This window comes from Hyperoodon ampullatus (genome assembly GCF_949752795.1).
Source record: "Hyperoodon ampullatus genome assembly, chromosome: 18".
In the NCBI taxonomy this organism is placed as follows: Eukaryota; Metazoa; Chordata; class Mammalia; order Artiodactyla; family Ziphiidae; genus Hyperoodon; species Hyperoodon ampullatus.
The window spans coordinates 15,052,695-15,124,783 of NC_136931.1; the positions used below are offsets into that span (position 1 = coordinate 15,052,695).

Genomic DNA, 72,089 nt, shown 5'->3' on the forward strand with positions numbered 1-72,089 from the left:
GAGTAAATACCCCACCTCGCCCAGTCCACAGAGAAACACAGTAAAAAGAAGGGGCAACTCTTTGCTGCAGAGACAGAGTGAGTGTCTTCTTGCCATGAATTCCAGTCCTCTCCTCCAGACCAGCTGCTTATTTCCTCAGGGGCTCAGGGAATGTTGATTCTGGCTGTAAATGTAGGAGGGGTGGAGAAGTGCAGAAAAAGGAGAGGAGGAGGAAGAGTGCAAAGTAGCCTCCAGAAGCAGCCGGCCTCAACAGTGGAGGAGAGGAGGTTAGTCTTTAACAACGCTTCAAGGTCAGCAATAACTTTAGGAAAATCCTCCTCAACAGTTCTCTTCAGCTCCTCATGCCCATGGTACAGTTGGGGGGGACTTGCAGCGATCACAATCTCCTTCCCAGAGTTCCTTTGATTGAGTGGGATAAGAATGAGAATGGTGCTGGACCCTCATTGCCAGGACTGAGGGGGAAAGTTGTTCACCTCTGCTAGATCTTGCATTGCTGAGCCCTTGTGATTATATGTGAGCTTGATCCGCATTCGCAGCTGTTGCTGTGAGAAGAAAAGAGAATAAAAAATTACACACTGAAATAAAATCTTTAGAATCTGTACAGTCTACAAATAGACTTTTAATCTTAGAAAACACATATTATTTTAAAGCAGAACTCCCTTAAAAATGAAACACAGGCAAAAAACAACAACAAAAACCACCTAGTACTCTCTAGCTATTAGCCAACATCATGCAGTCAAGTAGAGAAAATGCATCTCCAGAACTCACTGTTGGCTTCAATTCTAGAACCACATTAACAGGACAGAACCACTCAGGAGCATTTTCACAGTAACATTTGCTAAGTGCTTTTCTCAAAGATTCAACACTTGTATCCAATTTTCTAGAAAAATGAGGTAAACGTACTCACCTTATGCTCTACATTCAGATATACTGGTTGCTTTGTCACCCTCCCGAGGCAAAAAACTAGACTTTTAAGCCTCTAAATAGAGAAATCTTTAAATGTGCATTTTAAAGATTTTTTTTTGATGTGGACCATTTTTAAAGTCTTTATTGAATTTGTTATAATATTGCTTCTGTTTTACGTTTTGGTTTTTTGGCCACGAGGCATGTGGGATCTTAGCTCCCCGACCAGGGGTCAAACCCACACCCCCTGCATTGGAAGGTGAAGTCTTAACGACTGGACCATGGGGAAGTCCTCTAAGTGTGCATTTTAATAAGATGCCACTAAACCATTTTGTGTATCTGGGCTTCACTTATTATCTACAAAAGAACAAGGAGGTTAGACCAGACATTTTAAAAGATTTCTTTTCTGCTGTGAGTCAGAAAAACCTTTGAGAAACAAAGCAAATTTTATTTCAGGGAATATGCTTACACCTTGCTCGGATAATGTCTTCAAATGTGCTACTCACCTTCTGTGGGTTCAGAACTTTAATGACTTGTGTGATGGTCCCCGTATTAAATGCTGGGACAATGCTGCTGCTAGGAGACAGAAGCTGCAGCTGGAATGTCTGGGGGGAACAAAGGGCACTCTTCAGAAAAATACACTTAACACTATGTCAGAGATGTCAACAAATACAGTCAGACACGCAGATGATGGTTCAATTACCAGATTTACCTACTACTAAATTCTATTTGTTTTTCAGATATCAGCAATTCACAGCATGTGGGCTATCACTTCATGGCATTTATAAAACGCCATTGTTTCTAGCAATGAGCTACCTTTCCTTCCTGGTAGAAGCAACTTTAGCCTACCACTTTTCAAAAAGTAACCAATTCTTGTTCTGGCGACCTCACTTAATAGTAACTGATCAACTATGTACGTAAAAAAACAAAACAAAACAAACAACAGCAACAAAAAAAAACGGGTACCTGTGGTTAAAAAAAACTAGAAAGAAATGAAAAGCTTTCTAAAAATAGTAAACCAGCACACTAGTCACCAACTACGCGCCTTCAAACTTTTGTGTATCTGGACGGTTGGGATCAGAGACTTGAACCTTTGTTTTCTAAAGCCTATATAATCTGGAATGTGTCAAGGGTTACTCCTACAGGACAGAGGTGAAGGAAAAGTTGAAAAAAGCCAGCTTGTTAATACGTATGTGGAAAACATCAGGATCTCTACATTAGGGACACAAAGCCCTAACAGAAAAATTATGTGCAGAACTAACCCATACAGCAAAAGACCTGGAAAAGCCAAACACCATAATTTATTGAGTACTGGTGGATTTTGTTTGTTTGTTTACAGGGAAGAGAGATAAAAGTGCTATGAGCAAGATAGGTAAGTCATAGTTAGCACAATATAGTACGTATGTAGCTATTTTACAGACTAGGATAAAAAAATTTTTCTTGAAAGTTTAGTCTCCTAAAATATTAGAGAGAGAGGAGAATGAGAGAGACAGAAAGAGAAAGAAGAGAAGAGGGAGAGAGAAAAAGAAAGGGATGGAGGGAGAGAAAAGAGAGAAGGGCAAAGGGGAGAGAAAGAGAGGGAGGGAGGGAAGAAAGGAGGGAAGGAGGTTCGTGGGTCTAGGTCTTCTCTAAGGCCCAAAATTACAAAAGCAGAAATTTAATCTCAATGCACAGGTTTATTACTTTGGGACTTATTCATAAGTCTACTGTCAAGATAAATTATGTAAGCTAAAATATTATTCATTTATTTACATTTATTTCATTAAATGTTAGATGGCATCAATTGTAATTCACACCATTATTTTATATACCACTGAGAAAGAAAATAGGCTGCCAACGAAACTATGACAAGGGTATCAATTTTAAAATGTACCTCAATTTCAGAAATAACAAAAAGTAAAAATAGTATTAGTAGAATCTACGAAATACAACGTTTTGAAGTTCAAGATACATCATGATATGCAAATAGGCATTGTATAGTACAACACCAAGAAGAAGGCCATACTTTAAAGCAGAGACAGTATGTTGCTAGAACAGCAGTGTAAAATAATAAGTATAAAACTCTAAGTTGTAGCAGCTAACATTTACTGAGCACCGAACATATGAAAAGTGCTTACAACAGTACCTGGCACATAAAACTCATTTATTCCTCAAAGGAACCCTATGACGTAGATATCATGATGACACACCCGCTTTGCAAATGAAGAAACTGAGGCATAGAGATTAAGTAACCTGCTTAATGTCATACAACTAGTATTGAAACCACTAACTCTAATGCTTCTAAAACATCTACATTATTCTGACTCCTAAAAATCCAAGTAAAGAAGGTTGCAAAGTCAGCAGTAACCACAAGTAAAAGGTCTTCAATTTCCAAAATTGTGTTGTCTGAATGTCATACTTCACATGTCACTGAAAAGATCAGATTAGCCTAATCTATCCCAGGGGTTGGTAAAATATGCTCCATGGGCCAAGCATGAACTGACACCTCTTTCTGCAAGTGTTTTATTGGAACAGAGCCACCACCTTTATATATCACCCATGACAGTTTTGGCACTATGACAGCATATAGCCTAAAATACTTACTATCTCGTCTTTTACAGAAAAATTTTGCCCACTCCTCATTCTACGTTTTCCTTTTTCAAAACTTTTCATTATTCAATGATGAACATAAACACTCCTTAAACTAAGATTTGGTATAAACAAAACTTCAATTTACAAAAACAAGCAGTCATTCCATCAATAGTAAACTAGATGTTAATGAAGGAGGAATGTTTCTCTCACATTATCAAGAGGCAAAAACTTTTAATTCTGATCCAGTGACTAGAAGAGAATATCAAATACATGAAGTCTCTCATCTTGATTGAACTTTAATTCCACGTTAAATTTGTGTTTTTTAGGTCTTTACCACTGTACTGCTGAACCCCAACCTATCCTCAGTGCCCTGAGCATTCATGAATCACCTTGTAGAATTCTGCTCTGTCGCTATTAGGCTGCCCTTCCTTTATCCTACAATACTAACTGTAAGAATATCTTTGACTAAGCCGAAAGTATTCATTAAAAATGACATGCTTAGTTAAAAAAAAATGACATGCTTTAATGAACCATAATAGTTACATTACTGTTAGTTTGAGTTAAATCTGCAAACTTAGTTTAATCTCTGAACATTAAAATATATACCTTACCAAATACATAAAAAAATAATCAGCCAATTTTTAATTCAAGGAAAAAGGCCAAGAAGACAATTATAGTACCTTTGGTACTGCAGCCTGGAAAACAAAGTCCGTCATGTCCAGCTCTGTGCTGTTGGAGGCCTGTATCGTTATCACTGTGACACTGGGGTTGGTGTTTGACCGTTCAAAGGTGAATTCTATCTTCAAGCCATTCTTACTGTATGCTGTGATGGAGGGGATGCCTGTGAAAGCACAGGGAGATCAGTCTAATTGTAGTCAGCCTAATGCTTGCAAAATTATTACTTCCTTTCTTCAACAACTACCTCTCATTGCTCTAATGATGATAATACCAGTGATCGTACCTGTAGCAATGTCATTGAAGAGAGGCTGTGATGAAAGCCCATCCAACAAGAAGGGGGGCTGGGATATCTGTGGGACTGAGGCAGGGGCGGGAGCAGCAGCTGGAGCACCTAAATGAAACATCCCAAAGTTAGGTCAATCTTAGCCAGAATGACAAATCTCACCAAGAAAATATGGAAGAAAATTATCATGATCTCAAATTAAGGAAAGGATGCCTTAAACAAGATGCAAAAATCATAAACCATAAAAATAACTAAAAATTCAAATACTTTAAAATGAATAACTTCTGTTCATTAAAAAATACCATAAAAAAATAGACCAGGGCTTCCCTAGTGGCGCAGTGGTTGAGAGTCTGCCTGCCGATGCGGGGGACATGGGTTCATGCCCCGGTCCGGGAAGATCCCACATGCCGCAGAGCGGCTGGGCCCGTGAGCCATGGCCGCTGAGCCTGTGCGTCCGGAGCCTGTGCTCCCCAACGGGAGAGGCCACAACAGTGAGAGGCCCGCATTCCGCAAAAAAAAAAAAAAAAAAGATCAAAGGCAGAAGAAAATGTATGCTACAAAATAACAAATGGATGAGCACCTAGAACTATAAATATCTTTTACAAATCAATAAGGAAAAAAGTTAACCTAATTTAAAAGTGGTAAGAGAAATGAACAAGCATTTCACAAAAGAAGGAATGCTTTGATTAATTCTTGCATATTTACACAGGGAGACACGTTACAAAAAGTGTGCATAGCAAGATAATTTCTAACAATGAAATTCTGGAAACAAAATGTCCATCATCAAAATAATGGGTAAGTAGGGCTTCCCTGGTGGCGCAGTGGTTGAGAGTCCGCCTGCCGATGCAGGGGACACGGGTTCATGCCCCGGTCTGGGAAGATCCCACATGCCGCGGAGCAGCTGGGCCCGTGAGCCATGGCCGCTGAGCGTGCGCATCCGGAGCCTGTGCTCCGCAACGGGAGAGGCCACAACAGTGAGAGGCCCACATACCGCAAAAAAAAAAAATAATAATAATGGGTAAGTAAATTGTGGTACACTGACAAAATAAAATGCTATACATAAACAGCAGTAAAAATGTGAATGCACTAGAAATGCATTTAACATGGATTATTCACAAATACAATGTTTAGCAAAAAAAGGTATAAAAAAAAGTACACATGCAGTTGGATACCAGTTCTGGAAAGGCAAAAAATGGCAAAACAATACTACACACTGTATCATTCTAGAAATACACATGAATGGTAAACACCAAAGCTAACACTATTTTAGAATAGATAGTAGTTACCTCTGGGATCAAGAGGGAAGGAGATAAGGGGGCAGTACATAGGGAATGTCAACTCTCTTAGTAACATTTTATTTTACAAGCTAAGTAGATCAAGGCATTTATTAATTTTAACACACACACACACATTGAGAGAGGTGGTGTGGAGTGGGGGAAAGAAATCATCAGATTATCATACTTATTTGATCCTTCCAAATAAGAACAAGTTAAGGAGGGCCAGGGATAGAACATGACCATGAACTGACAGAAATCAAGATTCTAAGAAGAGGCATAAGAAAATGCAGCAAAAGAAAGAGAATGCATTTTATGCTTAAATAGATTTCAAACTACTTATAAAATTAACTGAAATTTACACCATTTAAAAAGTTCACAAAATGAAATAAAGGCTGAATTAGCTTAAAAAAATAATACCCAAGTACACTCGAAAAAAAAATCACATACTAAAAATTAGCAAGGAAGGTAGAAATACATATGGCTAAGCAAAGCACAAGGAGCTAAAACAAATGTGCACACCAAAGGATGTGCAGTCAAGCAGATTACCAATGAAGAATATAAACAAATATTCATATAGTTATCCTAGTTTTTATAAAAATAATCTAGTATTTTTCCCATAATTTCCATTTTCAAAACAATTTTAGAAACGTGTTCCCATGGAAAATCACAGGCTACCCAAGACACATAGGCAACATGAGTCCCTAAGTCCCTCAAATTTTAGCTTTTTTTCTCCTGCAATGGTACAATACGTAGTCTTGAGAAACAACAGAAACTCACTGCTCCAGTTCCTCTAAAAGCTCATACTAAATTTATTTCCTACTTTCTACTGATTTAAATTACTGTGCATTATGATATGACTGTAATGATGGCTTAAAGAATCTAGAACTCAAAATTTTTTTACTTAAAAATAAAAAAAAGGGAAAACGTGTTTAAACTCATTATGAATAAGGAAAGGAAAATCTAGACTTTTTACTTTTTCATTTAACACTAGAAAAACAAGAAAGTCAGAACAAAAACAAAACATTAAGACCCCATGATAAATGAGTTGAAGGATACAAAAGGAATGTACGAAAAGGAAATTCATGTATAATGTACATATGGATAAATATAAAACATTCCCGTGATTGAAAAAATAAAAATTAACAAAATGATAGCATCAATCTTTCAACTGTTAGGGCTTTTTTAAAAAGATGATAATATTTATGACTATACAGTGAAACTCATGGCCATATACACTGAGGAAACGATAAATAATTTACCAAATGCCTACTATGTGTCATGCATATACTAAGTCACTATTCCTCATAATACCCTATGATGTTAAGCATTTATCCTCTTACTTTAAACAGATTCAGACAGATTAAGCCTAACTTAACTTAGCCTAAGAATGTAAACCCAAAATAAATTTGGACAAATTTATGTAATAACGATATTTGTTGAGGCATCAGTTATGATAAGAAAAATATGGAAACAAACAAAATGCCCAATAGTAAGGAATTGAATAAATAATGGTTCAAACTTCTTAATGAAATATTAGACAACCATTTAAAATTATAATTGGTAAGATTATGTACTAACATGGAAATGCTATTATGTTAATAAATAAAGCATATCATCTGTACACTACGGTTTGTTTGTTTGTTTTGGCCATGCCGCACAGCTTGCAGGATCCTAGTTCCCTGACCAGGGACTGAACCCAGGCCCTAAGCAGTGAAAGCGCATATAGTCCTAACCACTGGACTGCCAGGGAATTCCCCATACACTATGTTTTAAACATGGGATTGTTTTTGTTTTTCCATATATCTAGGATAGCTTTGGCATCTCAAGATTTGAAATTGACTATTTGTAAATGGCTCTAAGTACATGACAAGTAACATTTTGAAATTTTGTTAAGACAAATATAAACCATAAGCTCTGGGAGGCTGCTAGGTTAGGAAAAAAATGATTTAGCTTGTGATAGCCAGTCTAGATGAGCATTCAACATCTTTATCCTATGGCTGTTTTCTATGTAAGGTCATGTATGCTGTAACTCTCCATTATACTTTTAAAGAAGTCACTTAAGATAGAAATTATATGCTACAGTGATACTCTTGGACTCTTTTTTTTTAATTTATTAATTTAATTTATTTATTTTTGGCTGTGTTGGGTCTTCATTGCTGCACGCGGGCTTTCTCTAGTTGCGGTGAGTGGGGGCTACTCTTTGTTGCGGTATGCAGGCTTCTCATTGCGATGGCTTCTCTTGTTGTGGAGCATGGTCTCTAGGCATGCGGGCTTCAGTAGTTGTGGCACATGGGTTCAGTAGTTGTAGCTCGCGGGCTCTAGAGCGCAGGCTCAGTAGTTGTGGTGCACGGGCTTAGTTTGCAGCATGTGGGATCTTCCCGGACCAGGGTTCGAACCCATGTCCCCTGCATTGGCAGGCGGATTCTTAACTACTGTGCCACCAGGGAAGCCCTCTTGGACTCTCTTGAACTCTTGTGTTCACAATATCTCTGAACACATTAATTACAAATGTCTACTACATATAAATAAAGATAAGATATTCCCAACTGAAAAGTTATGTTTGAATATTATAACCATGGATGACTTTCTCCTTCTGTTGCTTTAATACCAAGGAGAGAGAGAGAGGGAGAGAGAGGGAAGGAGGAAAACAAGTTGACATCTCTCTAGTCTCTACAAATGGCCACAGTTCTTGGAAACTAACCATGAGTAGAAAGAAACCTAGAAAAAGTAATGTATTTCTTGGGATGTATTTCTTTTCTAACCTGAGACAGTCCTTTCTATCTTAAAATGCTATGAGTAATTTACTCTCCAAAAAATTTAAAATTAGACTTTAAGGAATCCCTATTAATTATCTCTAGAGTATTAGTATGGCAACATATCCCAGATGTTGTGAAGACTCTTGCTTTTCACTTAGCCTCTCCCATCTTCAACTGTTTCATGTGCTAGATAGAAAGGCTATGTTCAGTGTAGTTTTTCCCTAAGGCCCTTATCCCTAACCAAGCATGAAATAACTCTAGTCTGGCCTCACCTGTAAGGTTGATGTCTCCCAGCAAATCAAGAAGTTCTCCACCAGCAGAAGCTGGTTTGCTTGTAGGTGCAGTTGGAATAACAGGTGTTATATCATTTCCTCCCAACAAATCCAATAAATCATTGGCCTAAACAAGGAAATAAAATCTTATTCATTAGTCATTGCCTAATCTGTATCTGATGCAAAGCCCTTTCAACACTTAAAAATAAAGAAGAGAACCATCAATCAATCCAGGAACATTGAAGGCAATCAGCTAAGAGATAGGTTCTAAGGAACTATAAGATCACGAAGATCCCCAGATAAGCAAGGGAAAGCTACCTGGCTGGTGGGCTGTGGCCCAGAGGGTGGTGGCTTGGTCTCTAGAGGAGCTGGTTCTGTCTCTCCATTTGTTTGCACAATCTCAGTAGGGCCATTTGTGGTCACTTTTTCCATGACAGGCATTCTCTCAAGCAGGGCAGACCTGAAAGAATCTGAAGTGGTTAAATTCTAGGCAGTTAACCTAGCTTCCCTACCCAAAACAATCAGTGTAACTATACTGGAGCCAAACATGTAGAGACATCTCCCCTCCCCACATCCCAACACAGACACTAAAATAGAAGCTGGATTACAAGAATACATGACCTAAATTCCTGGCTGGATTAAGGGCAGGCAAGAAACACTGAATGGACAAACTGTCCCTCTAAATCCCGAGAGACTAGGAATTCTCAGTGATAGAGAAATGGGAATGAAAGAAAGGCAAATAAGTATGTATTAGCAGTTTCCAATCAAGAAGATACTGGGGCTTCCCTGGTGGCACAGTGGTTGACAGTCCGCCTGCCAATGCAGGGGACACGGGTTCGTGCCCTGGTCCGGGAAGATCCCATATGCCGCAGAGCGGCTGGGCCCGTAAGCCATGGCTGCTGAGCCCGTGCTCCGCAATGGGAGAGGCCACAATAGTGAGAGGCCTGCGTACCGCAAAAAAAAAAAAAAAAGATACTGCATAACAGAAGACACTGCACACCAAAATGTTAATAGTAATGATATCTGAATGCGATTCTCTTGAGAAAAAACAACTCCCACTTCTTCACCAAATAAAATGGAAAATGAAACAAACTTTCTCTACCAAAAGAAAGGTGAGAAGGGGACTAAATGAACATAGTTCACTTATTTCTTTAGAGGCTAGGCAGAATAGAAGATGGACAAAACACAAGGGGCCAAGCAGTTAGAACTAAACAGAGTTTTGAAGTCCGGCTAATAAAGAACGAGGGATGAATCTCCTTTATGGGTTTATCATGACAATTTGTTTGAGATGCTAAGAGGCACATGCATTGTTTACTTTCTTTTACTTACCTCATATGGTCATATTTCTTAAAAAGTGCATTATATTCTACTGCCCTCTGCTGGAGCTCCACATCAATGCTGCTTCCATAGATGGAAACCACTTTCTTAATTCGGCTTTGGGATAAAATGACAAACAAATTCAAATACCCAAAAGAAAGTCCGTAAACAAGCAGAGAGGATAATGTTTGAAACAGAGGTTTCTGGTTAAAATTTTGAAATGCTCTTTTCTTAATGTACATAACTTTTCAAAAACAAAACACTTTTCCTTTATGTTCATTCATCTGACATATAGCTCAAGACCATCATACTTATTACCATCATACTTATTCTATTTGTAATGCTAGATTTTGTCTGTTAAATATCTCATACCCTAAAATTTGCGAGACAAAAGTACCGATTATTAATCTGCTACAAAAGAATAAATTTATAGTGTTCACTCTCTTCTTTAATAACTTTAAAATAAGCTTTTATCAACAAATGGGTCATGGCATCAGACTTCTTTCAACAAAAGGTCATTACCTGACACCAAATTCTTCTACTTCACAATTTAAATAGTAAAAAATACCATTCTTCATGAGGCTTAACATTAAAAATTAAAGCAGAAGGTCTAAGAGAACTAAGTTTAAATATGCTTGGCTGGGAGACTGATCCAAGAATTGACTTTTAGTCAAAATAGTAAAAAAAAAAAAAAAAGCAAAAATTTAAAAAGTTAAACACCAAAACCTTCACAATTTTCTTCCTATTCAGACATCTCAAAATATTATAATAAACCAGAACCCTTATATGGGAAAATAAGTTCGCTACTTTAAAAGAGAAAACAGGCATCAGAAACCTGATTTTAAAAACATTACTTTTTACCTCCAAAATACGCAATGGTGGGATAGGGGGATGACAGGGAGCAAAGTATAGATAAAATAAGGATTAACCATGAAATGATGATTGTTATTGAGGAATAAAGGTATATGCAATTGATTTTACTATTCTACTTTTGCTTTTGCTTGAAATTTCCATAATAAAGTTTTTAAAAATTACAAAACAACATGTTCACCCTACTTTTTCTCCATACTCACTTTACAGTACAGGTGAATCGAGTAGAAAGCTTCATAATGGCAGTGAGGGCGTAACCTCGTGTCACAGAGGTGGACATATTAGAGATTAGGACACTTTCTAAAATATCCAACACTTCATCCTCTGTTACCTGTGCAGAAAAAAAAAAAAAGACAATGTAAGATGAATTTTAACTGTAAATATCTACATCTGATGTTAAGTCACAGGATGCCACCAGAAAAGACAATCCTGCCATCATTACCAAAGCTTCTAACACAATCTGTGCTTTACTAGGGTAACTGTACAACCTAACCCACCAACCAGAAGCATGTAGGAGGGAGGTAAAAAGGATGGAAAATACCCATTGGGGGCTGAGAGGCATTTTATGACTTTCAGAGGCAGGAGACGCAGAAAGGAAAAAGATACACAGAGTTAAAGTGCTGTTGCCACAACTCCTCTGAAATCCAGTCCTTTAATGAGCAAATGGAAATATGGATACACTCTCATTTCTTCTTATCAGTCAGAGGGTAAGAGAAACAATGTAAGTCAGTCTGCTGGGATGGGGGGTAAGTCCTAAACGCAGTTTTAATATCTCACAATGGCCCAGTAAGTTCCAACTCAAAAATCAGCAGGTTTTCCAATGTAATTCTGGAATTGCTTCTTTAAAAAGTTTTCAAGGTATCAATCTCAACTCATTAAACACTACTCTCTTAAAACCAAAAACATTGTTCTTCCCCTCCTTAACCAAGAGTGACAAAGGGTACCTGAATAGGCTCTTCCTCTTCACATTGGCCAGACACAAGAAGATCTCCATATTCACCTATACACCAGGCAGCTACTTGCACCAAAGGTTGCTGTCAAAAGAAAGTCACCGTTTGTCAAAGATTTCAGTCCTTTAAAGGATTAATACAAATCACAGGTCATCTAACCATAAAGGTCAAAACTGACGCACCTCTAGAGTGACAGTAGTAATAAGAGCATATCAGGAAAATAAAGGGCAATTTTCCCCCAAAAGTGAAAGTACTTACCTGAGAATAATCACCAAGAATTGCTTTGTACAAGCGCTGGACAGTATAGGCATGCATCTCCACGCTATTGGTTATTAACTGGATCAAGTTGGGAACTGCATCATCACGAACATAGCTTCCTGCCTAAAAGGAAATGTGGACAGTTACCCCTAGAAACACACAGTAATAATAAGAAATGTTAGCTAGTATTGTTGCTGTTCAAAGGAGACTACTACAAAACACCCTCAAAGATAAAGTTGTTTCCAATTCTCATGTTCATAAGCAGTTCAAACTTCAAAGTCTTTTTTTTTTTTACTGGAGTATAGTTGACTTACAATGTTGTGTTACTTTCAGGTGTACGGCAAAGTGAATCAGTTATACATACACATATATCCACCCTTTTTTAGATTCTTTTCCCATACAGGCCATTTCAGAGTATTGAGTACAGTTCCCTATGCTCTACAGTAGGTTCTTATTAGTTACCTATTTTATATATAGTAGTGTGTATATGTCAATCCCAATCTCCCAATTTATCCCTCCCCCATTAAAGTCTTATTTAAATGAATATTCTAAAGTTTTAAGATTTTATAAAAAATAAAAACTTCTGTTCGTCCAAAGTAAAAAAAAAAAAAAAAAAAAAAAAGGTTTAAAATTTAAGAAAGGGCTTCTCTACTCAAAACAGGTAAGGTCTACGATTACAAAAATTTAAGAAATACATTCACTGGGAACTTAATTACAACAACCTCTCCCTTCCCACAACTCACCAACACAGGTGTTAAAATCACATGAGCTAGCTATAGTAGTCACGCTACTCTGGGGGATGGAGAAAGGAGTGTACATGAACAGTTCAAAAAGGCTTGTTAAATAAGATGAGACTGAAATAAATAGTAACTTTTAAAGAACCTGAGTTTAGGGGACTTCTTTGGTGGTCCAGTGATAAAGAATCTGCCTTCCAATGCAGGGAATGTGGGTTCGATCCCTGGTCGGGGAACTAAGATCTCACATGCTGCAGGGCTTAGAACTAAGCCCATGCGCCTCAACAAGACAGCCCACATGCTGCAAACTACAGAGCCCACGCACTCTGGAGCCTGCGTGCCACAACTAGAGAGAGAAAACCCGCACACCACAACTAGAGAGAAGCCCTTGCACCACAATGAAGAGCTCACACGTCGCAACGAAAGATCCCGAGTGCCTCAAGAAGATCCTGTGTGCCGCAACTAAGACCCGACGCAGCCAAATAAATAAGCAAACAAACAAATAAAAAACCCGAGTTTATTCACACTCCTTTAAAAACTAGAGTTTATAAATATTATAGAACCAATAAGTAGTCCCAGGAATAGGAAATATTTTGTATTTAATTATCCACACTTAAAAAAAAAAAAGAAAACCTTGATCTCTTTATTGTGCTCTTGACTAGTAGAATCTTGAGATTTACAACCACAAAAACAAAATACAGCTATTTAACCTATGAGGAAACTAAATTTTGGCCTTATCAGAGCATGATGATAACCAGGCTGCACAGGACATACAAACAGTGGAACCTGTGCCTAATATCAGCCCACCTTGGTCAATCTCTCATTACTGGACAGAAGAGTTGATCTGATTTACAAGACTGAGACCAGGCCTACCCATGTGTACTTTAGAGAGGAAAAAGACAAAGAAAAAATCCCAGGTGGCTGGGATACCCACTCCTGTTAAGAAACACAAAGACAGAGGGGGAAGTTTAGGGAAATGGTCAAAAAGGAAAGGTGAGAAGCTAAAAAGCAGGTAATTAGTGGTGTGACTTAGATATTTACATTCTTCCCTAATAGGAAAAAGCAGAGTGTGTTTTATTATTTTTTATTTTTTAAATAAATTTATTTATTGTATTTATTTGTTAATTTTTGGCTGCATTGGGTCTTTGTTGCTGCGAGCCGGCTTTCTCCAGTTGCAGTGAGTGGGGGGCTACTCTTCATTGCGGTGCACGGGCTGCTCATTGCGGTAGCTTCTCTTGTTGCAGAGCCCAGGCTCTAGGTGCGCGGGCTTCAGTAGTTGTGGTACGTGGGCTTCAGTAGTTGTGGCTCGCGGGCTTAGTTGCTCCATGGCATGTGGGATCCTCCTGGACCAGGGATCGAACCCATGTCCCCCTGAATTGGCAGGCAGATTCTTAACCACTGCGCCACCAGGGAAGCACAAGCAGAGTGTTTTAAATGAGAGAAAGCATCAACATGATCTAATTGACATTTATAGACCACGCCATTCAACAACAGCAGAATACAAATTCTTCTCAAGCTCACACAGAACATTCATCAAGACAGATCACATTCTGGGCCATTAAAAATAAATTTAAAAGAACAGAGGGACTTCCCTGGTGGTCCAGTGGTAAAGAATTTGCCTTCCAATGAAGGGGACACGGGTTCAATCCCTAGTCGGGGAACTAAGATCCCACATGCCGCGTGGCAACTAAGCCCACGCACCACAACTACTGAGCCCACACAACACCTCAACTAGAGACCCTGAGTGCCACAAACTACAGAGCCCACGCGCCACAACTAGAGAGAGAAAAATCCAAACGTCACAACTAGAGAGAAGCCTCCGTGCCACAACTAGAGAGAAGCCCACGCTCCGCAATGAAGAGCCCCTGTGCCACAACAAAAAGATCCCGCGTGCCACAATGAAGACCCAATGCAGCCCAAGATAAAAATAAATAAATAAAATAAATATTTTAAAATAAATAAATAAAATAGAAATCATGCAAAATTAAACTAGAAATAAGTAATATAAAGATGGCTGAAAAGTCCCCAAATATTTGGAAATTAAAAAACACACTACTAAATAACACATGGATCAAAGAAAACATCAGGAACAGAAAACTATAGACCAATATCTCTCATCAACACAGATGCAAATATCCTTTAAAAAATTAGAAAATCAAATACAACAATAATGCATTAAAAAAAACTATATGTCACAACCATGTGGGATTTATTCCTGATATGGAAGGCTGATTCAGCATTCAAAATTCAATTAATGTAAGCCAACTATACTTCAATTAAATAAATAATTCTTTTAAAAATCAATTAACTTAACTTAGCACATCAATAGGCTAAAGAAGAAAAATCATATGATCATATAAAAAGAGAACATAAATTGATTGGAAAACCGAAAAGTTGGAGCAATTTTTTAAAAAAAGGTTTTGATTTTGATAAACATTTTTCTTCAGGAGCTCTAATTTTTCCCTTCTTTTGGGCCTTATAAAACCCATCGTATCTTTTGTTAGAATATAATTTCCCAATTAAGTATACTGACTTTTAAACTTTTACAAAATTAATTCATTGTAGGTAAACTATTTAATTGAAATTTTTAAAATTTCAATGGTATCATTCCCTCCTACAGATGTTTCATAATTTACTTAACCCATGCCCATTTGGAGACTCCTAGGTGTTTCCAGCTTTCCCCTATTATAAATAAGATTAGGATGAACACTTCTGTATATACATTTTTGTACAGTGACCTTTTATTTTTCCAACAGAAAGTTCTAAAAACAGAATTAATAGAGTACTGCCTGTTCTCTATTTTCTAACTAGCACTAGGAATTAGATTAAAAAGTATGACAAGTGAAAAATGACACCTCACTTTTATTTTATTTACTATCTCTTTAAGAGTAAGGGTATTTTTCAATGTTAACTAGCCATTTCTTCTTTTGTCAAATGTCTGTTCAAATGCCAGTTTTTCCTTTAGTGTTTTACTTTTTCCTATTAATTGTAAAGTATTTATAGATTAAAAATATTAACACACTGTCATATGTTACAATGGTTTTTCCCCTAATTGTCATCTGCCTTTTAACTTTGTAGATTTTTTTTCCTTCTGCTATACAAGTTTTAAATTTTAATGTGGTCAACTTTGTCAATGTTTTTTACTTCTGGTGACATAATTAGACATAGATAGTTACACCACTACATTTTCATTTTTACTCTTAAATCTCTCATCTCTGTCTATTAATTGAATGATCGACTGAGAAGCTCCAAAATTCTGGAAGACTACCAAAGAAAGGATATTGTATAAAATCATAATTTAAAATCCAGAATTTAGCCATTCAAAACTTTCCAATGATTTCCTATCATATTCAAAATAAAATCCTAACTCCTGTGAGGCCTTATAGAATCTAGCCCCTGCATCAATCTTACCATTCTCTGCCTCTCTCACTCTACTGGCTTCACTGACCTTCTTGATGCTCTCCAGACAGGTCAAGCTTGTTTGCTACCCTAGGGCTTTGAAACACTTACTGTTCCCTCTGATTTGTACACTCTTCACCCAAATCTTTGCACAGCTCCTCATTTAACCAAGTTCTCTACTCAAATGTTACCTCCTCTGAGTGACCTGCCCTCTTCTACCTAAGACACCTGGCCCACTGCCCCATATCCCATCCTCCTCTGCCATCAATATAGTCCCATATGCTACTTTAGTATTTTTCATAGCATTTTCCCCTGCCTGACAAGAGAGTGTTACATAGTTCCCCACGAATTCCCTATCTCCCCCACTAGAACATAAGCTTCATGAGAACAAGGGCTTTGTCTGACTCGTTAATCGACACATCCAGCCCTTAGTATATGTTGACTTAAGAACACTACTTACCGTTGTCAGAACGCGCATAATTGTGTCTATATGCCACCGTTTGGAAGGTGCATACCTGAGAAAATAATGGCACTAGGTGAAAACACTGGAACCTATAAACTAAGCTCTGCTCAGTGACTTTCAAAAATCCTGTCCTACAGCATTTTTTAGGTTCACAGGTTAAGTGATTATATCTGGACCCATTTCACCTTCAAAACTAGCAGCAATTCCCATTTCAAAGGGTGATGAAATGGTACATAGTCAAATTCAGATGTTCCATGTAATATGCAATAGGAGTTGCTGAGCTGAGAACTGGGGACTCTGTCTCCAGTTTTTCAGAAAATACATCATAAAGTCAGGACAGGAGAGGACAGAGAAGAAAGAAGAAAAGGGACTCTTCCAAGACCCAGGCACACCAGGACTAGAAACTTGCTCCCTTAAATTCACAGTGAAAAGAGGAGAAACAACCATACTACCAAAATCTTGAGGTGCTTCTTCCTAAAAGTTTTACACAGAACCACCATCCAGATGCTGTAACTTTTCTATTCTCTTCATCAAAAGGACATCATAGATGAGAGGTTAAAGAACAGATAAAAGAGGAGATTTTATAAAAGTCGGATTATTTTGGTCTTAGCATAATGCTTAACATTAGATACCGGCTAGAATGGCCTTCTCAAACCTAATTTCTAATGGGAAGCCTGAAATAAATGTTACATGTTTAAACATGTTTACAACATTTCCCCCATGTTTTAAAGATGCTTTCCAAAAAGTTCCAAGCATTTTTTACCAATGAATATAAAAATTAAATCTTACTTTTCTGCAGCAAGGAAGATTCCAGATGCACAGTCTGCTTTAAATTCTGGCTCACATGAATCCAGAAAATAAAGCAATTCCTTCATCATGCCTCGAATATTATTCCCATTTACCAGGGCAAAACTCAATTCCATTGCACGCCTTGCAGGGGGGAGGGAAAAAAAGTTATAATATTTACAGTGGGAATGAAACAAAGACCCAGGTATGTTGTCTTTGAACACCAAGCACTAGTGGATGTATTGATGTCTTTGCATGATCTTATGATCCCAATCTTTGCACATGAGATAACCAAAGTTATCAAATTTATTTTGAACGTTCATCAACACTTTTCTTCAAAAATCCCCAAGAGATATGCTACTAAAGACCAAAAATGCAGTTTGAGTTCAGCAATCTATTCTATGAAGCTGAAATTTAGAATACTTAAAAGGCTCAAAAAGAGAGGCAAAAAAATTATTACCCAATGATAATACCTCTGCATTATTCATTTAAAACATGATATATAGTCACCATACTCTCCTTTTATTACATCCACTTTAGTCCAAAGATGATGTAACATAGTTTACATCAAAAGGTACATAGAAGAGTAGAATAAAAACAAACCTTGAGGGCTAAGTGAAATAAGTTAGAGAAAGACAAATATTGTACAGTATCACTCATATGTGGAAGCTAAAAAAGAGCTGAATGCATAGGAACAGAGACTAGAATGGTGGTTACCAGGGTCTGAGGGGTGGGAAAAATGGGGAGATGTTGGTCAAAGAGCACAAACTTCCACCTATAAGATGAATAAGTTGGGGAGATTTAATGTACAGCATGATGGCTATTGTTAATAACAATGTATTATACACTTGAAAGTTGCTAAGAGAATAGATCTTAAATATTCTCACCATGAAAAAGAAATGGTAAGTATGTAATAGGACGCAGGTGTTAACTAATGCTACAGTGAGAATCAGTTTGCAACAGATAAGTGTGACGAGTCAGTGTGATGGACATCTTTAACTTACACAATTATATCTCAATAAAGCTGGGGAAAAAACTGAAAAAGAGAATAAGAGCCATGAAAAGGAAAAAAAGGGTATGTGTTATGAGAGCAAATAGGAGTTTCTAAAACCGCCTATCAAATTTGGCAATGAAGGCAAATATGGACATGTTTTACATATAAAAGTTATAAGGTTACTACAGGCATCTTTTCACATTTGGTCAATAATGTCAAACATGGCATATAATTAACTTTCAAAAATACCAATTTAATAATACTTTCATCTTAGTTAATCTACAAGCAACAGAAACTCAGTCCTTACAGAAATGCAATAATACCTAATTCTTACACAGTGCTTAAGTACTTTACACATGTTAATCCAGTTAATCCTGCATATAACCTTTTGAAGTGGGTGCTCTTGTATCCACATTTTGCATATGGGACAACTGAAGCACAGGAAGGCTAAGTAACTACACAAAGTTTATTAAGGGCAGAGCTAGGATTTGAAATGACGCTTTCTGGCTCCAGAGTCTAAGCTCCTACTGTTATATAACCTGTCAAAGAGACCCAGGTTTTACTTTTGAAAAGCAAAGCCCAGTCATGAGCTATAGAGAAACAACACAATAGAAGTCAGAAAGTCTGATTTCTATTCCCACGTCTGCCATGTCCAAGGGGTAAGGTTTGGAGTAAGTCATTTGATTCCTTTGGTACTGTATTTTAATCTGCTAATTGGGGATAGAAGTAATTGCCTAGTCTCTTACTGGCTTGCTCTGAGAACCAACTGAGAGACTGCTTATAAATCCTTTGCAAAGTACTATGTAAAAGTTGTTATTACTGACTCTAGGTCTTATCTTTAGTTTGCCCAAGCACTTAGCACCTGTTCTCTGCAAATAAAAGGAACACAATTATCAATGAATATTTGTTAAGTGAATAGTTTCAGAGATCATTTCAAATCTAATTTTTTCTGGTTTGAACAGTAAACCAAAAGTTCACTGAGGCCAACTATAACTAGGTTTTACAAACAACTACAGTTATTCTAAGAAGAGAAACAGTAGAATTACTACATCAAGGAAAAAATATACATGCCTTTTCTAAGTCCTATGTGCTGCCTAAAAGTCATTCCTAGATGCACTGTTCTAAGAAACACGGCCGCCTCTAGTATCTTGAAGTACTGTGAGAAAATGTGTGCTGTCAGCAATTTGAGTTTCAGCATTGTGATAAAACACTCAGCCGATGGATCACTCCGTATTTTCATCCTCCAACACACAGAACACAGTACCTCTGTTGAGTAAACATATGCCCAGCTTATGTGTACCTGTTTTACTCATCAAAGAACCAAGGACAACTTCAGTGTGCACTTCAGTATTCCGTACTGGCCTCTTTCATTAATCTAAACTTCTCCCTGCCAATCCTTTCGAAAAAAGGATTTACTCTGTGAAAATAATGACTAAATACATAAATGTCAACATTCTCCCTCTCAAAACTATTACAAAGTTATCAGGTGATGGGTGGGGAGCAGAATTTTCAATAATCTGTTACCGTTTTATTGAGACATCCAAATCTTTCAGACAGTCCACAATGGTACTTCTGTGCCTCTGTACTGCGTTATGATCTGTCTGCACAGTCTTCAACAAAGATGTTAAAGCTACATATCTGCATGACATAAAGTTGCAGAAGAACAGAATTAAAATGTAAAATTCAGGATAGTTCTCTGCTTAACGACAAAGAAGATGTCCAATGACTAAGGGAAAGCATACATTGTTAAATATTTAAAAGACAAGACAGATTAGTGAGTAAAATGGAAACACAGTAAAGCCATAAAAAACACTATAATCTAAAGCTGTGGCAACCAGAGGCCTTAGATTTATATTTGTATTCATGGTCAATTCCATTTAAACTTCTAAAAGTGACTGACTTGATTCTTCCAAACTCTTTCAAGTAGTACAACAAAATAAGTATATAGTATGCCTTTTCAGGCTGTCTGAGCCCCAAAACACAAGAAGAAATTATTTCAATTTTACCATTTATATTTCCTCTGCTTTTGTTTGATACCAGTACCAAAACTGCCCCTGAAAAAATGTGAGTTTATGATCCAAGTATTTAAGAATTCTTCTGGAAGGAGAAGATAATTCAGGGTACCATAATGATTATTTCCACATTTTTTCAATTGTAACATGACAAGAAAGAATAGAAGATAATACTGATAAATTCATCTACTTTAAAAAAATAGCTGGAGCTCACAAACATGTTCCAGGTTTGCAACTGAAATGTTATATTTTTCTTCTTAATTTAGAGCAGGGGTCAGCAAACTACAGCCTATCTGCAAAAACCCAGCCCTCTGCTGTCTGGTTTGGTAAATCAATTTTTACTGCAATACAGCCATGCTCATCATTTACACAGTCTATGGCTGCTTTCACACCAAGAGGCAGAGGTGAGTAGTTGCCAAGTAGACCCTAAGGCCCATGGAGTCTAAAATACTGACCATCTATCTGATCCCTTACAGAAGAAGTTTGCTGACTCTTAATGCTAACGTATAAACAGGACTAAAAATTAACTCATGAGGCAAATACTCAAATTCTTATCAAAACGGTTTTAATACCAGACTAAAAATAAAAATCCTGAGTTGAAGTTCTAGATGTCACTCAATACATGTGTGATCTTGAGCAAAGTCACTCTTGAGTACACTGAGTTTATAATAGCCAGATACAAGACATTTTTCAGTTGGCTTACCTAATATTCTTGTCGTTGTTCAATAAGAAACGACCCAGGATATTTATGGCTAGGACCTATAGAGAAACAGCATAGCTTAAAAATTTAGGAAAATCAAATATCTATATTGTTTAAGGGTCACTTTCTGGCCTCTGATAGGTGCAAACTATTTAAAGGTGGTAGTTTAGTTAGTACTTCTATAGATTGCTAGCCAAAAAAAAAAAAATTCTGAAGGCAAGCTCCTAAAACCATATTTTACTTCTGCTGAAAGATTGTTTTAAAGTTTTTATATCATTAGCAGAAAAATAATATTGTTAACAGCCTCACTGGAAGGAAACCTGGCAGTAACTACAAGTATTTAAAATGAGGAATTCCCTGGTGGTCCAGTGATTAGGACTCTGTGCTACCACTGCAGGGGGCACGGGTTTGATCCCTGGTTGGGGAACTAAGATCCCGCATGCCACATGGTGCAGCCAAATAAATAAATAAATAAATAAAAGCTACAAAATGAAACTATATCCTCTGCTTCAACAATTTCACTTCTAGGAATTTAGCTGACAAATGTACTTGTACATATGCACAAAAATCTACTGCAACACTATCTGTAATCACAAATGATAGGAGAGTCCATTAATAGCAAATTTGCTACATGTACTATGGCACATCCATACAACGGAATAGTATGCGACCATTAAAAAGAATAAATCCTGACACATGCTGAGAAATGGATGTACCTTGAAGACATTATACTAAGTGAAATAAGCCAGACACAAACACCCCATATTATATGATTCCATTTATGTGAAATGTCCTGAACAGGCAAATCCATAGAGACAGAAGGTAGAACAGTGGTTGCCAGGGGTTGGGGACACGGGATAAGGGAGAGTTATTGTTTAATAGGTAGGTAGATTCAGTTTCGGAAGACCAAATAGTTCTGAAGATAAATGGTTGTGTAGGTTGCAAAACAATGTGAATGTGCTTAATGCCACTGAACTACAGAGTTAGAAATGGTTAAAATGATAAATTTTATATTATGAATATTCTACCACAACCTTTTTTAAAATGAGGTCTCTATACATGAATATAAACTAGCTCCAACATAATGTTTTCACCTAACATGAAATGTGTAAGGTGCAGAGCAACCCAGATGACAAAAAGAACTATACACAAATACTGTAGTAAATTTGTTTCTTACAAAGCTATGGGTTAGCAATTATTATACTAATAAATGGTTGAAAGAATGAATAAATTCTTGAGGGAGAGTTTTTCCTTATAGAAGAATTCCAATTATTTAATGAGGAAAAAATGAGGGAAATAGAAAGGTATCATTAGAACACCACCCTAATAACTGTTGCAGACAAGATCCTCTGATGGGTACTAAAATGGTGGGTAAAAGTCTGAGGAGAACAGAATATCTGCATAGTGTCAAAGTGTTTCCTCCAAAATATTATAATTACAAAGGGGAAAAAAACAATTATACAGTGGAGAGACACCACCTTAACCAAAAGATCAAAGTTAATATCACCAGTAATGAGACAAACAGATAGCAGGTACCTCCTGATATGAAGCTGAGAAGGGCACACCACTTCTGTGGTAGTCTTGCCAAAAAAGCATAACCTCAAGCTAATTATAAGAATGTATCGGGGTGGGGGGACTTCCCTGGTGGCACAGTGGCTAGGAATCCGCCTGCCAATACAGCCTTGGTCCAGGAAGATCCCACATGCCACGGAGCAACTAAGCCCACGTGCCACAACTACTGAGCCTGCGCTCTAGAGCCCACAAGCCACAACTACTGAGCCCATGTGCCACAACTACTGAAGCCCCGTGCCTAGAGCCCATGCTCCAAACAAGAGAAGCCACTGCAATGAGAAGCCTGCACACCGCAACGAAGAGTAGCCCCTGCTCGCCGCAACTAGAGAAAGCCCACATGCAGCAACAAAGACCCAAAGCAGCCAAAAAATAAATTTAGAAAAAATTTTTTTAAAAAAAGAATATATCAGCGACTTCCCTGGTGGTGCAGTGGTTAAGACTCCGTGCTCCCAGTGCAGGGGGCCCGGGTTCAATCCCTGATCAGAGAACTAGATCCCACACGCATGCCACAACTAAGAGTTCGCATGCCACAACTAAGGAGCCTGCATGCCACAACTAAGACCTGGCACAACCAAATAAATAAATAAATATTAAAAATATATATATATATCAGACAGAGCCAAACTGAGGGACATTCTACAAAGTAACTGATCAGTACTCTTCAAAAGTGTCAAAGTCACAAAAACGAAGGGAAGATGAAGGAAATGTCATAGATTGGAGGAGACTAAGGAGACATGACAATAAATGCAATGTGGGATCAAGGATTAGTCATCAGTAGAAAAACTGGTGAAATGTGAATGAAGTCTGTAATATGGTTAATGGTACTGAACCAATATTAACTTCTTAGTTTTGGTAATTATACTACAGTTATACAAGATGCTAACATTAGGGGAAGCTGAGCGAACGGTAATATTGGACTCTGAACTATTTTTCCAACTTTTGTGTAAGTCTAAAATTATTTTAAATAAAAAGTTTTTAAAAGTGGGGTAGACAAGAAATACACATGTACAGACACATTTAAATATGGATAAAATAGCTCCAAAAAAAAGTACATTAGAAAATGGTGAGAGTAGCATTGACACATTTACACTACCAAATGTAAAACAGATGGCTAGTGGGAAGCAGCTGCATCAGCTTGGTGTTTTGTGACCACCTAGAGGGGTGGGGTAGGGAGGGTGGGAGGGAGACGCAAGAGGGAAGGCATGTATGTATACATATAGCTGATTCACATTGCTAAACAGCAGAAACTAACACCATATTGTAACGCAATTATACTCCAATAAAGATGTTAAAAAAAAAAAAGAAAATAGTAACCATATTTCCCACTAGAAAAATTGAGAGTCTACACATGAAAGCTACAGACAGACATCTTCCTCCCTGCATACCTTTTGTACTGTTTGAATTCTTTTACTTTGTGTTTATTTCTCAAATAAAAATAAATATTTAGATAAATGAATTAACTCAAATATCATGTCTTATTTGAAGTGATTGAGCCCAATTCAAATCATGGCTCTAAAAAAAGCTCATTCAGAAATGCTTCCTTGGGACTTCCCTGGCGGTCCAGTGGTTAAGACTCCCCGCTTCCAATGCAGGGGACATGGGTTCCATCCCTGGTCGGGGAACTAAGATCCCATATGCCGCATGGTGTGGTCAAAAAAGAAAAAAAAAAGAGAAAGAAAGAAATTTTTCCTTCACTTAACATTATCTATGTTTCTAATCATACCTAAGCTCTTCCAGTTTCTATTATAATCAATATTAAGCCTTCAGTGGAGAAAATGATACTTCAGATACCAAAAAAAAGCACTATATATTCTGCATCATTCTTTACTAAAGTTAATTTCCAAATGGAATTCATTTCCAAAATCCAAGTCAATTATTTTAAATAAAATGTTTAGGGAAGAAAAGATTAAAAAGACTTACTCGCAGTCCACTCTCTGACTTAATATCCATGATAGTCAAAACTGTTTCATAAAGAATAGCATTTCCTACATTTTTACTAGTCTCCGTATTAGTGGCAACCTGAAAAGACACAGAGGGTGTTACAAAAGTGACAAAACAATGCTCCCAAAAAATATCCAGAGGTAACAGGAGACATTTTGTGACTGATTACAGCCACCAACGAGAAAACACAAATAAAAACTGCTCCATTTACTCACAATCATTCTACTCCCTGCTTTACTAAAATGAGTGTTTACTTAAATGCAAGTTTTGGTCTACTCACCTGTGCTAATATATCATTCATAGCTTCACTTGAGTCATCATCATTTCGTCCTAAAATTCTTAATAACCGCAAAATTCGTACCTAATGTGCAAAATATGACAAATGTCAACAAATTCCGCCTGGCACAAAGGAACTTCGCCTGATATGAAATTCAAATAACTTAAATTGAAGTCTTAGATCCCAATAGAAATGGTAAAATTCAAAACAGAAGAAATTTAAACATTATCTTTAGAGAAGTTATACATGGTTCTATGTCTTAATGAAGTTATTAGACAACCCACACTTTGACACTTCACAGCCAAAGGATACCACCACCTGCAGAGCTGTATTATATTGGTAAATCAAGTTTCCATGTAGTATATGATTTGACTATTACAACTATAATTTTATCCTATTAATCTCATACAGAAATGTGTCACTATTCATTTGTTAATGTAATTAGTTTAATCAATTAACTACCAAATCTCTACCCAACACAAACCTAAGAGGAAGGAAAAATCTATTCCAAAATATATCATTTATCCAAAACTTTCTTTCAACCTCACCTGCAAAAAGGGGTCACTGATCCCAGAAACATCATGTTCTGGTGAATATCCGGACATGATGAGGTTCTTTAGAATACGAACTAACTGGGGCACAAGCTGCGGGGAAGAGAGATGCATCAAAAAACAGTGAACATCAAAGAATTTCTCATGAATAGGCAGGTAATTTGACTTAGAAAAAGGATGCAAGGGTCTGAGTCCAAGCAAATTCTACTGATACAATATACTAGTATACTGTTGATGTTTGATAAATATAACTTAGGAGTATTTTGGCCAAGAACTCAAGAAGGAATATCTCAATTAAAAACAAACCAGATGTTTTTACTCCAGAGTTATACACGCAAAGGTACTATAAATAACAGTAGGTTAGAAAGCCTCTGAGAACCAAGTAAAACAGGTACCTATGGGGCATATTGCATTTCTACTTCTATAGGACTTGACACACCTAGGTTGCACAAATATATTCCGTTTTTAATACATTCGACACATGTGGATATAAAATGTTATCACATCCAAAATACTGGTGATTTTATTAAAATTATAGTCTTAAAACAAACTATCTCAAATAGAGAAAAAAATTCTCTCCTCTTAATATTTGGCTCGTTATATCCTTTTCCAACAAACAACAGGGAATACAAAAGCCTCCAACATTGACTAAGTGGAACAGACACATGAAAAATTGTATCCTTCACTTTAGGAAGACAGCAAGGCCATGAATAATGTCCTTTTCCTATTCTTAACTCATATGACACAATTTTAGGTAAAATTTCATTTCAGCACCTAATTATACATTTGTTGCCTGTCTTATCTCACTAATGAAACTATACATTCCTTATGGTCAGAATGCCCTTCTTCTTTTTACTCTGTCCATTAGACTGACTCACAGCACATAGTAGAGGCAATTTTACTGTCAAGCTGAACTTAAAAATGCTTTAAATATTATCATTCATTTCAAACTCTGTTGATCAATCATTTAAGGTTAAAACCCTATTCCAAAATGTCTGCCACAATAAGAACATTTCCAGTCTCTAACTACAAACCCAATTTAGCTATATAAACAACTCTAACCACCTAACATTAAGAAGTGTCCAAAGCAAACTGAATCATATCTCTTTTGGAGGCAGTCAAAACAGCCCCAACTTTGCTGCAACTCAATTATTTTTTTCTCATCGTGTTTGGATTCCTCCCTACTCTCCAATTCTAAAAGGGGATCAAGACTGAAAGAAAAGCCAAGCTCAGCCCAAGGTGCACACTCAAAACATTTACAACACTAAGTCTACTACTAAATACAAGACAACATAATCTGTGGGAATTTAAATAAGTTTGGCCATAACACTTCAATTAAGCACTTCATAAGTCACCTAAACAAAAATCTAATTTGGACAACTCCAAGATTAAAAAAAATCTAAGCTATAATGACCTGTAAATTCTAAACAGAATCCTCATTAAATCTGTCAACTGTGGACAGATTTATATTAGAGGTCAGAATAATATAACTGTATAAACTGCTTTAAAATGTAATAAAACCGGGATCATCTAGTTACCAAGCTCTGCACAAAAAGTAGCTCGCCTTGCATAATTCCCAATGGTCTCCTTTTTTGTACTACCCATATCCTCAATTACTTTTTAAAATCTGGTTTCTGGGGACTTCCCTGGTGGTCCAGTGGTAAGGAATCTGCCTTCCAATGCAGGGGACACGGGTTCGATCCCTGGTCAGGGAACTAAGATCCTTCATGCCACAGGGCAACTAAGCCTGCGCCACAACTACTGAGCTCACGTGCCTCAATGAGGGAGCCCGCATGCCGCGAACTACAGAGCCCATGCAGCCTGGAGTCCGCGTGCCACAACTAGAGAGAGAAAAACCCACACACCACAACTAGAGAGAAGCCCATGCACCGCATTGAAGAGACAGCACACCGCAAAGAAAGATCCCGCGTGCCACAACTAAGATCTGATGCAGCCAAAAAAATTAATTAATTAATTAAGTTTTTTTTTTTTAAATCTGGTTTCTGTCTCAGAGAAGTCCTTTTTCCTTCAGCTACTAAACTCACACCACATAAGAGCACCCCGGGACAAAAAGCACAAATGTCTAAGTGTTCAGCATACAAATTCCTAGAACCCAGCTTTATTTTTCAGACAAAAATGCAAAACTGATGACAAGACAAACAAAATACTAAAACTGATAACAAGACAAACAAAATAAAATGACAAAGGGAAAGGCTGCAGCCATGAAAATCAGTTGATGCCCACCCACTCTATCTCAAAAAACTTTTAATATCCCAAAACTTCAAGGCAAGATTGAGGGCAAGTAAGGGGGAAATTAAAGCTCTAAGTCTGAACTGAAAGTTCAGAAGTATGTACGGAGCTTTTTAAAGCATGAGGTTACCCACACAGCTCCAAAATATCTGCTTCAAGAAGAAGCAGTGTTTGGCGTCAAGGATCCAAACTGATCTGGAACTGCCATCACCAATGGGAAAGTGCTCAAAGTTTCTCAAGTGAAGACAAAGGAAAGGCAGAGAAGGAGGCTTACAAATCAGGAAAGGCTGCAACTGAAATCCAAGGCTGACTTTGGAGTCAGGAGTTTAAGTGACAAGACAAAACCTGGACTAGGAAGTTAGCCAAAAATGCTAGGACAAATAACATAGTATTAAGCACAGCTTCAGCATTAGTATATTTTTAAAAGCCACATTTGTGGATGGATACACAAAAGCCACTAAGGACCTAATGCCAGCATGCACCATCTAAAAGAGGGTTAATTCTTACCTTTTCATTCTAACATACAGCAGGATTCCAAACAGACAACAGGAACAAAACATACAAAGCAAGCATTAGGGACAGATATGGGCCTCATACTATTTTATAATAATTTAATCAATACATGAACATCTAAGGGGGCAAAAAAGCCTCCCAAAAAAGAGCTGCTATTAGAGCTTCATTAGATCTAAAGTACAAAGTAAGCCCAATTTATGGAGTGATCAGCACCCTATAAAAGGAACTGAATGCATGTAATTACCCAAAGAACAGTCTTTCTCTGGGTCCTCCTTACTAGTGCCTTCTAACGTAAATGGAGAAAAAAATTTCCACTTCAGAATGCTCTAAGAAAGGGAGGGAGAGACTTAAGAAAGCTAGAGACTTCCATCACTGTAGTTACCACAGCGTAAAATGAATAGTGGGGGACCCTATGTTAGGTAAAAGTAATGTCAAATTTCAGTTTGCAGTTTTCACCTTAAAAAAAAAATTACCTGCCTTAAACTACATACACACGCGCGCGCGCACACACACACACACACACATATTTCCTGTGTGTAATTTGACCTCAGGTTACATTTCCTAACTTCAATGTGAAAACAGCAGATAAAGCACATGAGAGACTGGTGTGTCTGCCAACAATGAGAGAAGACTTCTATTATGAAAGGGAAAACACTGCACTACTGCCAGTTCTTATATGCCTAAACCTGGCTTCCAGCCCTACCACACAGCAGGGCTGTTTAAGTCCTTTATTCAGCTCCACAGCTTTCTTTCAAAAGAAAATTCATAGGTGAGAAAATCATGTACTTTTCAGGAAAACCATTTTCAATCAAGAAAGGCTTAGATATACAGAATGGCACCTACCTTTCTGAAATGTGCAAGCATGTCTGGGCTTCGCTCACACATTTCTGTGAGGAGGACTACAGAAGTGTGAAGGACACCTGAAAGAAAAGAACCAATGAAAACTAAAAATGAGGCTATATTATTCAACTTCATAGTACAAGGCTTTGAGTTCTGAAGGTCAATTCCAAAAGGATAGCTGCTATTTTTGTTTTTTAATCTCTCAAAGAATCTAAGCATTGAGGTGAATACAAAGAAGGTATTAATAGATACCTGCTGATTTAATACTGGTGATGTCAATCAAAACAGAATATTCTAAAGTTATATGACCAAAATAATTGCTAAAAAATGAGAACCAATACACCTGTCTCTACATTTGAGAATATCCATAAAGACATGCTCCTAGTCAATATAAACTGGACATCACCTGCTCCAGACTTAATAAGCTCTTAGCTGAGTTTTGATAGATATTTCAAGAAGAAAAATCTTACTAAGATTTTAAATTTCCAGATAAAATATATGAAAAACCCAAGGTAGTTGTGAATGACAAAGTAAATTTGCTTGGTCAAGAGTGAGTGAAAAGAATCACACCATACTTTTCACTAAATAATAAATAAGTACCCTAAATATTCATTTGTTCAACAAGTATATTTTGAGTCTTCTAGGCACAGGACTGCATTAATCAAATTAAATACACGTTACCATTTTTTCTCTTAGCATTTAGGACACAAGAATTTTCTTCACTCAGAACTTGTTTCACTGACTTCAAAAGAAGAATAAAATGCTCGGTAAAGAACTGCCACATTTCATTTAATTTCTCTCAAGCTTTATAAAAATATAGCTGGGTACCCATTACAAATTCCTGTTACAAGTAACCTAAGAGTAGTTTCACAAATCTTACACTACTACGGCAAAGCAATAAAGAAATATCTTTTTCTTCTATTATAAAATAGTCAGGAAATAAAAGGGTTTTACACATGAAAATCAAGGCTAGGATCCATTGTAATTACACTATTACTTAATACAGTATCTTTAATATAGTAAAAGAGGACCAGAAATGAAAAACAACAAGCTTACTGTAAAGGAATCAATCTCTAATTACAAAAACTAGGGTATGGGAGTAGAAGAGAGATTCAACCCATTAGCCCTTCCTGGAAAAGCGTCCAAGCACAGTAGAAAGGTGAGTCCACTGCATGAGACAGAAGGCCAACACTGCCTGAAGCCTGTTCTCTTTCCCCTTCTCCCCCAGTACTTCATGAGTGCATCTAAATCACATTACCATGGTTCTTTTCATTCAATAAATTTTTTGTTGCTGGTAAGAACATCTCCATAAGTTCAGGAACCTTCCTGATGACATGAACAGCACAAAGTGCTGCCTATAAAAAACATAAAAAGGACAAAAGAAGATTTATTTCAATTAAGTCAGGACAACCAATCTTATAAACAACAAAACCTCATCAACTAGTTCACCTACATGAAAAAAGAAAGGAGTTAGGTATCAGATTTATTATTTATTATTATCAGACTTACTAGTTATTTATTAACTGGTTAGGGCTTTCCAACTTATACTTACTGCATTAACGAGAACTTCTAACTCACCTGTCTCTTCCGTCATGTATTACCAAATAAGTGGACAAAAGCTTTCTCGACTAGACCATGGTTAACACAAACTTATCAAACATGCTAAACATAATTTATGTGGAGTTTTGCAAAGTAAAAAATAAAGACTTCCATCTGTGATAATCATTCTTCTGAGTAAAAAGACCAAAAGGTTTTATAAAAACGTTATGCAACTGAAAGATATATATACTGCAGATGCTTTAAATCCGCTGCTGCTTTTAATAATACCTATACTTTCCCCAATTCACTCTCTACTGAAATCAAGAAAATCATTTGAAAGTTACTTAGGATCTTAGTTAAACGCCTCTCAGTTAGCTAGTCTCTACTGAAGAAATTTGTTCACAGGAAAGAAAGACATTCAAAGACTGATTTTGGTTAAACGCCCCCACCCCTGGCAAAAGGAACCATAACTACTATTTGTTGGAATTGAATAACATAAAAGTTTAGATAGGGGCCTCCCTGGTGGCGCAGTGGTTGAGAGTCCGCCTGCCGATGCAGGGGATACGGGTTCGTGCCCCGGTCTGGGAGGATCCCATATGCCGTGGAGCGGCTGGGCCCGTGAGCCATGGCCGCTGAGCCTGCGCAACCGGAGCCTGTGCTCCGCAACGGGAGAGGCCACAACAGTGAGAGGCCCGCGTACCGCAAAAAAAAAAAAAAAAAAAAAAAAAAAGTTTAGATACATTAACAAGAAAAGATTTCAGCTAATTCTTTCCATGCTACAGTTGGGGGAAACAATTTTTTTTCCTAATCTGTAGGAATTATTTTATTTAATAATTATTAATCTTTATTAATTATTTATTTAATCTTTCTGAACAAGAGCAGCCCACACATTTTTTAAGAGAAAAGACTGGCTTTGGTCTGTAGCCATCATTAACAGTGCATGATCCTGGAAAACAGCTTGACCCTTTCAACAGCTTTGTCTCACACCATTAATACAGAGGCACAATAAACGCCAACCAGACGATATTATGTGACTCACTTCTAAAGACCTAAATTTTACCCTCTGTTTATGAAGGTTTTAGGATTCAAGCACAATAAAATAACAACAAAATGTTTATATCAACAAATAAAAGCAAATAAGTGAATAAGATCACTGTCTTCCATTACTATTCCATTTAGATATATCAATTTTAGGAAGTATGTTCTACATCATTCCCTAATAATTATCTAGGTCCCAATGGAACTGCACTTCCAAGATTCAAAGGCCCTAATACAAAGACATGGGCACTAAAATAAATTCGTAAAGATCTGTTCATTATCACTTTGTTTAATACTGTTTAGAATCAGGTAATTTAGGAAGTAATTAGGTATGCCATCTAGGGTCCAATAACATTTGCTTGTTTATAAATCATTTCCTTGAAAAACGACGAATTAAGAGAATTAAAGTGTTCACAATCACTTATTAATTGGAGAGTTAAATAGCAATAAAAAAAAAAAATCACCTCCAGGCTTCCCTGGTGGCGCAGTGGTTGAGAGTCCACCTGCCGATGCAGGGGACACGGGTTTTTGGGACACGGGTTTTTGCCCCGGTCCAGGAAGATCCCACATGCTGCGGAGCGGCTAGGCCCGTGAGCCATGGGCGCTGAGCCTGTGCATCCGGAGCTTGTGCTCCGCAATGGGAGAGGCCACAACAGTGAGAGGCCCGCGTACGGCAAAAAAAAAAAAATCACCTCCAAAATTAGTATAAAAAATATTTTGATTTATAAACAACTGATTCATATATAATCATTTAAAATACATTTACTGCACAGGGAAAGATAAGTTATATTATCATCTGAGGTTTCAAATATGAATAATCTGCCTTCTCATCTCCATAATACTCCCTAATCCAAACGCAGACATTCGGTTTCATGGAAAGTTACCTTTTTTCTCAAGTAAGAGTTGGAGGTTTTCAGGAGTTTCTCTACCTCTCCTGCAAGATCTCTGCACATCTCTGAGGAGCCCATGCAGCCGAGGGTACAAAGTGCTAGCCCCTGTACATATTGCGTGCTATGATTAAGATCACTGCAAAAGAAAGAAGGTGGCAGAAATGAACATGCCCTGCCTGGTGCTCCCCATGAAGAAGCTTCACAGTCTAACAAGGTAGCTCTGAACGATTCATGATTTCTCTAATACGGAAAATATTTATTAGGATTATTTTTGCAAAAAGTGTTTATTCTAACTTTATTACAAATTACAACACAGCAAACTGACTGACAGTCTGTTCCACATGCTTGCAACCTAATGTTTCCAAATACCAAAGCAACATAAACTGGACAACATGCTATCTGTTGGATGTTAAAAGACAACTCTCTTTAGGAAACTCAGCAAACCACTGAAAGTAAAAACTAGCAATGACAGAATATGAAGCACAACTGTATATTTAAAAGATTTTAATATGCTCTATTACTAACTACAAAAAAAAGTAATACAGTAACCAAAACCTTTAAAAAAAATCAGAAAACAATCTCTACTGCTAGAGCATTTAAGATGACTTCAACATCACAACAGAAACACTCTATACTATATACTCTATACTTAAACACTCTATACTCTAAATGCTATATCATAAGGTCTTTGATCTTATGATATAGTATTAACCTTGATGTTACATTAATTTTTACACTTTTATTTATTCAAAAGAAGAAAAAATTAGTAACTAAAAAGATAGGTAATTAAACCATCATAAACTTAGCTAGATGTTTACAGTGAGGCTCAGTATCTAGTGATACAGATACAAAATATTCTATTTCTAACAGGCATTGATTACTGTACAAAATTATTTCTAAACCAGCTTGAAGTATACTTTCAGAAAAGCTGAAATATTAAAAGCTTGAACCAGTAAACTCATTTATATATTAAAACCAACTCTTACCATTCAGAAGCTGAATTATTATGTTGAGTTATGCTACTTCCACCAGCTTTAAGAGCATTTTAAAATCGTTTAGCTCAGTGGTTCTCAAACTGTGATTAAAGAATCTCTGGAAGTCTCCAAGACTGTTTCAGGGGGTCCACGAAATACAAACTATTTTCACAATACTAACTCATTATTTGTCAGCTTTATTGACACCTGCACATCATGATAGTGCAAAGGCAATGGTGGGGAAAAACTATGGAATGTTAGCACAAATCAGGGCAGAGGCACCAAACTATAATAGTGGTCACTGAATACACTGCCACACACTTAGAGTGAAAGAAGGGAGGTAGGGAGGGAGTTTCACTTAATACTGCCCATGACAAAGCAGTAAAAATGATTAGTTTTATTATACCTTGACTCTTTTTTTTTTTTTTTAAAGCCACGCCACACGGCTTGCAGGATCTCAGCTCCCTGATCAGGGACTGAACCCGGGCCACTGCAGTGAAAGCCCAGAATCCTAACCACTAGGCCGCCAGGGAACTCCCATATACCTTGACTCTTGAGTGCACATTTTTTAACATTCTGTGTGACAAAATGGAAAGTATGCATAAAGTACTTGTGATGCATACTGGAGTAAAGTGGCAATCTCAGAGAAAAGCACTTGTGTATTTGTTTCATTTGCAAGCTAAACTAGCTACTTTTAAAATGAACATCATTCTTATTTGAAAAATAACTGACAACTATAATTATTAAGATGTGATTATTTGCCAAACATTTTCTTGAAGAAGAGCCAAGTAAGCTTATCACTTCAAGAGCAACAATTGTGACAATATTTGTTGCCAATGATAAAATCTAAGCTTTGAAGTGAAAATTAGAATTTTGGAATATTTGTATTGCCACCATGAACCTGACAGTCTATCAATACTTTAAAACTCAGTGAACCAATTTTCTCCAAATGCCTTAAGCATGATGTTTAAAAAGCATGCAAGAGTAAAAGATTCATTCAAAGTGTAAGACAGACCAATGGGTTTTAATATAACAAAGAACCAAACTTCACTGATATGGTTTCAGACTCCACATTGTAATTAACCCTAAAGAAACTACCACTTGTGGAGTTTTGATATACTATCATAGAACATTATCCATAGTTAATCTGAAAGGTTATTAAAGTCCTCTTTCTTTTTTAAACTACATTATCTGTGAAAGGCTACATCTTCTTCATAAACTTAATCAAAACGTAACATAAGAAACTGAATGCAGAAGCAAATATGAGCATCTAGCTTCTAGCTTCCATTAGGTTAGATATTAAAGAGATTTACAAAATTGTAAAATAATGCCATTCTTCTCACTGAAATTGTTCTTGTTCTGAAAAATAGTTTTTCATCAAAAAATTTATTTCTGTTAACATTGTAATGGGTTCATTATTGGTCATTTTATTTTTATTTATTTATTTTTTGGGGTAATTTTAAATGAACTAATAAATGGTTTTAGGCTTCCCTGAAGAACAAAGAAAGGAAAGGAAACAGAAGGTAAAGTGTCAATCAGTCAGGTTTGCTATTGTCTACCAATTTGAATATTTAAGATAAAAATTACTGATAAAATAAAGTTTAACTTAACTATGGCTTTACCATTTAGTGTCCTAGTTCCCAAGAGTATTTAGTTGACTCTTCAATCATTTTTCAATGATTAAGAATATTTGCATAATGCAAGCTCTGAAAGTATTATATTTAATTTTTAAAGATTTAATTCCAAGATCATTAATGTCAGAGTTTTTCTAGGCCAATGAACAATGAGGTAAACATTCATCATTAAACAGAAAAACTGCTGGTACATAGGATGCCCCATAATCAAAATGCAAAAAACCTCACAAATTAAAAAAACCCATTCATTAACAGATTAAAAAAACACACACAGGGGACTTCCCCGTGGTCCAGTGGTAAAGAATCCGCCTTCCAATGCAGGGGACGCAGGTTCAATCCCTGGTTGGGGGACTAAGATCCCACATGCCACAGGGTAACTAAGCCCATGCATCACAACTACTGAGCTCGCGTGCCTCAATGAGAGAGCCCACGTGCCGCAAACTATACAGCCCAGGCACCCTGGAGCCCATGCGCCACAACTAGAGAGAGAAAGAAAGAGAAAACCCATACGCCACAACTAGAGAAGACCACACGCCACAACGAAGATCCCGCACCACAATGAAAGATCCCACATGCCTCAACGAAGACCCCATGTGCCGCAACTAAGACCCGACGCAGCCAAAAAAATAAAGAAAATAAATTAAAAAAAAAAAAACACTGAATCATCCAAAGTCCTTTAACTGAGCTTAAACTTAAGTGCCAGATCAATTCCCAACTATTATTAGCTCTCTCCTAAATTCACTTGGGGCTTCGCTGGGTCTCATGAAAATTAAACACAAAGATTCCTTCTTTGCCTGTATGCCTATTCTTCAATTTTTATCAAGCTACAAACCTATACTTGAGTTTGGTATTAAGTCTCTAATATGAACTTGCTGCTAGGCAGAACTGCCAAATTATCAGCATATGATTGATTGAAGGTTTGAATAATAAGGGCACAGAGCATGCAAGAACAAAAATTAAAGAAACTTTCAGAGGCCTGTCCAGAATAAATGTGTAAAGTCACATTAAATATCTAAAATGTAACCTCCATGACACCAAGGATTTCTGTCCATTTTTTTCATTCTCCATCCCCAAAGCTCATAACACCTCCTGGCATACAACAGGTATACAATAAATATTTGTTGAATAAATGAGTCAACTTAGTATTTTTGTTATTAATATTTATTTCAAGGCCAAAAAGAACAAGATTCTCCCAAATTAAGTCACAGAGTCAATGTATTTACATGACACACTCTATATTTACAAGCAATCATAATTCTCATTTTGAAATTTTTCATTATCCATTGGGAAATTTTAAATTATAATTTTTACCACAGCAAAATATATGAGTTCAGTGTCTTTAAATTGATCACCTATATCCCTCTGATTCTACTTTCTGTCAAATACAGAAATACTATAAATGAAAAAGAAATCTAAAAAAGGAGATTAAACCAATAGACAAACCAAAACCAAATCAAAACAAACCAAAAAGTACCTTTAATCAATATGGCCATCAGAACTTCCATAACTTTCTTTTTTGTTTTCTTAAATTTATTTATTTAATTTATTTATTTTTGGCTGCGTTGGGTCTTTTTTGCTGTGCGCGGGCTTTTTCTCTAGTTGCGGCGAGCAGGGGCTACTCTTCATTATGGTGTGTGGGCTTCTCATTGCGGTGGCTTCTCTAGTTGCAGAGCACGGGCTCTAGGCACGGGGGCTTCAGTAGTTGTGGCTCGCGGGCTCTAGAGAACAAGCTCAGTAGTTGTGGTGCACGGGCTTAGTTGCTCCGCGGCATGTGGGATCTTCCGGGACCAGGGCTCAAACCCATGTCTCCAGCACTGGCAGGCGGACTCTTAACCACTGCGCCACCAGGGAAACCCTAAAACTTCCATAACTTTCTAAGAGAAATTTATTATAAGAGAGATACTGAGGGGGATTCCCTGGTGGCACAGTCATTGGGAATCTGCCTGTCAGTGCAGGGGACACGGGTTCGAGCCCTGGTCAGGGAAGATCCCACATGCCGCGGAGCAACTAAGCCCATGTGCCACAACTACTGAGCCTGTGCTCTAGAGCCCGTGAGCCACAACTACAGAGCCTGCGAGCCACAACTACTGAGCCCGCTTGCCTAGAGCCCGTGCTCCACAACAAGAGAAGCCACTGCAATGAGAAGCCCGTGCACCGCAACGAAGAGTAGCCCCCACTCACTGCAACTAGAGAAAGCCTGTGTGCAGCAACGAAGACCCAACGCAGCCAAAAATAAATAAATAAATAAATAATAAATTTTTTTTTAAAAAAGAGAGATACTGAGAACTGTTAATTCCCTACTCACAGGTCCTCTAATTTCTCCAGAATGGCAAGCATTAACTTTGTAAGTTAAACACATAACTGGACTAGTAAATCAGTAAAGCACCCATTAGAGAAAAAAGGACTTATACACAAAAATTCACAGGGCTAAATATAATTCCCAGCAACTGAAATCTGGGATTAGACTGCTGACAAGCAAGACCTCTCTTTTTACCTTTAAATAGTATTTATTAAGAACATACACTGGTAATTATTTAATAAACACAATGTTTCATTATTCATGGTATTCAAAAAAATATATGATAAGAAAGCTCAGATTTACCAATGCTCTTTCTATTCTATGAAAGTCCAAATGCTTATTCATGGCTAAATAGTTGCTATGACTCAAGATGTACAGCAATACCTTCATTTAGTTAAATTATCCCCTACAGAAGTTTTAATCCTTTGCTTAGCCTCTTTACATATAAGCTATAGAACCAAAAGCAGCTCAAATACATTCTAGACAGTAAATATAAAATCAATAAATAGAAGCTTTTGACGTCTTATTATAAAAAAGACCTAAAAGTACAAAGTAGTTATTGGAAGAAGGAAATTAAGACTTACTTCTTGATACAGTTGGTCATGAGAAGATGGACATCTTGTCTTTCATCTAACAGCAGCATTGCCCCTAAATAGCCAATGCGTTTGTCTGTGAATTTTTGAGAGGCGATAAGCTTGAGGCACTCCAACTACAAATAAAAAATAAATAAATAAATAAATAATTTTTAAAAAGAAAGAAAAAAGGAAAAGAAAAAAAATTAAGAAATTGCTACCATAATCAGGAAAGCAATACTTTTAACCCAGAGTCAATGGTTAACTAAAGTACATAGGTATAACCTGTATCATCAAACCACCTAAATAAAAGGCAAAGGTTTAAAAGATAGTTCAGTATCTTGATAATAATAATCAAGTTCTGGAATCGATCATCTTGTCAAGGTCCTATGGGATTTGCCATCCAAATAATCTGTGAAGTTTACCTTAGGTCTACATATTCATACAAACTACTAAAGTGTTGTCGTAAAGTTTTAATAAACCTAATTCCTAATTTAATTCCCAGGTTATACTAAACAAGCACCAAGCTCATGTGTGTATTTAATGTCTGGTTCCTATTGTGAATATCAAAAACTCCGTAACTGGAAACATACCAAAGTGCCAAACAGTGTCCTAAACACCAGGAATGTACAACTGAAGAAGACATAGACAATAACTAACTTTAACATAATGTGGAAAGTGCTACATTTAGGGCTTGAACCAAGTACTATGGAGAGGTGAGGTTTTAGCAATCAAATATAGAAGTAAACAAACACACACAAGCCAGAGGAAAACCCAGTAATGGAATTAACCTAAAGTGTTTTATATGATTTCTTCTTTACATACTTCTTTACACAATCCTCAGAGCTTAAGAATCCGTGTAGTTATTTACAACAGCCAAGACATGGAAACAAGCCAAGTGCCCATCAACAGATGATTGGTTTAAGATGTGGTGTGTGTATGTGTATAAAAATATATACGTATATATACATATATACATATAATGGAATATTAGTCATAAAAAAGAATGAAATAGTACCATTTGCAGCAACATGGATGGACCTAGAGATTATCATATTAAGTGAAGTCAGTCAGAGAAAGACAAACGTTTTATGGTATCACTTATATGTGGAATCTAAAAAATAATATAAATGAATCTATTTACAACACAGAAACAGACTCAGGAAATAGAAAACTTATGGTTACCAAAGGGGAGAGAGGGAGAAGGATAAATTAGGAGTAATTAACAGATACAAACTACTACACATAAAATAGATAAGGAACAAGGATTTACTGTATAGCACAGGAAACTATATTCAATATCTTGTAATAATTTATAATGGAAAATAATCTGAAAAAAAATATATATATATATAACTCAATCACTTTGCTATACACCTGAGACAATATTGTAAATCAACAATACTTCAATTTAAAAAAAAGGGTCCTTGTATTTAAACAGTTTGTCCCTCTACTTAGCCTTTCTTGAACATCACAGTCACTCTGATATACTTTATCATTCCATCTTGACTAACATGGAAGAGGCCAAACATTCCCTCTCAGGCAGTGGTTTACAAAGGGTATACACAAGTTAGACTCTTCAAGAGGGGTTTTGCAAACTATGCTCCCATTTAGAATCACTGCATTCCAAGGAAAGAGGCTCAGGTGCAGACTGGTGTAGACAGGAATGTAAGATCACATGAGACTACTTCCCATATGAATCTGCCTGTAAGTATGAAAGTCAAACTGAGAAATGTAAAAGAGTTTACAAATAAACCTGTTTCGAGCTATTTAAAAACTGCTCTCTCAATGTACCTACAATAAAAACACCTAAAGGTTGTGGGATGACTACACCATCATGAGCAAGTCAAAGAAGCCTCAAAGGGAGAATAACCAGAATCCCAAGGAAAACTGAAATGCCTCTGAGATCAACAAAGATTATCTAACAACCCTTCCCTTCTGTCTACACATTCAATTTAAATTTCAAAAACAACTTCTGAAATAGAAGATGTTTACAGTCATTCTTACAATGTCAGCAGAAAAATTACTGCTGAGGTGAATGAGAAAATCACAAGTTAAAATGTTATTGGAAAAATCTTTCTCTTTTTCAAACTGAAGGTTTTTAAAACTTCCCATTTCATCATTCTATAAATAAATATTTTAGCAGTAAAAGAAAATGTTCTAAGAATCAGGTATCACTGAAATGTTTATCATCCTTACTGAATCATGCTTCAGGCAAACAGCAAGCATTACACAAACTATCCAAATTTTTTTTCTTAAGGTGAACTAATGAGAAGGACACTCAGGCATTAATATTCATATTTTTAAAGGCCAAGTTTTAAGATAAGCACACCAGAAGTCACTGATGACTGGTGAGTACAATTTGTTGTTTTTTGTGACAGCTGTTAAAACTTATCTAATAACTAAATAGCCAAAAGAAAAACTAAAATTAAAGGGACAAATACTAAATTAATTCTTTTTTAATATTTCCTGTTGGTACAGTGACTTTGCTCTAAGAATGACCTGCTGTTTTTTTTTTTGAAGGTGACAAATTTGAGGGGAAAATACAAGATTATATACTGGAAATGGCCTCTGAAATACATACTCCAGTGAAGGATTAACTCTGATCACACTTCACACTTACAGTGGCCAGCAAATAGAGCTCAGGCTGTACCACGTGTCATCATTATAAGTGTTATCAAGGTTTTCAAATGTTGAAAAAGAAAATGATTGGAGGAGAATACAATGGGATGTGGGCAAATGTGAGGAGAGGGCATCCACTTTTTTTTTTTTTTTTGCTGTACGCGGGCCTCTCACTGTTGTGGCCTCTCCCGTTGCAGAGCACAGGCTCCGGACGCGCGGGCTCAGCGGCCATGGCTCACGGGCCCAAGCCGCTCCGTGGCATGTAGTATCTTCCCAGACCGGGGCACGAATCCGTGTCCCCTGCATCGGCAGGTGGACTCTCAACCACTGTGCCACCAGGGAAGCCCGGGCATCCACTTTTGAGCAGCAATCACTAAAAACACAACTCAACACTTACATGAGTTACAGAACAGAAAAAAAAATAGTAACCAATTAAATGTATCCACCCCTTAGTCAACATCCTCAACTTCCATCTAGTACTACTCCTTCTCACTTAAAGCTACTTGAAACTGCCACCTGAAACACTGCTAACCCACAAATCTGGCTTTAAATCCACCATAAACAGTCCACCACCAAGGTAACAGAAAACTTTTGCTTTTACCCCAAACTCTGTGAGCAAAAGTCAAAAGACAAATGACAAACTTGGAAAAAACATTTGCAACTCATTTCACAGACATGAAATCCTATACAACAGGATTCTACAAACTTATTTTTTAAAAGACCAACAACGAATATAATAAGTCAAAGAATTTGAACAGACAGTTCAAACTAAGAAATAATTCAAACATACAAAATGAAGTTCAATCTCCTCATAAAACAAATGCAAACCCATCTAGGAAAATTTACTAAAACATCATTGACCTGTGCACCTGAAAAGGGTGTGTTATATGATATGCAAAATATGATTCAATGAAGTTATTAAAAAAGAAATGCAAATCAAAACCATATTGAGATACTACTTTTTAACCTATTATATTAGCAAAGATAAAAAACTGTCATAACAGTGCAAGGACATTAGTAATGGCAGTATAAACTGGCACAAGATGTAGTAAGAAAGATTTGGTCTATCTAAATTACAAACACACATACCCTTTGACTCAACAAATCCACTTTTAGGAACTTACAATGCATTTATATTCACACATGAGCAAAATAATGGATATTATTCCATTGTAGTATTACTTTAAACAGTAAGATTGGAAATAAATGTGCGTTAATAAGACATCAGTTAAATAAATTGACTCACACATATAACAGAATACTATGCTGTATTTACTACCATGAGCATGTCAATAAAGTTGAAAAAAATAAGTACAAGGAAGCTCTTTATATATTGGTATGGGTTAATCTTCAAGACAGATTAATAAGTGGACAGTGCATACAGTATTTTACAATATATTTTTGGAAGAGGCGAGAATATATATGTCCATTGCCTGGAGATGTATAAAATGTCTCTAGAAGTATAGTCTAGAAATGAATACCACAAGCTGCCTATAAGGAGGGAAACTAAGTGACTGGAAGAGGATAGAAAGCAGAGTTTTCATCGTATATCCTTTTGTATCCTTTAAATTTTGCATCGATGAACTGTCATTATTTATTTCAAAGATAAATAATATTGGGCTGGGAGAGAAAAAACTGCAGGATGAAGAGAATTTACATCTAACTTGTAGTTAGAAAAGTTAATACAGTAATATTATAATTAAAAAGGAAAAAACCAACTGAAATCATTTGTTCCCCCTCCAAAGTTAAACAACATATATTTTAAAAAATAGCAAAAAAGCATTTGAGTCTTGGAATCATTTCATGAAAAAGCCTTTGAAAAATTTAAGAAAATCATATGAAAATATAACTCAGTAAACGGAAACAACCTTTTAAAGATAACTTAAATTCATAATGAGCAATTACTGTGCTATTCTATCATACCTGTGATGCCGTAGGAACGTGTTAAGAAGTATGCTCCCTTCTTATCTCTATTCCCCACAAGGGCTGTGCTCTTTTCTGCTGACAGTTATTTTGTATTCTTCACCTACTATCAATTTCTTCCTTAACAACCGCTCTTAATATATTGATACTTGCTTATCCACAGCAACCTTCTTCCTCTCCCCCGACCTACATCCCAAAGGGTTGACTGTGGTAACTCTTATATTTATTTTCCAAGTGTTTTGAGACACTGTGGTTTTCCTTTAATTTAGAAAGCTCCTGCTGTGTCCCAACCAATGTGCTAGTCATTCTCACTGATACACAGTTAGAAGGACACATAAAACCAGCATTTGAACATTTATCATAAAATATGATAGATATATACCATGACAGTCATGCACAAGCTACTGTGAAAACAAAGTAGGAAGGCCACCCAATTCAGGTTAGAAACTAAGAAAACATCTGAGAAAAGTTTCTATCTCTTTATATAACACTTAGTGGAACAGAAAGAAACCAGTTAGGAGCTTTGCCTCTCTTATCCTGGTTCTAGCTAAGAGACCTAAGTGAGCTATTTCAACAATCCGGGCCTAGTTTCCTTATCACTAAGGTAACTGAGCCACATCATGGAAGACGGTGCCCTAACAGTCGTCCTACATTCCATGTCTTCCAAGGCAAATAGTCCCTAATTCTCTCCAGCTGATCCTTGAATTTTTCTCAGAATATTTTCTCAGCAGAAGCATTCCAGAGAGCCATGAGCAACAAGCCTTAAGGGACTGAAGTTATCAGCCTCCTTTAGAACAAATACAGTGCCTTAAAAATCACTAATCAAAATCACCTGGGAGGGTTCTAAGATTTTTTTTTTTTTATATATATATATTATATATATATATATTATATATATATATAGGTCACCCCCAGGATATTCTGATGGAGTAGATTTGAGAGAAAGCCTAACAACTTAATTTTTACATACTTTTCCTAAATGACTCAATGCTCCAATTTTCCTAGAATTTCAAAGCAATTTTTAATAGGAGAACTTTACCAAGTTTCTGGCCTTGTTACATTTTTCTGAAGCAAGTACAAATATTGCCTTTTATCAGCATTTAATCTGGTTGCCCTTTAGAAAAAGCTGCACTCGTTTTGTTAGCTTTTAGAACAATTTCCCAAAAGGTCAAATGCACATATACATTTGCTTTTAATTTAACACTGAGCTTTATGATGTGAACAATCATCTTGATGAAGAGATGCAATTAAAATATTGTAAACATTAACAGATCTGCAACTGATTGGTTAGGTCTTAGTTACTTGTATTTCATTTTAATACTCAGAAATAACTTTCTAGTTTATACACACACACACACACACACACACACACACACACACACTCACACACACACATTTTTGAAGAACAAGATTATAACTACTTTACCACTATGTAGCTTGGCAACATAAAATCTATATGGACCAGAGCCTGTTTTTTCATTCTTCTGACATTAACATTCCTACTGTATCCCATTTTTTTTTCTCTTGAGAAAATTTATTATGAAATATTTTACTCAAAAATTTGACCCACCAACGAGCTTTATCAAATCTTAACATTATACCCTATTTATTTTAATAAATTTAATATTACAAATTCAACTGAATCCCTCTGAATATTCTGCCTCAATCTGTTCCCTCTCTCTATCCCAGGAGTGACCAAAACTCAAAACTGCTGTTGATCATTGTCATGTCATGTGTCCTTAGCTATACATGTAGAGACAATTGTTTTTGAATGTTTTAAACTTTACACAAAGTATCATATTGTATTCCTGCTCTTTTCACTCAACATCTTTTGAGCATTACTCACATCCAGACAAGAAGCTCCAATTCAGTCATATTCATTGCTATAGAGTATCCCATATATGAATATACTACAACTTACCTATTCTTTTTTTAAATTAATTTATTTATTTTATTTATTTTATTTTTGGCTGCGTTGGGTCTTCGTAGCTGCACACGGGCTTTCTCTAGTTGTGGTGAGCGGGGGCTACTCTTCGTTGCGGTGCGCAGGTTTCTCATTGCCGTGGCTTCTCTTGTTGTGGAGCACAGACTCTAGGCACGTGGCTTCAGCAGTTGTGTTACATGGGCTCAGTAGTTGTGGAGCACAGACTCTAGGCACGTGGGCTTCAGCAGTTGTGTTACACGGGCTCAGTAGTTGTGGCTCACGGGCTCTAGAGCGCAGGCTCAGTAGTTGTGGCACACAGGCTTAGCTGCTCCGTGGCATGTGGGATCTTCCCAGATCAGGGCTCAAACCCATGTCCCCTGCATTGGCAGGCGGATTCTTAACCACTGCGCCACCAGGGAAGCCCAACTTACCTATTCTTTTTGTGGAGATACAGATTGTTCCCAATGCTTTCCTAACAGAAACAAAACTACAATGAACACTTAAAAAACTTTTTTTTTTTTTTTTTTTTTTGCGGTACGCGGGCCTCTCACTGTTGTGGCCTCTCCCGTTGCGGAGCACAGGTTCCGGACACGCGGGCTCAGCGGCCATGGCTCACGGGCCCAGCCGCTCCACGGCATGTGGGATCTTCCCGGACCGGGGCACAAACCCGTGTCCCCTGCATCGGCAGGCGGACTCTCAACCACTGCGCCACCAGGGAAGCCCCAAAACGTCTCTTTTTAAACAGACAAGGAGGCTTGATCAGATTCAGGTTTATCAGTTCTTCTTTTGTTTTGATTTAGCAAATATAATTCACAGGTGGTGGTATGAACTTTCATCAGGAGGTATATAATTATTTCTGGTGGTTGTCTCTCCTGTGACATTAGCAGCACCGATGATCATCAGGGGTTGCAAAATGGTAATATCCTAATTCTTCCATTCCTTCTTCATTAGCTGGCTTATTCCTCTAAGGAGCAATTCCTCTATATATACCATTGGATCACCAATAGTTCCTTCAGAAGGAACTTAGCAATAATTCCTTTACAAGGAACTACTGGTAAGGAAAGGCAGGATAAATGATTGTTTCTTTCCATTTATTTATCAGTTTTCAAAATAATGAGTCAGTTCCCTAGTATCCTCCAAAGATGACCAATGAAGTTTTCAAAAATTTTAAAAATTATTATGAACTCATTGATATAAACTTACTTGGTATGTTTCAACAACAATTATTACTTTTATTAAAAGCTCAAACTTTCTCATTTTGAGGCATGACAGCCTCCTCTTGTGGCTACCATATCCTTTTAAAATGACCTCTGTAGTTTTTCTTGACTTCTGGTACAGTACAACAGTCCGAGCTTATTTTGTACATTTCCTGCCCCAGATTTGGGATCAGCCATCTTTCTAATGGGCCTGACCCTTTTAGAATAAAAGGGTATTTGGAGACCACAATCTGAGCTTAAGTGTGCTCAAGGCAAGGATGCCTACTATCACCTCTTCTTTTCAATATTGTTCTACATGTACAGTATAGTAAGGAAATAAGAAAATGTTTAAGGATGGAAAAGGAAGGGAACTGCCATCATTTGCAGACAGTATTGCTGACCATATGGAAACAATAGAGTCCACAGGGACTCTTAGGACTAAGTAATGTTGCTAGGCAGATAAATAGACAAAAATCAATTATATTTCTATATACCTATAACATAATTATTAAAAATTTTAAAGAATGCTATTTCCAATAGGAACAAGAGCTCCAAGGAACCTAGCAATAAGCTTCACCAAAGATGTGTAAGACCTTATGGAGAATACTGTAAAACTTTAGAGAACCTAAGGAAGTGAAATGCTGTACTATACTTTACTGATGGAGAGGAAGACTATTGCAGACAGGTAATTGGGTACAGCACGCCAGGATGGAACTGGGGAGAAACAGAACGCATGCCCAGCCTGGTGAAGGTCCCCAGCCTACTACTACCATGTGAAAATGTGGATCCAGTGTTGCCAAATCCTCTGACTTTCTCAGAGAAACTAGAAATCCAGACTTCCATGAGAAGTTCTTTGATTTTTATACGTAGACAGCAAACTCAAAACAATTTTAAGTACTGTGCAGGACAAACAAAATACATCTGTGAAGAATTTGGCCCTGAGCCACCATTTTCTACTCCTGCAATCTACCCACTTCTTCAGATATTCAACTTTATTTCTGGGTTGTGTTTAAGCCAGGCACGTGAAAGGTTACACACCCTACAGGAAATCTATCATTGCTTCTGTTGTAAAAATGTTGAGGATATTGTCTCTTACATTACTAAAACAGCCCTAAGTAAAAGATCCAAGAAAGAACATCCCTTTTAGAATTCAGTGCTTTTCCTAAATTTTGTTTGCTGTCCCTTAGGAAATGGTAAAATTGGTAATGTCTGACAGTTTTTTAAGAACAAAACATAAATATTTAACATTTATTAATTTAATTAACCTTTAGAATAACCCTATAAAGTAGTATTACAAATATCCCCATTTTACATATGAGGAAACAAGAAAGGTTAATAAGGTTCTTGCTCAAAACCACCCAGACAGCAAAGTAACAAAGCCAATTCACATCGAGGCAGTCTGGTTCCCGCAGCTGTGCTCTTAAATTCTAATAATAATAACCACATAACTGAATCTTTTTTCTCTTGCCTGAGCTGCCTCCCCAACAGCAACTACACAGGCCTTGTGTTCTGAATTCTTCCTTCTCCTAACTCTTACCTTCTACTATTCTTTTTCCCTTTTAAATAGATGCTGGTAACATATGCCATCTCAAATCCTTTTTACTGCAAGGCAGGGCTAAAATAATTAATTAACTTAATGCAAATAGCTATTTATAGATTTAAACTCAACACAAAGAATGAATAGGTTTTAGAGTTATACAAGGTTGAGTCACTTAAGTCACTTAAACTCTAAATTTCAGTTTCCTCATCTGTACTATAAGGATACTACCTACCTCATGGGTTTGACTGTAAAATTTAAATAAGACTTTTAAAATATGGTTACTAGAAATTTTTAAATTATACATCTGGCTTATATTTAATTTCTGTTGTACAGTATCATGTTAGATACTGCAGTAAAAAAGAAAAAGAAACAGGTGAAATTAGCTTTAATAATATATTTTATTCAGCCCAATATATCTAAAATATCATTTCAACATATAATCAGCATATAAATTATTAGTTAGCTATTTTACATCTTTCTTTTGTACTAAGGCTTCTAAATACAGTATGTATTTTACACTTACAGCACATCTTAATTTGTACACTACATATCCATCAGAAATATGCGAACTGTATTTAGATTTCATGAAACTTACAATTGATAAAAGATTCACATACTCAAGTTTTAAAACATATTTAAAAGTTTTCCAATAACTGCATCAAGTACCCACCCAAAATTTATTTTCCTTTAATATTCACCTCAGTTGAACTAGCCACATTTCCAAAGACCAGTGGCTACACAGCTAGTGGCTATCATAATGAACAGTGCACATCTAACAAATAAAATGCAATTAAAGGCTGGCAGTTTTTACACATAATTAAATGAAAATGACACTGTGATTCATACATGCAGAAGAGAGAATCTTGATAGGAACCTTTTTATGGGTACATTATAAAGGCAATTCCAATGGGTAGGGTACCAAATTACTGATATCGATAGGGCCGTGACTTATTCAGAGGGAATGTTTGAATTCCCTTATTCCCTTATTCAAACAGAATGAGGGCCTTAAAATGATGACTCCTATTCCCACTCACAAAAATCTTTTTTTTTAGTACTTTCCTTGAGTGTGAACACTCTCCGCCTAAGACTTAAATGTTTTATCTAATTAAGTTCCAAAACACCTAGACAGACCTGAAAAGCAGTTTTATTTAAACATGTTATAAAAATAAATCTTAGAGATATATATAGAGAAAGCTCCTTTACAAAATGAAATATCACCAAAGTCTATCCTATGATTTTAAATTCAAGAGTTTGTCTTTAAAGTACACCCTTTGGAGTACATAAATCTACTGTTTCCATGATATTAACAGTAGTACTCTCTGAGTGGAAGGATTAGGAGTCTTCCCTTCACTTGACTATCTAACTTAATGAGTCTACTTAAAATCAACCGAAAAGAATATATGAACATCTATTTGCTTTATACTAATTATGTCACGTACTACATGGATAACCACACCTAGATCCATTTCTGATATAGTAAAAGCATGTGACATTTATTTATAGAAGACAGCTGTTGTTTTTGACTGCCTAGTATCTGGTCCTTTCTTCTGATAGTAAAACCTCAATTTTCCTTTGGGGAATTAATGTTCTCCCACTCTCAAACATGTATTTCTAGAGAGGCTGATCTCATTTCCTGCCCCAAAATGAGCATAAAAGTAACCCAAGTCAGCCTGGTAAGATTCAATCCCATTACTTTTTTATTTTAACCTAAGGGTGAGGGAATCTCCTTCCACTGAAGTTAATGAGCTGAACAGAAAATAAACTGATGACCATCTTTCCTGATAAATATATCAAAACATTAACAATATTATCTTTGAATAATGCAAATATGGGTAGTATTTTTTTCTACTTGTACCTAATATTGCACATTGTTTCTTTTAATTTTGCAGTCTTTTCCATAAAAAGACTACTTAGCATATAATTAAATTCTTAAGTGAAATAAAATTTAATAGCACTCATAAGAATTAAAAAACAACCCACTATACCCTTCTCCCTTACTACATACAAACGTGGAAAGAAGAAAGCACTTATCACCAAGAATATCATGCCCAGACTGGCTGTATGTGTTTGTATGTGGGAGCAAATCAAGAGGCAGACCTGCACAGTGGTTATAGCTATCAAGGAATGAGGTAATTAGGACAAAATCCTTAAATGCTATTACTTGGCAACCACCTAATTTCTTTTACTTAAAAACATCTGTTGGGAGTGCTCCTCATAATATCACTGCACTGAGGAAATAATTAAGAAAACATTTAGCAAACTTTTCTTAAATGTATACTCATAGTCCAGGCCCTCTGACAGAACAATCACATTCTACTGGTTCATCCCGGTCAATCTTTAAACTCACTGCCACCATCAAAACATACCCTAATCCACAAAATGAGAGATTCCCAATTGAAAGGAATTGATGGCAATATCATGCCTTCCCAGGTCTGCAGCTTTCTCTCTCAATTCTACCCTCAGTCCATAATAATCAGACTACAAGGACATCAAAAATAGCCTGTCCTCCCCAACAGGAAAGACTGACAATCCCTGACCTATTGACATTAAAATAAGAGTACCCTTGCTAGATGTGGTCTCAGCCCAGCCTACCTGTCCAAAGTGAGCAGGGTAGCCCAGCATGTGCATATATAGTAATTTTGCCACATTCCGACACCGGTATGTATTGTCTTCTTCTCTAAAAGATGACCGAATTGCAGCACATTCTTTCTGGATCATTTCTCGTTCTTCGGCTTGGGTTCGGGCTGTCCGGATGGTCCGGATCAGCTCCCGCAATCTGATGGGGGCTGGCATCCTCTGGATATAGAAAGACATTAAATAAAGACGTTCACGTTTTTTACTACCAAAACCATTCACACAACTTCCCACACACATTTCTGATTTTTAAGAATTTAAGACTTGCTGAGTCCAGTAATACAAAGTTCCTGCAAAGCTATTACATACAACCCCCTCAATTCATTAAACCTCTGGAAAGAACACAAATAAAAATGTTAAGTATTAACTAAAGCAAAATAAGACATAAAATACACCAATGATGTAAAGCCTATCACTAATATCAAACTATCTTAGGAACTAACTCAACCCAAATCTTTAGGCAATCCTTAAATTAAGGAAAGGCCTATGCCTAACCTTTAAGAAGACAGATATTTTCTGCTCAACTGTTGTTAAACTCAACAAAGCTCAACAAAGTATCAGGTAAATACTGAATATGATCATAATCAAAGCTCAATTCAACAAAATGAAAGATTAGGAGAAAAGACCAAATATCAGATTTAAACACCTTTCCAAGAAGCATAATCATCTCAGTATCCTAGGTACTCTTTGAAAATGTGATGAGGAAAAAAATAATAAACTGATCCCAGCATACAAAAGTGTCAACTGAAGAAAACGCACAACCTAAGAGCTGAGAACTATGTTTTATTCAGGGCATTACTGACGCCCAGGATACAGCATCTCAGATAGCTCTTCCAAAGAAGTAAGGGAGGAGCCAGGATATACAGGAGGTTTTGCTGTGGAAAAAAAACATGTAGTTGAACATCAAAAGATGACTGCTAATCACAAAAACAGATGTCTCAAGGTAATGATTTTAGTGCTTTTCTACGTATGGGAAGATGCAAGAGTCTGGGCTGACTGAAATCATTCCTTTGATATGCATCTTAACTATCTAGGGCCCGTATCCTGTTTTTCTCCATCCAGAATTCCCCTAAAGGTGCACCATGGGGGACAGCTGCAGTGGCTGATGGCTTCACAGCTACAACATCCTTTGTTTACTGAAATGGCAGGTGACAAATTTTTGTCCAGAAGACTACTGGTGTCATATTCTCATGAATATTTTAAAAAATAAATATAATAATAATAACAACAGAGGACCTATAATAGACAAAACAATTACGAAAATTAAAAAATAAACCCACAGGTGGAGAATTTGCACTACCTAATTTCAAGAAATACTACAAAGCTACAGTAATCCAGACACTGTGGAACTTAATTTAAGGACAGACACAGAATAATGGAGCAAAACAGAAAGTTTAGGAATAGACCTACACAAATATGTTCAACTGATTTTCAACAAAGGGGTCAAGGTTATTCAATAGGAGGAAGGATAGTCTTTCAACAAATGGTGCTGGCACAACTGGATATCTACATGAGAAGAAAAATATTAACCCTGGACCCTAACCTCACACAATACACAAAAATTAACTCAAAATGGGACACAGAAGGAAATCTTTGGAAATGTGAGTTAAGCAATCATTTCATACACAAGCAAAAAATACAAAAAAAATTAATAAATCGCATTTTATAAAATTTTTAAACTTTTACCCTTCAAAAGATGTCATTATAAAAACAAGGCAGGCCACAGAAAGAGAAATAATACAATTCCTATCCTACAAAGGACTTGTATTTAGAATATATAGTTCTACAACTCAAAAATAAAACAATCTTACTTAAAAATGGGGAAAAGATTTGAATAGACACTTCTCAAAAGAAGGTATATGAATGGCTGTAAGCCATGAAAAGATGCTAACGTCATCAGCCAGCAGGGAAATGCAAATTAAAACTATAAAGAGATATCATTCCACACCATTAGAATGGCTAAAATTGTAGGCAAAAATATAGAACAAATGAACTTTCACAGAATGCTCATGGGAATGTAAAATGGTTCAAATACTTTGGAAAACAGTTTGGCAACTTCATATAAAGTTAAATATACACTTGGCATATGATTCAGCAAATCCACTCCATATTTACCCGAGAGAAATGGAAATATATATTCTCACCAAGACATGTACACAAATGTTCAAAGAAGCTTCATTTATAATTGCCAAAAACTGGAAACAACCCAAATGTCCATAAACAGGTGAATCATAATCAGTATACCCCTATAAAAGAATACTTCTCAGAATAAAACAGAACCAATACACAACATACAAGAGTTTCAGAAACATTCTGCTGAGCAAAAGAAACAAGAACAAGAGAGTACATGTTGTATGATTTCACTTACATGAAACTCTATGAAAGACAAGTCTCACCTACAGTGATGGCAAAGAGATCAATGATTACCTGAGAGGATAAAGATAGGGACTGGACTGGGATGCAAGGAAACCTTCTGGAGTGATAGAAATGAATATATGCACTTCTTGCAATTCACCAAACTGTATACTTAAAATAGTTGCATTTTATTTTATACATATTATACCTCAAAGTTAAGAAAAATGATAGAATTAGATAATCATTACAATCATCTTCAGTACATATTAGCTGTGGAATCCTAAACCAATGATTTTCAATGTTGTTCTAATCTAATATACCAGGAGGATGTCTCACTCCAATCAGTTCACTATGGTATCAATCCTCAAGGTAGGGATAGTACATTAGGAATTTAGAAAAGTTCCCTAGGTATTGATATGCTCTGGTATATTGGACCTCTTAAGATTGTGTGTCCTAAACTATGCAAAACTACCTGTATAAGGCTGTTTTGTTACTTTTTTTAAAAAATTAATTTATTTTATTTATTTATTTTTGGCTGTGTTGGGTCTTCGTTGCTGCGTGCAGGCTTTCTCTAGTTGGGTTGAGCAGGGTCCACTCTTCGTTGCGGTGCGTGGTCTTCTCATTGCAGTGGCTTCTCTTGTTGCAGAGCACGGGCTCTAGACACGTGGGCTACAGTAGTTGTGGCTCGTGGGCTCTAGCGTGCAGAGCTCAGTAGTTGTGGCGCACAGGCCTAGTTGCTCTGCGGCATGTGGGATCTTCCTGGACCAGGGCTCAAACCCGTGTCCCTTACACTGGCAGGCAGATTCTTAACCACTGTGCCACCAAGGAAGCCCTGTTTTGTTACTTTTTAACAGAACTATTCAAGGGTCTAGCGTTTGTAGTTTACAAAGCACTTTTACATTTATTATCTTCATCATCTCATTTGTCCCTTAGATCATTTTGAAGTAAGGGCAGAAGATCATTATCCCCACTTTGCCTTTGAGGAAACTTGGTCTTAGAGCAACTATTCAACTTGCTTAACGTCACAAAGGCGGTAGCTGACAGAGCTAGCACCTGAACCTGGTATTAAAACTCCAAGAGTTCTTCCCAATACTTCAAAAATAAACATTATATTGGACTTCCCCAGTAGTCCAGTGGTTAAGACTCAGCACTTCCAATGCAGGGGGACATAAGATCCCACATGCCATGCGGTGCGGCCAAAAAAAATTTTTTTTAATAAATAAATAAACATTATATATACATGAAATTATATGATTGCTAGGATTTGTTTTAAAATACTCCCTGGGGAGGAACTTCCCTGGTAGTCCAGTGGTTAAGAATCCGCCTTCCAATGCAGGGGACGTGCGTTCGATCCCTAGTCCAGGAACTAAGCCCATGTGCCACAACTAGAGAGAAGCCCAAGCGCCGCAACAAAGAGCCCGCACGCAAAGAAGGATCCCGCATGCCGCGATGAAGATCCCAAGTGCCGCAACTAAGACCCAACGCAGCAATAAATTAATAAATAAATATTAAAAAAAAAAACCTCCCGGGGGAAAAAATATTGAGGAAGGAAAATAGGAGAGAAAAATATGCAACAAAATGGGCAAAATATTGATCACTGATGAAGGTATATGATAAATACATGATGGTACATTATATTATTCTCTATTTTCATGTGTATTAGAAATTGTTCATAACCAAAAGCTTTTTAAAAGTCAAAAAGCCTCGACAAACAAGGCATTTCAATCCTTAAAATTTTTCATAAATAATAAAAAATAATAGAGATCTAAATAAAGAACTACTTTTCACAATAACCATAAATACCACGGACTTCAGGATAAAACAAAATTTAAGGGTAAGCAAAACCAACATACTCTATATTCTTTCAACATAGTGAAATATAAGAAAAGCATAAAGCTACTACAGCTCTCAGAGATCAAGAACTAAATATAAAATCAGTTTTCGACTGTCTAAAGTCCAGTCACTGTACTTTCTTTCCTTCTTTTTTTTTTTTTTTTTCTTTTTTTATCTTTTGGCCATTCTGTGCAGATGTGGGAGCTTATTCCCTGACCAGGGATCGAACCCATGCCCCCTGCACTGGAAGCATGGAGTCTTAACCACTGGACTCCCAGGGAAGTCCCTGTACTTTCAAAGAGAATATTATTTATTATCAACCCTAACTTGGTGTGTGGGGAACAAGAGAAATCTAAAAATCAATCGAGATCAGTGGTAATACTCTGCTAAGAAATAACTTCTCTCTAGGAAGACCTCAATGATTCTACAGAGCAAACAAAGACTATTAGAAAAAGCCTAAATCTAGTCCCAAAACGTACAGTCCAATGGGAAAAATCACGAAAGTTTAAGCCAGCTGAGAGAAAAACAAGTTACCTGGAGCAATTTCTCAGCTATCAGCCTCAGAATCACAGAAATATAGTTTATTCCACTAGCTTTTTTTTTTTTTTTGGCCGCACCATGCGGCATGTGGGATCTTAGTTCCCCGACCAGGGATCAAACCTGCGGGCCTTGCACTGGAAGCACAGTCTTAACCACTGGACCACCAGGGAAGTCTCTCTTTTTTTTTTTTTATGGAAGAAACTGAGGATGCAGGATGTTAACTACCTCACACAAGGTCACAGAATTAGTTGCTAGCCCGACTCATGTCTCATGATTCCCCCATTCGGCACTCTTCCTCTAATACCAGGCTGCCTCTAGCTTAGAGAAAAGCAGTAATTTTGTTCCCTTGGGCTATGACAACTTACTACTACTTGACTTCTTTATATATCACAGGAAAATATCTTAATAGGTGTCAACTAAAAAAATGCACACAGAAGTTGAGAATTATGTTTTATTCGGGGCATTACTGGAGACTATAGCCAGGGATAGAGCCTCTCAGACAGCTCTGAGGGACTGCTCCAAAGAGGTAACGGAGAAGCCAGGACACATATGAGTTTTTGTGGGAAAAAAACAAAACAAAAAGAAACATGTAGTTTCATCAAAAGATGTTAATCGCAGGGCTTCCCTGGTGACGCAGTGGTTGAGAGTCTGCCTGCCGATGCAGGGGACACAGGTTCGTGCCCCGGTCCGGGAAGATCCCACATGCCGTGGAGTGGCTGGGCCCGTGAGCCATGGCCGCTGAGCCTGCGCCTCCAGAGCCTGTGCTCCGCAACGGGAGAGGCCACAACAGTGAGGCCCGCGTAAAAAAAAAAAACAAACAGATGTTAATCACAAAAAACAGACATCTTAAGTTAATGATTTTAGTGCTTTTCTATGTATGGGAAAATGCAAGAGTCTAGGTTTACTGAAATCATTCCTTTGATATGCATCTTAACTACTGAGGGCTGGTATCCTGTTTTTCTCCATCCTGAATTCCCTTCAGGGTGCACCACTGGGGGGGCTGCAGGGGCAGCAGCGGCTGATGGCTTGATGGCGGGCAACACTCTTTGTTTACTGAAATGGCAGGCAACATTTTTTTTTTTTTGTCCACATAGGCATGAACGAAAAGCAAAAGTTTACTTACATAGTACAGAATTTAGTATATTTCAGAATATATTCTAAGATCAAAACTAAACAAAAAGTTCTGGTTCCAGTGAAGATGGGTATAAACAACACTCCATGGAGACTCCTGCCTCTCTCTCCTCTGAATGCAACTAAAATCCCCGACAAAATGCATGCCACAGCTACCTGAGGACTCTGAAAAATAAACGACAGCGAGCAGACTGGAGAAAGAGCAGAATTTGAAGTTCCCTCAAGCTGGCAAGAAGCTATCATTTTCCTCCAGTATTGCCCAGCCTGTACCCAAGGGCAGCGCAAAACCCAGAAGTGCTCACTGGGTACAGATAAGGAACTCTAAGAAAAACCCTCTCTTTCTGGTCCAAGGAGCAGGGAAAGAAATACAAAGGACAATGGAGGAAAAGGCTCTCTTTTGTTTAGTTTTGTCCTTTGCTCCACCCATGCCCCTAGGCAATACTGCAACGGTGCAGGCTGTGGCAGAAAAGCAATGGCAGTAACAGCCAGACAGGCACCTAGAAACGGGGAAAGGGAGACTCTTCTCTTCGACCAGAGGAGCTGTGATTCTAAGAGCATGGCGTAAATCACTCCCTATCCTCCCACTGCTCGATAAAGGGTGAATTCGCCAAGAAAATACAACAATCCTAATTGCAAATGTATTCGACAATAGTGCTAAAACATATATGAGGCAAAAATTGACAGATATGAAATGAAAAATAAACCACCACTCAATTATATTTAGAGACTTCAACGTGCTTTCTAAGAATAGAACTATAGACAGAGTATCAGCAAAGGTGTAAAAGACTTGAGTGCCACTGTCAACTAACGGGATCTAACCAATATCTATAGAACACCCCAACCAACAACAACAGAATATACATTCTTCTCAATTACAGAACATTCACCAAAATAGACCATGTCTTGGGCCATTAAAAAAAAAAAAAGGGAATTCCCGGGCGGTCCAGTGGTTAAGAGTTGGTGCTTTCACTGCCATGGCCAGGGCTCAATCCCTGGTTGGGGAACTGAGATTCCGCAAGCCACGCAGCCAAAAAAAAAAAAAAAAAGTTAATAAATTAAACGAATGGAAATTATACAAAATACGGTCTCTGACTATAAGGGAATTAAACTAGAAATCAGTAACAGAAAGCTAACTGTAAAACTCTGTGTACTTGGAAATTAAACAATACATTCTGAAATAATCCATGGGTAAAAGAGAAAATATCAAGGGAAATTTGTAAATACAGTGAACAAAAACATAAACACACATCAAAATCTGAGTTATACACTAAAGCAGTGCTTAGTGGGAAACACACAGCATTACATGCTTGTATAAGAACAGAAGAAACATGTCAACAATCTGACAATATAAGGTTCTACTTTAAGAAACTAGAGGGAATTCCCTGGCAGTCCAGTGGTTAGGACTCCAAGCTTTCACTGCTGAGGGTACGGGTTCAATCCAGGTCATCCATGGTCAACCCTGGTCGGGGAACTAAGATCCCCTGAGCTGTGTGGCGCAGCAAAAAAAAAACAAGACTAGAAAAATAGCAAACCCAAAAGAACTAGAAAAAAACAAATAATAATAATTTTTAAAAACCCAGAAATCAATTAAATTGAAAACAAAAAAATATATCAAGTCAATGAAACCAAAACCTGGTTCTTTGAAAAGGCCAATAAAACTGATGAACCTCTGACCAGACGATAAAAGAGAAACAATACAAATTACCAATTATTAGGAATGAAAGAGGGGATATCACCACAAACATTAAAAGGATAATTAGGTAACAGTATGAACAACTCAATGCACATCACACCTGGACATCCATATGCCAAAAAAATGAACCTTGACCTAAATTCCACACCTATTAACTCAAAATGGATCATAGATCTAAATGTAAAACATACAACTATAAAACTTTTAGAAGAAAATATAGGAGAAAACCTTCATGACCTGGGGTTAGGCAGAATTCTTAGACATTATACCAAAGGCACAACCCAACTTTTAGAAGCAAATATAGGAGAAAACCTTCAGGACCTGGGGTTAGGCAGAATTCTTAGACATTATACCAAAGGCACAACCCATAAAAGAAAAAAATGATAAAACTGTACTTTTTTTTTCATAAGAAGTACAAACTTTTGTGCTATGAAAACACTACTAAGAAAATGAAAAGACAAGTTACAGAGACTGGGATATTTGCAAATCACATATCAATAAAGGACATGTATGTATTCAGAACACATAAAGAACTCTTTGCGGTACGTGGGCCTCTCACTGTCGCGGCCTCTCCCGTTGCGGAGCACAGGCTCCGGACGCGCAGGCCCAGCGGCCACGGCTCACAGGCCCAGCCGCTCCGCGGCATGTGGGATCGTCCCGGACCGGGGCACAAATCCGCATCCCCTGCGTCGGCAGGCGGACTCTCAACCACTGCGCCACCAGGGAAGCCCTAAAGAACTCTTAAAAACACAACAGTTAAAACAAACCAACCCAATTTTTTAAAACAGGCAAAAGATTAAAATGGATACTTTACCAAAAAGGTATAAGGATAATAAATAAGCATATTTAAAAGATGCTCAACTACATCAGGCATTAGAGAAATACAAATTAAAACCACAGTAAGATACTTCTACACACCTATTAGAATGGCTAAAACACCAAGTGCTGGGGAGGATGCAGAGCAAACAGAACTCTCATACACCGCTGGAGGGGATGCAAAACGGGACTGCCATTCCGGAAAACAGTGTGACAGTTTCTTATGAACTTAAAACATACGCTTACCATACGACCCAGCAATCCCACAACTTGGAATTTATCATAGAAAAATGAAAACTTTTGTTCACACAAAAACCTATACATGAATTTTTATAGCAGCTCTGTTCATAATTGCCAAAAACTGGAAATAAAATGCGGTAAATCCATAAAAATGGAACACTGTGTAGCAATTTAAAAGGGAACAAACTATTGCTACATGGCATTACACAGCTCTAAGGTATTATGCCTAATGAAAGAAAACTGTCTCAGAAAAGGTTACATATTGAATGATTCCATTTATATGAAATTCTCAAGAAGACAAAACTATAATGATGGAGAACAGATCAATGGTTGCCAGAGGTTACAGTTGGGGAGACTAAAAAGGGACAGCCTGTGGAAGTTTTTCTGAGATGATAGAACTGTATGCTAATTGTGGTGGTTATTACATAAATCTATACATGTATTAAAGTTCACAGGACTGTACACTCCAAAAAAGGTCGATTTTACTGTATGTTAGCTAAAAAATTAGAGTTTTTAAAAAGTTAACAAAAAAGCCTTCAATTAAACAATTTAGACCTATTTGACCAGGTATAGTAATATACACTTGGGATATTAAGTAGGCTAGTGAGAAAGTTACTAATTGTTCCAACCTGCTTTAAGACACACATTTAACCACTAATAAAACAAAACTGTTCAGCCTATAAAAGATAATAGCAAACCCTTATTTAAGGGGTGGCTGAAGGCAGGTCTCACCTGAAAGATGAAGTCATGTTCTTTGCCAGCAAAGTAGGAATGGGTGACAGGGAACTAAAAGGGGCTCTACTGAGCTAACCCCCATGAAGGTGTCAAGCTGTGTAGAAAGGAGTTCCTGAGTGGCATGTTGAAACGTAGTGCTTTCCAAACACAGGCAGGTCAGAAAAGGTGCCTGTTAAGCCTGTTAAGCTATATCCCTTTTGGACTTCTAAACAGGTGAACTGAGACTAAAAGAGAGGATAATGCTTTAATTACGTGGAGAGGGACAATGACAAATCTTTGAGAACTTGTATTTCTCTTTATTTCTATCTTAGGGCTTCCCTGGTGGCGCAGTGGTTAAGAATCCGCCTGCCAATGCAGGGGACACGGGTTCGAGCCCTGGTCCGGGAAGATCCCACATGCTGCGGAGCAACTAAGCCCGTGCACCACAACTACTGAGCCTGTGCTCTAGAGCCCATGAGCCACAACTATTGACCCCACATGCTGCAACTACTAAAGCTGCCTAGAGCCCGTGCTCCGCAACAAGAGAAGCCACCACAGTGAGAAGCCCGCACACTTAGCTTCTCATTGTGTGTGGCACACTTTGCCACACACAATGGGGCAAAGAACAGTAGCCCCATTCGCCACAACTAGAGAAAGCACGCATGCAGCAATGAAGACCCAATGCAGCCAAAAATAAATTTAAAAAAAAAAGAGCTGTTGGAGAAAATTCACAACTCTTTCAAAAAAATATCTATGAGAACAAATATTTGATGATCACATCCTATCATCCTATTCTGTTTGTCAATTTTAAAAGTATCATTATTTAGAAATCAAAGGTACTCCCTTCATTTGACTGCTTGTACAGTCAAAGCATCTGTACAAGCATCTCTGTACAAGGAAAAAATAAACTAAACCAAACTTTAATAAGGAACAAAATATCATATACTACACTTAACTGAAATACAGCCATTAAGTTTGAGAATCTTAAATTCAGAAAGCAGCAGGATCAAGGTCTTTAATCAGAAAATGAAAATGAAAATGAAAAAGAAACAAAAAGTTTAACAGTTCAGGGCCCATTCAGCCCAGGACTACAGTTATAAAACAGAGAATACAACATCATAAATGACATCAACATTAGCATCATTTAAATCCATTTCAAAATGGAAAGGGAGAATGTAAAAACTTTGGAATCAGAAGTTAGCTTCATGCGCCTCTTCTTTTTCCTTCTTTGTTCAATTCAATTAGTCACACTACCCCAGAGATGACCTAAGTAACACGTAAGGGAAACACGTTATACCAGTAAGTGCCAATCACTCATTCAACAAATATTTGCTGAGCATTCTCTATGCCAGGCATTGCAGTAGGTGCTGGGGACTGGCAAGGACACAGTCTCTGTCCTTAAGATCTCAGTCTACTGAGGAAAACAGATTTTTACATTCCAGCCACACAATAAAAAGCAGAAATTGCTAATCAGGGCTTCCCTCATGGCACAGTGGTTGAGAGTCCGCCTGCCGATGCAGGAGACGTGGGTTCGTGCCCTGGTCCGGGAGGATCCCGCATGCCGTGGAGCGGCTGGGTCTGTGAGCCATGGCTGCTGAGCCTGCGCGTCCGGAGCCTGTGCTCCGCAACGGGAGAGGCCACAACAGTGAGAGGCCCAATTAGCTAAAAAAAAAAAAAAATGCAGTAAGAGAATAAGAAAGAACATGAATGTAAAAGATAATGGTCGGGGCTTCCCTGGTGGCGCAGTGGTTAAGAATCCGCCTGCCAATGCAGGGAACACGGGTTCGAGCCCTGGTGTGGGAAGATCCCACATGCCGCGGAGCAACTAAGCCCACACACCACAACTACTGAGCCTGCACTCTAGAGCCCACGAGCCACAACTACTGAAGGCCACTGCAATGAGACGCCCGCATGCCTCAACGAAGAGTAGCCCCCGCTCACCGCAACTAGAGAAAGCCCGCGCCCAGCAACGAAGACCCAATGCAGCCAAAAATAAATAAATAAATTTAAAAAAAAATAATAAAAATAAAAGATAATGGTCAAATCCAACACAGTGGCACATCTGGGAGGGAGGGGAATATGATCAGGGGCAGTGATACACAGGAAACTTCAGCTATACTAGTGATGTTTTATTTCTTAGACTAGGTAGTAGGTAAGTGAAGGTTTATTATTATTTTCCATATGCTTTATATCTGAAACATTTCTAAAAGTTAGATTCAAATACAGCTAATCTATGTAATCAATGTTGTAGACTAACATACTTTTATTACAATGTTGAGGATTTCCTTATTTTTTAAAAGTTTTTACTTGCTTTTCAAAATACTCAAAAACCACGAGATTCCTTAAAATACAACAGCTTAAACATCTATCATAAAAAACAATAAACTCTATGCTTTTTTAAAAAATTTGGTAAGAATATAATGTATATAGTAATGACTCAGCTATATGGAACATAGCTGAGAATCCAAAACACATTTTCATAATCTCGTGCAGCCAATAAAGAGCATCACATCAACACACATCTACACAGAATATCAACTTTACTCTATTTGCAGGTTCTTATTCAGCCTTTTCCAGAATAGAACAAATCAGAAAACTAGAGAAACTGAAGAGTGTGGGGACCAGGAGAAAGAAGCTGTTTTGGGAAAGGACACTGATGGTAGTTAAAGTGTCACCTAACAGCAAGGGAAAAAACAAAAACGGTAGCAAAACAAACAAATAAAATTTACATATAACAGAAAAAAGCATTCAAAAGCATAGTAGCAAGACTAATAAATTCTAGAGATCTGCTATAACAACACTGTGCCTATACAATATTATATTGTGCAACTGAAAATTTGTCAAGAGGATAGCTCTTATTGTATTCTTACCACAATTTAAAAAATAAAGTTTGTGCCCTTACTTGATTGACTTCTATACTATTAAAAAAAGTTAAATGATTAATCAAAAAGGAAAAGATCAAATCACTGGTAAATCTCTGCCTTGACTTCCACAATAATTACCTTAATTTACAGCTTTTTAAAAAATATCCACAATTAAAGTATTTATCTTACACACACACACACACACACACACACACACAGAGCATAGTAGTCTGATGATACTTAAGTGTGCTAGCAAAAAGTCTTCAAGTCTCCCTACAGTCCTAAGGGTATTAACAAATTACGAACAGTACCATAATTCATTTTTATAATAAGACCCTGGTTCATCAAGGAATGGTTCAAAAAGATCAACATTTAACATTTAAAGCAGAAGGTAGAAAAAACTGAATATAAAACTATATCCTAACTCATCAAATTATACATTAAATATGTGCAATTTTGTCTATTATACCTCAATAAAGCTGTTTAAAAAATAAAGGTAACAATTACATGAAAACAAAGAATATCCACTGAATAACCAATTTCTAAAAATTATATAGTTCAGATACTGTCTGCTCTTATTAATTTAACTACCTGACCCATCAAAGGCTGAGAAAGATATATTTAAGTCTATTACCATGACTGTGTGCCTGTCAACTTCTCCTTTTACATCTAACCACCTACATTTAGTATTTCAATGGTTTCAGCCAATGATTAAATGTCTATGTATTTTATATGTACATGCTTGTATACTTTTTCAAAATAAAATGTCCCTCTTTGTCATCTTTTATAAAACTAATAATAAAAAGTAAAACACTAGGACAAGGATAGAAAGGAAACAGAAAAATTAAAAGTCTGACTTGTTAAAGTACAAGGACTGTGGTTAAATATATTCTATTTAATTAATGGCTATTTGATAAATAATGATGAAAAATATAGAGGAAAAAGGAAGTCTGAAATTCATTTTGGAAAAATTTCTACCCAAAATGGTTAAACAAAATTAGGTTTTGGAGCTTAAACTAAATTAGATTACTTTACATACCCAAAGTAATTAAAATTATAAATGTTTCATATAGGAAAGAAAAATTTTAAACAGTATAAGAGACCAGGAAAAAAAAAGACTGCGTATGTTCCAATTCTCTTAAATTTTATCCCCCAAATGGAGAAAATGGTTATTTTACAAAATCTCCACAAATCCCTTGTGGGATAAAGATTTTCCTCATACATCAATACCACCTCCAAGCCATTGGAGCCATAATCTCCTCTTTTTTTCCTTTGAAATACCTATTTTTCCCACTCAAAAATAAGTTCCCTGAAGCCTGATCCTTATTTGTTTTATTCAGCCTTGTATTCCTCTTGCCTAAAAGAGTAGGAACTCACTAAATACTGTATTTATTGAATTCTAAAGGCTAGAAGTCTTATCTAAAGAAAATATACTTGGGCTTCCCTGGTGGTGCAGTGGTTGAGAGTCCACCTGGCAATGCAGGGGACATGGGTTCGTGCCCCGGTCCGGGAAGATCCCACATGCCGCGGAGCGGCTGGGCCCGTGAGCCATGGCCGCTGAGCCTGCGCGTCTGGAGCCTGTGCTCCGCAACGGGAGAGGCCACAACAGTGAGAGGCCCGCGTACCGCAAAGAAAAAAAAAAAAAAGAAAATATACTTGTCCTTTCCAAAGCATACAACATAAAGTGCACTGGCTGCTAACAGCTATGGGAAAGGACTCAACCCAGTCCTCTATTCTACCCTGCTCAGTTAACTTTCTTCCTACTTCTGACCTCACTCCCGGGCTGTGAGCTCTAAGCTGACAGCCAACAGTCAAAAACATATAACCAGGACTTCCCTGGTGGCACAGTGGTTAAGAATCCGCCTGCCAATGCAGGGGACATGGGTTCGAGCCCTGGTCCGGGAAGATCCCACATGCAGCAGAGCAACTAAGCCCGTGTGCCACAACTACTAAGCCCGCATGCCACAACTACTCAAGCCTGGGCACCTAGAGCCTGTGCTCCACAATAAGAGAGCCCCAGCAGTGAGAACCCCGCGCACTGCAATGAAGAGTAGCCCCCACTCGCCGCAACTAGAGAAAGCCTGCGTGCAGCAACGAAGACCCAACGCAGCCATAAAAAAATAAATGTACTTGTTTATTTTATTTATTTATTTATTTATTTTTTAAAAAACATATAACCAAGAGGCCGGGGCTCCTGCTTGCTATTTGGTCCTTCTTCCTCTAAACTTAAAGCTTAGATTTGAGCTCTAAATCTAAAAAGAAATCATAAATTAATACTAAATAATTTTCAATATTAAAATTATCTCCTTTTCTATCCACTCACTATACTTGAAGTCTTTCTTGCTAAACAATCAGAAATTAGATCTCCGTTAACTTTACCACTCATTACTGTGTAACAATCCAGTCATTGATTTGTAAGTATGGCTGAAAATACTCAAGGGACCTATGTTAACACTGGGCAAAACCCTCCAAAAGAAGTTACTCTGCTTTCTCTCTCATACTCTCCATATGGCCTATAATTTCAAATTATGCTCCCCACAGAACCTCTATTTCAGATTTTTATCTTGTATGTATATTTGAATTGCTTTAGTGCATTTAACACTTGCAAAATACTATGACCAAAATAGTAAGGATGCTTAATAGTAAGAAACTTAAACCAAATCATAATGCTGTTGATACTGTTGATACTGACTTTTACTTTCCAATATATCTTATAGACACCACCTGTTATTAATATGACTTAGCTTTCTCACTGTGTTTTTATGGTTTTCTTTCTTTTGGGGAAAGTGGGCGGGGAGGGGGAGGCAGTGCACATCTATTTCTCCTGTATGAAGAATGTGTTCATAGAAGGGAATGTTCTACAGAGTGAAGAAAAAGGAGAAACCAGTGTTAGTACATCATTGTTTGAATAAAAGAGATTAAATCTGGGGATAAGTATTTTGGTCTCTGGAGAGGCAAACACCATTGTGGGACAGGGATAGTTCTTTCATCAAGTTTCACAGTGGCCTAGAATGATGAAACACTCAAGACCAGCCAACTTTATATGCTCTGGTTTCAGGCTCACAATGCAGCTTTCTGATTATTAATCACCTTCTTAAGTACTCTTAAGTACCCTGCCTCCCAAACACCTCCATACGAGGAACAGAATGCCCTGGAAAGTAGACACAGGTAATTCAGTAGAAAAGCATAACCCCTTATGAATTACAACACTGTTATTTTAACTTACACATCAGTGAGTTCGATCAAGATGAATCATTCCTAGGTGAAACACTGACATGGAATTTCTGGATCTTCAAGGCTAAGGCTATGAAACGAGTGACCACATTAAGATACCACCACACCCTGTCTAGGCAGCCAGTTGGCATCCCTCTGAGAGATCTTAAGCTCAATTCTCCCTAAAATGCCACAGTGTTACAGGAATCTTCTTTTATGCTTAATTATCCATAACCAAAACTGAGATTTTTAAAATGGATGTATGTAAATGCAAATGTCTACTGAACGATTCGATCACATTAATTCACATGAAAAGCAATAAAGGCTGAATAGGGCTTCCCTGGTGGCACAGTGGTTAAGAATCCGCCTGCCAATGCAGGAAACACGGGTTCGAACCCTAGTCTGGGAAGATCCCACATGCCGTGGATCAACTAAGCCCGTGTGCCACGACTACTGAGCCTGCGCTGTAGAACCTGCGAGCCACAACTCCTGAAGCCCGTGCGCCTAGAGCCCATGCTCTGCAACAAGAAGCCACCACAATGAGGAGCCCGGGCACTACAAAGAGTAGCCCCCCCTCACCGCAACTAGAGGAAAGCCCTCGTACAGCAACAAAGACCCAGTGCAGCCAAAAATAAATAAATAAATAAATAAATAAATAAATTCATTTTTTTTAAAAAGGCCCAATAAACAATGATAGATGAACATGATCAACATCAAATTTGACACAAATAAAATAAAAAGCAATTTTTCACTCTCCTAACCCTGATTTTAGCAAAGATATCCTAGAGTCCTCAATTATCCAAAACTGTCACAAAATTCTCCAAATAAAATCTTAATTTTCTTAAAGATACACACCAAAGGATAAGATAAATTTTAAGGGAAATATCTGTGCCTAGTGTGAATATAGATGCATTTTTAACTTCTGTATATTTTGATATCTTTCATATAATGAACATGTATAATTTGAGAATTCTTGCTTTGAAGATTCAAACAAATTAACAAAAACTACAAGAATGGATAAATAAAGCAAAACTGCAAACTTTCAAAATAATAAGATGGTATTCAATCTAAAAGGACAGAGTCACAGTTATCTATGGGCATTTTTCCACACGGTGACATTAGAAAGTTATGAGAAAATGATTTAATACTAGGATAAATTTTCCCTAGTGTATTCTTCATGAATCCAAGTTCTGTTAATTTGGGATAGCAAGAAGGGGGTGGGGATGAGGGGCTCTGGTCTATAAGAAATGAAAGATTCATTTTTAACCTATATTTGACACTAGTTAGAAATAGAGGGGGGAAAAGTCCCACTGACAACAGTGCCGAAAACTATAAAATATCTAGGAATAAATTTAGCAAGAAAGGTACATGAACTAGATGAAAACAGATATTAAATCTATGAAACCTTTACTGAAGAACCTAAAACTAAAATAAGATCTCAATAAATGGAAACATCATAATAAGGAAAAGTTATCCTCATTAAAAAATGTCAGGCCTCCCAAAATTAATATATAAATACAGTGCAATTCCAAACACTGGGCTTGGGCTTCCCTGGTGGCGCAGTGGTTAAGAAGCTATCTGCTAATGCAGAGGACGCGGGTTCCAGCCCTGGTCCGTAAAGACCCCACATGCTGCAGAGCAATTAAGCCCGTGTGCCACAACTACTGAGCCTGTGCTCTAGAGCCCACGTACCACAACTACTGAGTCCACGTGCCACAACTACTGAAGCCCGTGCACCTAGAGCCCATGCCTCTCAACAAGAGAAGCCACCGCAATGAGAAGCCCGCGCACTGCAGAGTAGCCCCCACTCGCTGCAGCTAAAGAAAGCCCGTGCGCAGCAATGAAGACCTAACACAGCCAAAAATAAAATAAATTTTTAAAAATTAATTAAAAATAAAAAAACACTGGGCTTTTCTGAGGTTTTCTGAACTCAACAGAATTATTTTCAACACACACAGATATAAGAATAAATGTTTAAGAACAGTCAAGAAAATGGAAAAGTACAGTGACAGGAGCTATTCTTAACAGAGTGTAAGTTTCTATAAAGTTATGATATTCAAAACAGTAAAATAATGGTACAGGAAGAGTAAAACAGAACATCCAGAAATAGAGCAAACATATATGGGAACTTTACATATGATAAAGTGGCATTTAATTCATTGAGAAAAGGATGGTTTATTTAGTCTAGACATAGTTGGCTCTTTATACAAAGGAAAACCATAAGACCCCTTCACACTATATAAAAATTAACTACAGATTAATAAACGCATGTGTTATACAACAAAGAATTAATGTACTATAAGATGTTCCTACAAGATAAGGAGAAAAATAACTTGAAAGAAAAATGAACCAAGGACATAGACAATTCTCAGTAAAGGAAATCCAAAAGCCCAAAAATCATATCAAAAGAGGCTAGCTCCAGCAATAGTCAAGGAAATTAAAATTAAGACGAAACTGAGAAACCATTTACCAACTAGCAGAGCAGCAAAAATTAAATTAAGTAATTACGTCTAATTATGTGATGTTATGGAGAACCCACTGCTAGTGGAGATGGATATTATGACAACCTATTTAGAGAGTAATCTGGCAATAATAACATTTAAAATATAGTTCCTTTAACTCAGAAATCCCACCTTGGAGATTCTAGCCTGTAGAAATAATAGCATCAGCAAATAGGGTGACATGTACAAGGATGTTTACTGTAGCGCTGTTTGTAGTGGCAAAATCTAGAAACAGCCCAAATGTCCACAAGAAAATAACTGAATAAATTACGTAGAGTACATCCATACTATGAGACATAATAGGGATATTTAAAAGAACAAGATAGAATTATATTTACTGACTATGATGTGTTAAGAAAACCTTGTTAGAGTAACATAAAAAGTATGATCAAAAAAAAAAAAAGGTATGCTCTACCTTTTGTAAAAACAAAGAATCCCAGGCTTCCCTGGTGGCGCAGTGGTTGAGAGTCCACCTGCTGATGCAGGGGACACGGGTTCGTGCCCCGGTCCGGGAGGATCCCACATGCCGCGGAGCGGCTGGGCCCGTGAGCCATGGCTGCTGAGCCTGCGTGTCCGGAGCCTGTGCTCCGCAACAGGAGAGGCCACAACAGTGAGAGGCCCGCGTACCGCAAACAAAACAAAACAAAACAAAGAATCCCTATATATGCACATTTATGTTGTATATATAGTACTTGACAAAGCATGGAGAGAAATGTTGAAGTATACCCATAACCTGGTAAAATGGCTGGGGAGTAATAACAAAGGGATTAGGGAAATGAACAGCTTTTTTTTAGAAGTATGTATTTAGATTTTTTTCATTTATTACAATGGACCTCTATGATGCTGTAAATTAAATAGATTAAGACTTTTAAAAAATCCTCAACACTATTAAAGTAGATTATTCAAACACAAGGGGAGGGCTCCTCTGGTGGCGCAGTGGTTGAGAGTCCACCTGCCAATGCAGGGGACGCGGGTTCGTGCCCCGGTCCGGGAGGATCCCACATGCCGCAGAGCGGCTAGGCCCGTGAGCCATGGCCGCTGAGCCGGCGCGTCCGGAGCCTGTGCTCCGCAACGGGAGAGGCCACAACAGTGAGAGGCCCGCGTACCGCAAAAAAAAAAAAAAACAAAAACACAAGGGGAGAGGGACTTCCCTGATGGCGCAGTGGTTAAGACTCTTTGCTCCTAATGCAGGGAGCCTGGGTTCAAGCCCTGATCAGGGAACTAGATCCCACATGCATGCCACAACTAAGAGTTCACATGCCACAACTAAGGAGCCCGCATGCCACAACTAAGACCCAGTGCAACCGAATAAATATTTAAAAAATTCATTTTGTTATACAGCAGAAACTAACACAACATTGTAAAGCAATTACACTCCAGTAAAGATGTTAGGGCTCCCCTGCTGGCGCAGTGGTTGAGAGTCCACCTGCCGATGCAGGGGACACGGGTTCGTGCCCCGGTCCAGGAAGATCCCACATGCCGCGGAGCAGCTGGGCCCGTGAGCCATGGCCGCTGAGCCTGCGCGTCCGGAGCCTGTGCTCTGCAATGGGAGAGGCCACAATAGTGAGAGGCCCGCGAACCGCAAAAAAAAAAAAAAAAAAGATGTTAAAAAACAAAACAAAACACAAAGGGAGAGTCAGTAACAAATCACTGAACTATCAACATATTTCCATTTTTGGGGAAAAGACTGAAGTTCTCAATTTACTATTAGTTTCTTCAGCATAATGAATTACATAATAGGTATTCAAAAGAAAGAAAAAAGATGGCAGGAAGAGTAGATTTCTTTGCTGTCACTTGAAGCTTTTGCATAAGAAAGAGTCTGAGCAAATTGCAAAGAGGAAAGGATAATATCAATTTTAGAATTAAACATCTAAATAATATTTTCAAAGACACGGAGATAAGGTTTTATATATGTTCTAAACCTGAAAATAAACTTCACTGATATCAACTCTATTGGTCACAAGTAAATGACCTGTAGTAAACTTCCAGAGCTCACACCGGACCCTGACTGCTTTTGGCTTGACCAATTACCATATATCTGAGGACCTGAACATGTTTCCATATTATTTTCATTCACATCATCTATTCTGCAGAGTAGCTACTAAGTGCCAGGCACTGTGCTATGTACTAGGGATGCCATCAATTAGATAGTTCTTGTCCTCTGAAGCTCAGGAAAAGTAAACAATTCAACAAATACTAAAAAAAAAAAAAGGTACTATACTCCTTTGCCTGGTGTAGAGAGGAAGGAAGAATAGGTTCACCAGATGGAAGGGAGAAAGAAAAGCATTCCAGGTATAAGCAGAACAGGTACAATGAAAGAAAGAACATGGAGTATTCAAGGAACAGCAAAAGGTTCAGTGTGTGTAAATAGAACAATGCAACCAAGTGCTAGTACAGTCAGACAGTCAAATTGTAAGCAACTTCCTCATTCTACTTTCTTAAATAATCAACACCATCTATTAAGCTTTCATCATGTAAAGTTTCTAAAGAAAATACAGAGGTCATGTCTTCACTGACAGAAATACACATTTAAAAAAATCAAATATATTTATTGAGTACTATCAGAAAAAGAGGCTCAGGGACTTCCCTGGTGGTCCAGTGGCTGGGACTCCATGCTCCCAATGCAAGGGGCCAGGGTTCGACCCCTGGTCAGGGAGATGGATCCCACGTGCTACAACAGAGAGCCTCATGCCGCAACTAAGACCCGATGCAGCCAAATAAATAAGTAAATATTTTTGAAAAAGAAAAAGAGACTCTTTTTTGTTTGGTTGACTGTTTTTTTAATTTTTGGCCACAAAGAGCAGCATGCAGGATCTTAGTTCCCTGACCAGGGATCGAACCCACGCCCCCTGCAATGGAAGCACGCAGTCTTAACCACTGGACCGCCAAGGAAAGCCCAAGACTGCTTCTTCTTACAACAGTTTTTCTTCAGTAATCATACCCAAAAAAACCCTAATATCTACAAAGATTCAATTAACTCTACACAGCATACCTATTTTTTCAGTTAGTTTCCCCATTCATTTTAAACCAGTATTTTCACCATATTTTAAAAGTATCATGTTATTAAAAATTTCAAAAAGTGGGAAGGGAATCTTTCGTGCAGACTTTAAGAAAGGAATTTAAAAAATTAACTTCCCTTCCTTTTCTTCAGCTTGAAACTGAACAATTTCCCAACAGTGAGGTTTAGTAAGTAGCTACTAAACTGAGCTGCAAAAACACTGATGGAACTTCTTTTAATTTGAGTTGTTCAACTGTGTGATCATTCACAAAAGTTACATCTTATAACCAAGTAGTGTACATCATCTATGCTCTGACCGTCTTAATTTTAACCCAAAGGCTTATAAGGAGGGGAGTGCAAATATTTTACAGTTCCAAAGATCTAAGTTCATGCCTTTCTCATATTTGCTCTTCCCAAGAATCCATAACATTAACCTCAAAGCCAGATAAGCTGCAAAGCCTAGGATGCTCAGCCCAACACAATCAGCTACAACATGCAAACTGGAGTGAGCAAAGCAACTGCATATCAGGTTACACTGTGACTGCTGCACTGTAACAACAGAGAAAGGAGGGTAAAAACTACTTGCCTTTAAGACGTCTTTAATTATTAATAAAGTACAAAGGTCACATATGTTTTCTCCATCTTTAAAAAAAGAAAAAACAAATTTTTTTCCTTCTAAGACTGTTTTTCACTGGTAATACTTATAACTCATTAATTTTCTCTCTCCAATGGTCTGAGTAGGCCAAAACAAGGCCCCCCCAAAAAAAGGCAAAATTTCCAAGTACCTAGTGAAAAAAGCATTTCTCATTTTAATCACATTATCCTAACCCTTGCCCTTTTTTGTACAAAAGTGTTAGTTAATACTGACTCAACAAGTTTGGCAAGTGTGGGGTTTTTTTTTTTCTTCCACTTTTGGACTCTTCAAACTTTGACAAGAGATTGTTCCAGTAAGCAGAACTCATGGCAAATTAAGCGTTTTATGTTACTCCTTCAGTGAAGAAAAACCTTACATGTACTTTGAAGGTAGAAATGACACCTTCACTGATACAAAATTTTCTATACAAAAAGCAAATGGAGGGCTTCCCTGGTGGCGTAGTGGTTAAGAATCCGCCTGCCAATGCAGGGAACACGGGTTTGAGCCCTGGTCCAGGAAGATCCCACATGCCACGGAGCAACTAAGCCTGTGCGCCACAACTACTGAGCCTGCGCTCTAGAGCCCGCGAACCACAACTACTGAGC

General features: G+C 37.4%; 1 protein-coding gene across 2 annotated transcripts; it reads right to left on the minus strand.

The window, feature by feature from the left end:
* Positions 1-440: 440 nt before the first annotated feature.
* Positions 441-50,132, minus strand: AP1G1 (adaptor related protein complex 1 subunit gamma 1; the record flags this gene model as incomplete). Of its 2 annotated transcripts, XM_079723498.1 has the most annotated exons (23): positions 441-542; positions 1,410-1,508; positions 4,155-4,315; positions 4,436-4,543; positions 8,741-8,867; positions 9,059-9,200; positions 10,070-10,174; positions 11,131-11,258; positions 11,872-11,961; positions 12,136-12,258; positions 16,729-16,783; positions 17,521-17,661; positions 20,036-20,149; positions 21,227-21,282; positions 24,716-24,814; positions 25,017-25,097; positions 25,562-25,657; positions 28,322-28,330; positions 29,171-29,247; positions 30,426-30,522; positions 32,629-32,770; positions 38,126-38,250; positions 49,911-50,111. In XM_079723498.1, the coding sequence occupies 23 exons, from the start codon at positions 50,109-50,111 to the stop codon at positions 441-443; spliced, it is 2,478 nt and encodes an 825-aa protein (XP_079579624.1). The 2 variants fall into 2 exon arrangements, with proteins under 2 accessions (XP_079579624.1, XP_079579623.1); XM_079723497.1 differs by lacking the exon at positions 28,322-28,330 and having other exon boundaries at positions 49,911-50,132.
* Between the last annotated feature and the right edge of the window lie 21,957 nt (positions 50,133-72,089).